Genomic DNA, 72089 nt, shown 5'->3' with positions numbered 1-72089 from the left:
AAAGAGACAAGCCAGAGCATTGGGTCTCAATGTCATAATAAACTAGAAAGAGAAGATTTGCAGTGGAAGTGTAGCTGTCTTGTTCCAAGTGAACATGGCCACAGCTATGTTGAAATTTTAGACCATATTCTGTCTACCACACAAATCCTTGGGCACAAATGCAAGAGTTTCCAGATTTCTTTCACCAGATACTGGTTCTATTACATTTTCATTAAGAAAATGAACTACTGTGCTTTTGATTGTAATCCCTGTGAATCCATGAGAATGTGCCTGTACTTATGTAGGTTCACAGCTCTCTCTCATTAACCGGAGTAGGTGAGTGATTGCAGTATGTTTCCTGAGCCACTGATATGTAGCACATTAAATATACTGTATCAAACTACTTTATAAGCAGGAAGTGCTGCCTGTTCCTTTCTAGCAAAAGGCTGAAAGTCTCCTCAGTTTAGATTTGCAAAATGTCAGGAGAAAGGAGTATACTACATTGCCATCAAGGGGTGGTGGTGGTTTCGGCCACACTCATGGTCTGTTGACTTTTGTTGCTGCAAGAAGAAGATATATAAATTTTCCTCATCCTTCTCCAGAGATGTCAGATTAGAAGATACCATTTGTAGTTATTCAATCTTCACAGCTTTATTGGTGAGATCCTGCATTGCGATGGTATGGCATGAAAATTTGACGTGCGGAACTATGCTGCATCTCCCCTTTCACCATCCTAGCACACTATTAGCCACAGAAGCCCCTCCAGAGGGTCCCAGATGTCTTGGTGGATGATGTCATTGTTCTGCATCTGGCTTTTCCAATTTCCTCTGCTCCCCACTGGTTACTAAATTGTGATAGAGCTTGGTAAATAAAAGATAAATTGTGGTCATTACTATGAAGTCTGTAGAGAATTTAAACTCCTATAATGACAAAAAGGTGACTTAGGATTTACACCACGAGTCACTAACAGGATGACAAAATGACAATGGCTTCACATTGTTTGATGGTGATGCTGCTCCTGGATATTTCCATTTTGTAGAAAACAGCATACGGATACACATTAAACCCAAGGATGGGATTTACTGTGTTCCTATATGCTGCCAGGATAAAGAAAGGCAAAAGGCCCTTTTCCCAAACTCTAGTTAGTAGAAGAATATATGGGCATTATCTAAGCCCATGGCAATTTATCATTGCTTGTGGGCCTCCCATAGGGATCAGTTTAATGACTATGGGATGCAGGACAAGAAATACCTTTGGTTACCTCACCCAGCAGGGCTCTTCTGATATCCTTGTTCAACAAAGTCAGAAAATAACTAGAATCAATAACTACAGCCAATTCAATAGTATGCACAGCAGACCCTCACAGCACTGGTGTAGGGAAAGGCAGGAATCAACAAGCAAAAATGGTTCTTCCATGGGTCTAATAATAATAATAATAATAATAATAATAATAATAGCCCACCTCTCCCTTTTGGATTGAGGCGGGTTCCTCTAGTTCTACAGCAGAGCTTCTTGTATGCAGATGGCAAAGCATATATTGAAAGAAACATAAGCTGCTGAACCAGCAACGGAAATGTGTTCCTGAACATACACATGGAAACTGAAGTTGAGTATGACCTTCTGTGGAAGATGGCCAAATAACTGTGTATGGGTGGTGAAATAAGGGCACAAGAGCTATGATCTTGCTATTCTAGGTATCATGTGACTGGGTGCTGTCATGTAAACAATAAACCTTATCAAATAGATCAGGATTTGAAGGAGGTTTAACTATATGAGATCTAAGGGTTAGCAGGACAGTAAGATTTGTTTTAGTAACACCTTTGTCACTCTGTAATAGCCATTTAAGAACAGATACAAAAAGTGGTGAAGCTAGCAGAACTAACAATGAAAGCTCTTTTCACTGGTGTGATATTCCCATGTGAAGGACACATCTTCATCTGAACTTTTGAGTTCACTTAAGTTTTACTGGATACTTTTGTTACCAGCTTCCTCTTTCATTATTATTGCAAATATATATGTGTGTCTATAGCTGAGCTGAAAGTGTTCTCTATGTTTTCTAGGTGCATGTTTATCTCAGTTGCAAAATATGTTCCCCTTTTCCAATAATGTTTTGGTATTATTTAAATCAGAATTCTGGCATATTATCATGCCTTTGCTTTTTCCATTGGTTCTATTTTCCCTTAGTGACATCACTACCCCCCGTTGATGTAATATGGTCACTGGATGATCCGGGTGTCTTTTATATGACTAAAGTTCACACTGATTGTTCTCTGTTTTGTTTTCCTTCAGTGATAAGGTGGATGTTAGTGAGACGTTAGCTACTTTTTCCCTAACATAAATTTATATTCTGAATTATTTGTTCCTTTTGCCAGCTTGGTGCCACCTGTAAATTTGATGACTCTCCCATCTAGTTGTACATGATATTTATTTTCCTGGGCCTACCCATTATTGTTGTGTCTTCGAGTCATTTTCAATTTATGACAGCCCTAAGGTGAACAGAGATTTGAACCCCGGTCTCCAGAGTTGTAGTCCAATGCTCAAATCACTACCCCATGCTGGCTCCCATATAATATTACTTATTCAGGAAGAAGTAGCAAAATTAAGGTTCTGTACACAATAATAAAAAATAAATAAAAACTTCCACCCTGACTATAGAATCATAGAATCATAGAGTTGGAAAAGACCACAAGGGCCATCCAGTCCAACCCCCTGCCATGCAGGAAATCACAATCAAAGAACCCCTGACAGATGGCCATCCAGCCTATGTATAAAGATTCCCAAAGAAGGAGACTCCACCATACTCTAAGGCAGTCCACAGTCGAACCGCTCTTACTGTCAGGAAGTTCCTCCTAATGTTGAAGTAGAATCTCTGTTCCTGTAGTTTGCATCCATTGTTCTGGGTTCTATTCTCTGGAGCAGCAGAAAACAAGCTTGCTCCATCCTCAGTAGGACATCCATTCAAATATTTAAACAAAGCTATCATATCACCGCTTAACCTTCTCTTCATAGGCTAAACATACCTAGCTCCCTAAGTCTCTCCTGACAGGGCATGGTTTAATTGCTCTCCTTTGGACATGCTCCAGCTTGTCCATATCCTTTTTGAATTGTGGTGCCCAGAACTGGACACAGTATTCCAGATGAGGCCAGACCAAAGCAGAATAGAGTGGCACTATTACTTCCCTATACACTATACTTCTATTGATGCAGCCTAGAATTGCATTGGCGTTTTTAGCTGCCTCATCACACTGTTGACTCATATTCAGCTTGTGGTCTACTAGGACTCCTACATCCTGTTCACATGTCATCTCATTAAGACAGGTGTCCCCCATCTTATATTTATGTATTTCATTTTTTGCCCTAATTGCAGTACCGTACATTTTTCCATGTTGAAATTCATTTTGTTAGCTTTGGTTAAACTTTCTAATGTATTCAGGTCATTTTGAATCTTGATCCTTTCCTCTGGGGTACTAGCTATTCCTCCTAATTTGGTGTCATCTGCAAATTTGATAAGCATACCCCCTATTCTTTCATCCAAGTCATTGATAAATATGATGAATAGCACTAGGTCTAGGACAGAACCCTATGACACCCCACTGGTCACTTCTCTCCAGGATGAGGAGGATCCATTACTGAGCACTATTTTGGTTCAGCAAATTACAAATCCATTTAATAGTTGCATTGTCTAACTCATATTTTACTAGCTTGTTTGTGAGAATGTAATGGGGAACCTTGTCAAAGGCCTTACTGAAATCAAGATGTGTGATAACCACAGCATTCCCTTCATCTATCAAACTACTAATTTTATCAAAAAAGGAGATCAGATTAGTCTGGCATGCTTGTTTTTGAGAAACACATGTTCACTTTTTATGATTATGACATTCCCTTCTAAATGTGCACTGACACTTTGTTTAATGATGGCTCCAGAATCTTTCCTGGTATTGATGTCAGACTAACTGGATGATAATTGTTGGGGTCCTCTTTTTCCCACTTTTTGAAGATGGGGACAACATTTGCCCTCCTCCAGTCTGCCTGGACTTCTCCTGATCTCCAAGAGTTCTCAAAGATTATTGCCATTGGCTCTGAGATTACAGTTGCCAGTTCTTTTAATACCCTTGGATGTAGTTCATCTGGTCCCAGAGACTTAAATTTATTTAGATTAATGTGGAGAGGGTGGTTTGAGAGACACAGAAAAAAGCGAAAGCAGCACTGAACAATAGAGAGAAAAGGTGAAGAGGAAGGGCTGGGCATGGCAGGAGCCCCTCCTACTGCTGGTTGCTTTCCCTGGCTCTCTTTCTCTCTATTCTCCCTTAGGAAGAAGAAGAGGAGGAAGAGAAGACAAAAGACCCCTGACCCCACAGAGCTGGCAGCAGTGGGATCATCAGTGTGATATGATAGCCAGGGGGAGGGAGGAATTAACACTCGGAGAATGAATCCCCACACACAAACACAATGGATCGCATGGTCTGTCAAAATAATACTAATACTAATACTAATAATAATAATAATAATAATAGATACGTTCCCAGAAGACCCCCCTTCTCTGACTTTGGCAAGGTACAAACATCTGGCAATGGCATCATTGGGAAGAGAACAGGAAAGGAAAACAGCTGAGCCTGCAACCCCTGGATAGGCATATCCCACCCCTATGCCCACCTTCTTCCCATTGATCTCTCTCTTTAGGAAGCCCTGAATTTGATTGGTAACAAAGTTCTCATTGGTGGCACCCTGATAAAACCCATTTTTTGGGGGGAAAAGCAACAAGGAAAAATTCAATATCAGATAACCTGTGCTAAAGGGGATTTGACATGGGCCCACCCTAATCCGGGTTGGAAAAACCTGATTCAAGTGTAAATGACCCATATTTAAACCATTTTGCAAATTGATTCAAATGTGAGCAACCCTCTTTTAAACCAGTTTGCAACCCAGGTTATAACATAGTGTGAATAACCCCTATGACTAAACCTTAGGAAGAACCTCTGGATAGTAACAGGTGTTCAGCAGCAGAATGGGCCACCTTGGCCACCTGTCAGCATTGTGGACTGGCAGGGGGTTGGATCAGATTGTTCTTGAAGGTTACTGCTAACTCTACAATTCTATCATACAGCACTGTTTGTTTGTTTTTAAAGAAAAGTGACTATTTTAAAATCAAAGTTGGGTCCCATCACCAGGAAATATTTCTACTCCCTCTCTGAAACTTCAATGTGTATCTTGCATATCAAATTGGAATATTTGGCACAACCCTCTAAATATTCAGTTTATAGGACTGATCTATTCAGTGAGGAAAGAAAAAGGCATATTATGGTAAATGTATCATCTAATCACACAATAGAGGGATCACATGACCAGATCCAAAAAAACACATTCAGTCACACGATGCCCCACTTTACATTCTTAATGTCCCAACATGATTTTTTTAAATTTATGACTAAGAGAACTGTATTACATATTCTACATATTCAGGAAGGAAAATGTTGTTTTCCTCAATGTGCAGTGGGGCTACGTTTTGTCCTATAGTCTTGGGCAGTATTTGCATGTTATTTGGAGATGCATTCCCTCCTCTGTTTTGCATTTTCTGTCTCTTGGGTTCTTTTAGCATTCCCCTTTCCCCTGTTATTTGTTCAGAAAGAGAACCAATGTGCCAATGTGGGTTTCTTTTGCATTATTCATACATATTGGTAGCTTTCCCAGATTACACCAACTGAGGATCAAACCCAAAGATTTCAAAGTGCAGTTTTCAGCATTTTGTGTTTTGTGCAATGTTGAATGGAGAATATGCTATAAGTCACACCACATATTAACGTCTTCAATTTGCATAAAATGCATTTTCACATTGAGAGCTGGCCTACCTCAATCCCAGTGGCATGTGCTGGTAATAGGATTTCATTGTCTCCTGGTTGTTTTGGAATCTCATCTTTGCAGAAAGAGGCAAATTCATTTTGGATTAAGCTTTTGTTCCTTTCTATTTCTCTTGTGGGAAAGCTAAATTTGTTTTCTAATGCCATTACAAACAAATCTTTGTGTAGAGGAATTATCAGGGCACCTGTTTCTCCATTTAAACTCATTTAAAAGTAAGTTCCCTCCTTCAATATGCACTTTTTTTGACATTGTCTCCCATGGATTTCTGCATTTATGGTTCTTTTCTGCCATTCTTTGAATTCTGTAATCCCTTTGCTTCCTTTCCATTTTTTTGTTGTGTTATAAATGCAGAGTACACCAAGAACATGGAATAACTATTACGTGCAATATAGTATTAGTCTAAGCTTTAAAACAAGCCCTACTGAGTTCTGGATCATGGGAAGTATTTCATGTGTTTATTCATTAATTAATTCATTCACCATTTCTTCTTTAAAGATAAAAAATTTGCTACTAGGAACTCCAATTCACAAGAAAATCCAGATTTGGAGACCAAAAAATATACTATACCAGAAAGACTCTTGTGATCTAAAGTTGCTGGCTTGCAGCCTGAAGATACATGCTGTGCATTTACTTTTCCTAAAGCAGTGAGAATCTGATCATCCCCATGACAGAGATGTTGGGGAGTGAGGCATAGTTTGCTGGCCTCCACAGAACAGGGAGACAAGTTTAAATTGAGCCATGGCAGTTATAGCATGGCAAGAGGAGGCTTGGGGTGTGTGACCAGGGGTGATTTGAGCCCTGCTGCCCTCAGCTCTTCATTCTGGCTCAGGCGATTGACCCACCCTCCTGCCACTGGAACAGTATGAAGTTTCTTGGGCACTTCTGGGCTGGGTAGGATTTCCCCCCCCCCCCTTTTCCACAGGCTTTTTTGCCTACCCCTGCTGTTCCCAGTAAGACTTGGCTAGAGTGGTGTCTAAATAGGCTGTCATTGGCAGAAATTGTGTGTGTGTTTGGTGAGCACTTAGGTCACCATTTTGGTGGAAAGGAAGTCTCTGAAGCTACCTCTTTAGGTCTTGGTACCAGGGAGGTGGCGAAAAAGCTACCTCTTGAGGCTAGCCTGAAGGATAAACCCTCTCTTTAATCCTTGGGGATTGGGAAAGAGACTTTCTGGTTGGTTTCTCTGATGTGAGGTGGCCAGAGATCAACCCAATTTCTGGGTTCTTTTGGGGGCTTGGGTATGATTGCTGAGGGGAAGCTGCAGAGGTGGTCTGGGGGAAAGGATATCCCCCCCCCCCCCTTAGTTGCAGTTCTCTTAAGAAATAAATGAATAAGTCAAGTTAATAAAATGGCTCAATTTCAACTTATGTTTTGGTGTCTGTTTCATTATTGTGTCTCATCTCATTACTTCCTGGGGTTAGTCAGGAAATGAGGGAGTTGCAGCTCTTCTCATCCATTCTCCTCTCATTGTTGTGATGTTCTCCCTTACTTACTTGTTGTAAAGAACCAGAATTTATGTGTTCCACACAACTGGAGTCATCAAAGACAAGCAACAAGACAGAGGCAGCAATGGCTGAGAGAAGGCATGGTGGCCTTGGGAATACACAATCAAAGCATCCCCAACAGATGGCCATCCAGCCTCTGTTTAAAGATCTCCAAAGAAGGAGATTCCACCACTCTCCAAGAGACTGTGTTCCATTGTCTAACAGCTCTTACTGTTGGGAAATTCTTCCTAATGTTGAAGTGGAATCTCTTTTCCTGTAGTTTGAACTCATTGGTCCAGGTCCTATTTTCTGGACCTGCAGAAAACAAGCCTGCTCTATCTTCAGTAATGACATTCTTTCAAACATTTAAACAGGACTATCCTATCAGCTCTTAACCTTCTCTTCCTCAGGCTAAACATACTCAGCTCCCTAAGAGCCAAAACACCAGCTTCCTGGTGGCTTGGGGATGTGGTGCACACACAACGATCACCCCAACGCTGCCCCGAAGCTGCCAGGCTGCCTACATGTGGGAAGGCTTCGTGGCACTCCAGCAACACAGCATTTACATTTGGCATACCACAGGAGGGCTGTAAAGCCATGACGAGGAGGGAAAAGACAGCTTTTTGATGGCTAATTTGTTGCATATTTTTGGGCTGGCAAAAAAACAGATTGAGACCACGGCATGCAGTTTCTGTGGCCCCAACCCGGCTCTCTCAGGGGTGGCTTCAAGCTGCCCTTTCTGGGTGGTCTGTTCCTCCACTTTGTCACTCCTCATAGGACATGGTTTCCAGACCTTTCACCATTTTGGTTGCCCTCCTCTGGGCATGCTCCAGCTTGTCCACATTCTTTTTGAATTTTGATGCCCAGAACTGGACACAGTATTCCAAGTGAGGCCTGACCAAAGCAGAATAGAGTAGTACTAATACTTCCTTCAATCTAGACATTTTCTTTTATAGATGCAGCCAATAATTGTATTGGCTTTTTAAGATGCGGCATCACACTGTTGACTCATGTTCAATCTGTGGCCTACTAGGACTCCTAGATCTCTATCAAATGTACTTTGATATGCTTATGCTGCTGAGAAATGTATTACATCTTTCCCAGCAGTGCAAGATGTGATGGAAAACTGGTCTGCATGTTAAGGCAAGCAGTGGAGATCAGGTCATTTCATAAAGGATAATTCACACATTCTGATATTTCAAGTATCCCTGAAAGAGAATGGAAAAAAACTGTGAGACCAAGAGAGAGGAGAATTTGAGGAAATCAGCTGGTGAAAAGCAACCTTAGGGAAGTAAAGGGGCACTTTTTTTTGCTTTGCAGGGACTGCTAAGTGTTTATAGTCTGCCTGCTTCTGCCTTCCACTTGTACATAAGCAAATAAAGGATATGTGTCAAAAAGAAAGCATGAATCTTCAGTATTCTCTTCTCACAAAGAAACGAGCATTACATGGCTTCACCTGGAACTTTCAACCACTCAGGGAAGTGATGAGTGAAGAACAATACAGATCTGTCTATACATATCCACATGAAGGTTGAGTGGACTCTCCTCTTGCTGATGAGTGCACAGTGAAGAGATTTCAGGTGGCTTTACCAGCCCTTAGCATTGTTGAGCATTTGATAAGGTGAATGAAGAACTGACTCAATGCCGCACAAGCTGAACAGCAGTCTCGGTAAATCTCTTCTCTTTTTGGACTTTCACTAAGGCTAGATGTATTAAAGAAAATCAGGAGTGAAGAGTTCTGGTTAGGGTTAGTACAGTTACCAAGAACTAGAAGGCTGCTTTGCAGTCCAATTTACAGAATAGCAAAGGAGCAAAATATTCAATTTCTTTGCCACTGTCTTATCTGTTTTCTTCTACCTATAGCATGCACTCAAGCTAGAAGACACTGAACGTACAAGGCTATCACATTGCTGCCTTTTATGGAAAGGCTAGACACAACGAGGAAACACGTAAGCAGTGAAAATTCTCTGGGCTCTCTCCCTTTTGAAGTCTGGTTTGGATGCTTTGCCTGGGGATAATATTTTCCATTTAAAACAGCAGTAGGAGGGTATTATCTCACATGTGATTGTGTGTTAACGTGTTGAAATATCTCATTATTTTGATGTGCAACTTTCATAAATGTGATAGGGTTTTTTGCATTCATTCCTTGTACTGAAACTAACTATGCAATCCAGAAAAACTGTCACTGAGTTGCATTTTTAGTCAAAATGTATCTTGTTGATCAGCTGGTAGCAGAGATAGCCAGGGATAATATCTGGCTTTTTGCTCTAATCAGCCATAGTGTAGTACAATCGCTTTAACATCTGTTATGTATTGTTTTCTGGCTTGGAAATTAGTGTTCAGAGGTGTCACGCTTATTTGTTTTCATCCGAAGGGATGGATGTTGCAACCCTTAGTGACGCTTAATTAATACAGTACAACATTCCTTGGGAAATCTATATATGAAAAAGTGGTTTGTAGATGTCAAGGCATCACCAACATTTGGGAGATGCATGAAGTTTGTTTCAGATTCTTGCATTCATGCTCTTGAAGATGAACACACTATAATTAGGTATTTTTGAGTTATCACCTGTCTATCTATTTATCTACACATTAATAAAATCAAAGGCAAAAATGATACCTGTACTAGTAATACTAATTACTTAGGGGCTGTGCAAACTGGCTATTAAGGCCAACCTGGGTGCAGAGTTAGGGCATGGTATCCATATGATGTACACCCAACTCCACCCACATGGCTGTGTGATACTACGTGCTGCTCCACATGGTGCGCAGCATCACCGCGCTTCTCTGGCGCTGTGTTTACATGATGCAGCACCAAAAGAGCACCTTAAAGCCATGGCGCCACAGCTGTCACACCCTCCTTTTTGCACCCTGGAAAGGCCAGATTGGGGCTTCAGTGTGCAATTGCCACCGCTGGAGGTGGCTGCAGGCCACCCCTTACAGATGGTCTGCACAGCCCCTAATACTAATATTTTAGTACTAATATCCCCACATTTAATCTGGCAGCAATACTACAGGCCCTAAAAACATCACCCACAACATCAGAGGAGCTTTTGCCTGCTAATCCTCCATTGTGATATATATGCAATCCTCCCTCTGCACTATAGCTGGGCAAACTGGCCAGTCTTTGAACAACTCTAGTCGCAAACCTGGATAAATGAACCCAAAACTGGGATTAGAAATGGGAATATTAAAAAACAAACAGTAATAGAGCATTTCAGTCTTTCTGGATATGCAATCTTTTACCAACAGATAGTTGTTCTAGGGAAAAAAAATATCAAAGGAAGACTGGAAACAGAAATAGCTGAACTGAATTATTCTCATAAATTGCAATCCATCCAGAGGCATGGGAACAGAAACAAGAGTTTCTTATCATATTAAGGCTAGTGACCTACTGGTTAATCCCAGGTAGAGTAGACCTATTCAATCATATATTGGATGATGAGTCAACATGCAGGTAAATCCCATTGATTCTCCAATTAGGACTAACAATACGTTTATAAAGTATAAACCAGCATGGTATAGTGGTTTGAGTATTGAACCATGACTCTGGAGATCAAAGTTTGATTCCCCACTCAGCCATGGAAACCGATTGGGTTACCTTGGGCAGTTTCAACTTCAGAAAACCCTGTGATAGATTCACTTTAGGATAGCCATAAATCAGAAATGACTTGAAGGCAAACAACAATAAGTTAATATCTAGGTTTTTGTCACAGGTACACATGTAACAAAAGAATTCCTCTCAGAAAAATATCTACTGCAAGGCAACTGGCTGCTTGATAAGCAAACCAGAAGCTTTTACGCCACAGGCCTCACAGATCAACTGTTGATAGATCTCTATTATCTGACTCTTTTTAAAAAATGTTTTTTAAATTTTATTGTTTAAAAAGAAACAATTACAAAGATATCAAAACATAAAAGAGCGAACAAAAAATACAATACATTCTGCAACACATACACTACTAAATATCTATACAAACCTTTCCTGAATAACCTAAATACTTATTAAAACTAAATTTCTTTCTCGGCTATCTCATTCTCTTCTAAACCTTCCACGGCATTGAAAGACATGAAAAAAAGAAAACAAACTTTAAAAACAAAAACTTCCCTTCCTTTGAACTGAAGAATTGAGAACTTTCTTATATGACTTTCCTTTAATTATCTTTAAAAGAAAACATCATTATGTTTCTATTCGTTTCCTATATGTTTTCTAAGTTTTATATATATTACATATATACTAGCTAAATAGTTCATTTTTTCATATTTCTCCTACTTTACATATATTTATATAATTCTCATGATTATCCTTTAAGTACATTCACCATTATATCACTAACATTATTATTTCTTAGATCTTTATTTGATCTTTCTTAACCTATGTACTAGATCTCCTTATTCTGTCTTCTTCTTTTTCTCAGTATAATCAATGACTGGTATCCATTGCATTTCTGCCTTGTTATTATTTCCATCCTTTAACAAATATGTTAACTTATCAGAAATGGCCATGTCATATAATTTGCTATACCATTCATCAGTTGTTGGGATCTCCTTACATTTCCATTTTTTTGCAAATACCATTCTACCTGTGACCACCATATAAAATATTATTTTACCGTATTGTTTTTGTATATTTTCATCTGCTACTATACCAAGTAAGAGTAGCATTATTTCCAGCTTTATTTTACATGATTCTTTATCTTACATGACTCTTTGAAGGTTTATGGTCAGTGTCACAATTTGCATTATTCTGTATCCCATTACACTCTGATCCCACTGCAGGAACATGTAACTGCTTCAATAGCAGTGGTATGAGTTTTGTTCTCCATCAGGGCATCTGAAGAAGTGGGTTGAGATCCATGAAAGTTCATTCTAGTTTTCATTTCCCTCATTTCCTTTTCATGCTGATACATATATTACTGCTGCTGGTGCTGGTGGTAGTGTTGTTGTTGTTGTTGCTGCTGCTACTATTACTACTAAAAATAACAAATCGTTTTACATTTTTGCAGAGCATCAAATGTTTGTATGTGTTTGTTTCGGATTAAACTAGCATCCTGTTTGCTAATTATGATGTCATAAGCCCAACTTACAACAATATAACTTTACATATTTTCTTTTATGGTTGTTGCACCATCTAACAACAAAATATGACCCACCAACCTACCCTACCAGCCTAGTAGGACTCTCCAACAGAGACATTTCTCATGAAATTAACACATTAGCCTTGGTCTCACTGCAATCACATTAGTAAAAATAAAAATAAAAAAATACAAAGGAAACATACAGGTTTCGAAGATTTCAATTATTGCACAAGTCCACAACAGTGTGAAGGTGCTGTTTTTGCCACTTACAGTATCTCTTGCTCACTCACAAACTCCTACATAACCCTGCCTTCCTGCCCTACTCCCTCCCAAGCATGGCCTTCAGGTTTCTTATTTTAATTTTTAATGCAGTTCTGGAGTTATGTTAATGCAATTAATTTTTTTTAAAAAAGAAATGGGTGGGGAGAGGAAAACAGACTGCTTGGGAATTGTGATGGGAAGAGGGAAAGGAGAAGAGGAAACACTGACTGCCAATATTGGAAATGCCATGGAAGGGACATTTTGCACCTGTGGAGTAATGGGAAAACAGTGCAATGGTGAGCTAATTGAGCTTATCAGTGAAAAAGGATGCTTTAACACCTCTCACAGCAGCAATGAGACTGATACAACATTGTACAATAAGTATTTTCAAAGATGCTATTCTCCAACTTTAATTATGGCTTAATAGTTTCATGTGATAATGTCCTAAGGTGTTGGGACGCAGGGCATTGAGTGGATGTCATGACCAGTCCTTTCCTGACAATGGGACTGGAGGACCTCACAGGGCTTGCAGGCAGCTGACTGTTGCAAAATGCCTCACTGCTGGGAAAAGGCTGGAGAAGTCATTCATTATTCCACTGCCCTGGGCCTCCTATAGTCCCTCTGTTGAGAAGGACTACCTGGCTGTTAATGTAGGTTTTTCAGGGTGGCATTGGGAAATGTATTTATGATGATGGACCTTCTACACTGTGGCCTTGTTTCCTGATGCAAGTTCATATGCAGCATTGAAATACCAGCATTTTAGGATGAAGTTACAACATACCAAACTATTAATAGAAAAGCTTGTGGTTTTAAATATCTGTCTTCGTGGAGGAGAATAAAAATCTGAAAGGCAGAACCCTCATGTTTATGCTGCTTACAGCTGTTAGGTTAGCAATACCTAAACAAAGTTCCCTTGTGACATGATGCTGAATGAATATAGTGGTCCAAAACACACTACAGAAATAATCCAGTTTGAGATTGCTTTAACTGTCCTGGCTCAATGCTAGGGAATTCTGGGAATTGTAGTTTGTTGTGGCTCTAGAGCTCTCAGTTTCCAGAATTCTCTAACACTGAGCCAGGATAGTTAAAGTGGTCTCAAGCTGGATTATTTCTACAATGTGTTTTGGATCAGTGTTGTCCTAGCAAATATCCTATAGAATGGGGGAGCTCAAGGGTCTGGGGAAAAGAAGAACTGTTACAAAACTGTATGTTCACCCATTATCTTTTCAACTAAAGAATTCTCTTCTTATAGAATGGTAAAAGACCACATCAAATTTTGGAAAATTCCATGTTGATTTGCCATAAATTGGCAATGACTTGAAGCAACAACAATAACAAATACATTATTATTATCTTACATGAGCTGTAATGTTGAAAATGTCATATGTATAAATAAAATGTGCTAAATAATACTAATGAAATTAAACACCATGTCAAAGTGAGCTTATAAAATGCTAAGTAGACTCACAGAGAAGTTAAAGCACAGAAAATACAGGTTTGCAGGAAAATACTGGATTTCACATTTTACTATCAAAAGCAGATATACCCAATATAAAAATTAATTACAGACATGAAACAATCTGTATAACTTTATGGAACAGGTATTATACCCAAAGAATGAACTTGTGAATTTGTGCTGATATTTCCATATGATTATTAATCATTTAATAAAGCAGCTCCTTTATTCTATTTCCAGCTCTGTTGCATAACTGCATTTCTTATGGAATGTCATAAACACCACTTAACTTACTAATATACCTCCTCCTTATTTATTGGAGAAGCACTCATGTTTTTGACCACTGTAGTAATGTTAGAATGATACTGGAGATGGCCAAATACAGTGGGCACTTGGCATCCACTGAGTTTGGTTCAAGAAACCCCATGGATATCAAAACCAGTAGATACTCACATCCCATTAAATAGATTGGCATAGTAAAATGGTGCCCCTTATATATTATGGCAAATTCAAGATTTCCTATTTGGATTTTACAAATTTTTAAAATATTTTCAAGCCATGGATGGCTGAATCCATGGACATGGAAGGCCAACTGTATCTGTTTATTTTATTTCCCCGATACAGAAATTAAGTAACAATATAGATAAATTATTCTAAATGGTTCATTGTGCATTAGAATAGTTAAAAAGCACCACCATGTGGCTAAGTTTAAAATAATCTCTTGTTTTCATCCTTACAATACAAGACAGCACAAGAAAGCTATGATGGAAATAAATAATATTTCAAGTCTATTCAGTTTGTATACACATTTCTTTGCTCTGACTTAGAAAAGAGTAATGTATGTGATAGAAATGGCTGACATAAATTGGACATATCTTTCTATATACAAAACAGTTTAGCATTTTGAAATTACTTCTAAAATGTTATCTCAACATTTGTATTCAAGACTCCTGCCTGAAAATCATTTATTAGGCATTAAATTTCATTGAACTTTATGAGACTTATGTCTACATTGATGTAAATAAATGATCTGGGACTCATTTTTTTTTTTGGAAGAAAAACAGTTTTCTGAAGAGTGTATTTCAAATACAAATGCATGAAATATGGCTAAAAATGAGCCTCTCTGCAGTAGCTCATTCCATGCATTGACTTTGACCACCAAGCCTGCTGTTTTAGCTTTGGCTTTAGCTTCATAACTAGTTTTAAGAAACTCAACCATATTTGGTTTTGTACCTGAAAATTGTAACTCTATCTCATGGCATGAAATGACATTTATATGTGAAGCATCACTAGAGATCCTGCATCAGCACATGTAGCTATGACAGAGCTCTGTCATCAAAGTTGCTTCTGCTGATACTATCCCCACTCAAAACCTACTGTACCTCTTAAGTTAAGCAGCACCTCAGTGGAAGCATTTTTGAGGAATTGCGGGTAAAAAACTGGAAATGATGACTGCACCACTCTCAGTTGCAGGGCACACTGAGACAGGTAGCTGGAGAGACCCCTCAGGGTCCTGCTTGTTCCAAGACACCCCAAAATGGAAGTGCACTCTTGATATCATGTCCCAGTGCCTCAATCTCCAGTGCATAAAGAAACACATTGGTCAGGATGCTATCAGGCTGCAAAGGTATGTGTTTGAGGTCATATTACATTGTTCATGAATGTAAAGTGAATCCAGCAGTTGTGGTATTTTAAATCCAACTTATGATACTGTAACTGCTGGATGGGATTCCAGCCATAATGTGCATCTCCATGTGCAATGCACATCCATGCACAATGAGAATCTGAATGTGCAGTGGCACTGAATAAACAACTCTTCATCCACAAGCTTGAACTGCATAACCAGAATTCATACATTTTACACTGGACAAAAAAAATGTCCAGCTGCTTTTGTACTGGAGCATAAATGCATAAGAACCAGTAAGATTCCTGCTTTTCATTTCATAAATAGGCCCAACTGGCAAGTATATTTGTGTGCTTGCTGAAACATTACTCATGCCATTTTCTCACATGTTATAGGGATTTGCACAAAATTATACCAGTCATAAACTGGATGTATTAGTCTTACAGTTTTGAATTGTAGGAAATGATATTCATCCTGAGATTGTTCTCTGTCCAAATCCCATTCTCTTTCAACCATACAAGCTCTAGACTGGGTTGCACTTTTTCCTAGATAATAATATTAATTAACACACTATTTCTACTAGTGCTCCTTATTCTAATGTGATTTCATATAGAATGGTAATTAAACATGACCTTGGTCTTGATCAGATTCACATTTAATTCATCTTGCTCTTCTCCATGACATGTTCTCCCATAATTAACTGCGTATTTAGCACAGCACTCCTGCTGTTGTGACCGTAGCCTCTGCACACTAGAGATAGGAATTCACCGTTCATGTACATGCTCCACCCTGCTGGTTTAGCATTATACTAAGCAAGACCTGTATGTTAGCAAGAATAAAATATTAAGGAGGAGTAAATTTTCATGGCGGTTACACCATTGTCACAAGTGAATTATTAAGACATATTTTTCCCTTTAATTCTGTGCATTTCCTTAGTGGGTTAAAACCCAGTTCTTTCTTTTCTTTTTAAAAAAGCTGGTAAACATTTTCAAAAAAGGTTGTTAAGGTTCAGGACACCAGCTGGACATTCAGGGAATTGCTTTGTTTCTCAGGGATCTCCAGAAAGGGAGGTAAATCTCAAGGTAAAAGCACAGGAGAAGGAAAAAGCTTGATTTTTGTTTGGAAGATGGCTTTAAGGTTGGGACACCTATGCCTACCTATTCCTAGGTGATGTCAGGACTCCAAGCTTCAGAGCAAAGACTGTTGTATGTGTGTTGGGTTTCTGCAACAATGGTATACCAAAAAGGTGTGACAGGATGGGACTGGGTGGAGAGTTGGTGGGATCATAAATTGTTCCATTTGAAACAAGGCAGGGAGTAAAGTGCTAGCATCACATATTGTGAGTATTCTTTTCTACAACACCTGGTAGTAGTGGCAGAGATGGATTGTGGTGATGGTGGGAACTCCCACGGGCTGTTGGTGAGTCTTTCACAAGCCGCAGGAGCAGTCCAAGTCTTGAAAATCTTCTTCACATATCATATGCACTTTAGCCACTCAGAAAGCAGCCACTTAGCAGGCATGGTGGTAAGTGCTGCTGCTACTGAACACATTTTGCCACTTGCCTAGCTTCTGAAAAATGCTTTGGCTTCCCCCTTCTTGATTGCCATATTATTTGGTTAATTAGATTTTTACTCAAATTCTACACCGAGTCACCATGGCTACCCTCATGCCAGTTTTCAGAATCAACTGACATAGAAGCAGTTCCTTCCCCCCTGCCCTGCCCTTTCTGCTCCACTTCTGTGACACCAGAAGGGACTATCTCTATGGAACCATAGAAGAGAGGTGGACAAAAAAGAATTTGCATGGTTTTGGAAAGTTTTGCCCAAAGCCCCCAAGAGAATAAATACATGCAAACATATCTACCTCACCCCCAAGTCCCCAGAACCCAATATTAACCCACAAATATCTGTTGTTCTCTGCAGTTCTTTTCAAAGTGGCAACATTGCACTGTTGCCATTTTGAGAAAGACTGCAGAGGAAAATCGAGATATTTAGGCTTCTGGGGAGTGTAGCCTGCAAGAGATTCTGAGGGGGAAATCAGGTCCTAGCTCTCAGGTTCACAATTGATCATCCTTGCCATAGAGACATGGGCTTGTCTCTATAAAGTCAAAAGTGCTCATTTGCTGGTATCAGGTGTCAGACCTGAATTCATGGGGGCTGAGATGTTCCTGCCCAAGAATATTCATTTTGGAAGAAAGGAAATATTTATGTGAAGGGGGCAAGTCCTTTCACGGCACTTTCATTATCTTATTCTTGTGGCGGCAGAAATTCTCTTGGCCCCTGAGTGTCTCCACTTTATTGACTAGGATATGTCCTGTATGTTGTAATGTTATGGGACATTTGGGGAGGGGGAAAGCTGCTGGCCCCATGACAATAACAATAAGAAACTATGTTGTTGTCACTGCAAACAGAGACATCCCCACTCCTTGTTTAAAATAAAAACAAAAGCAACACAAATTTGAGTAACTAAACAGATGCGCTTGGGATGAATTATTTATAAAACAGATGTGATTTTTATGAATGAATAACAAAAGTAATGAGGTTTTAAATATGAAAATGAATGGGAAAAATAAACTTTTCCCCTGTTAGCCAATTCTTGTTCTACACACACGGCATAAATATTTGAAAAAACGTAATGGATTGTTATTTTTTTTTAAAAAAAACAACTGCCTCTTGTTTTATCTAGTGTAAAAAAAAGCCACATTTCTTTTAACTTTTAAGCAATGGAAGGAATAACGTTCTAATCTTTAGGCACTGTAATAATAAAAAACATTCAGATGTCTTCTTTTATCTTGTTGTTGGTTGTCTCTGTTCTTAGATTCAATGACATTCATGAAAATTTTGAATTCTGTGTCGCTTCTTTACAGCAAAAAAACCCCATCCATTTTAATTTCAGAAGCTATAACTGTTGCTAATTGGTGCCAGTATTACTGGAGGAACCAAGAAAATGTATGGCAAAATTCACTACACAACCACCAACGGTGCAGGAAAGCAAGATTGACAGAGAGATTCCAGTCTAGGTCAGTGTTTAGACTGATAGCAGATGGTAAGAGAATTTGAATAAAGGGAATAAAAACTGATATTTATAAGACTGGGACAGGACTACTACTACTTTATGGTCTGGTCCCTCATTTTATTTATAGCATGACAAATACTACGTTAGGTAAAGAGATTACACTACAAATATAGTTTTAATCTTTCATACAAATATAAATTTTCTACAGCTGCATAGATTTACAAAGATAAATTAGAATGGTTTTATGCAGCATTGTATATACAATCTGTGCAGCATTGTATATACAATCTGTATTAACAAGAATAGCAAGAACAGGTCTTCATCCAAATACTATTTCACTGTGAAAAGTGCTGAATCCACATTACATTTCACAATATGTTCTGTCTTACATGTAGTTTTAAGATTTTTCATATCCACTAAAATCATTTTAAGATCAAATAATCCCTCAACCAAGAGTTACATCAGATAGCAAATGTTATAGTAGAAACAGGTCATTTAAAATATACCTCTTTTTTCCTTACAATTAGAAAATCCCACCAATGAAAGCTGATGCTCTGTGGTCTGAATATTTTATAAAACTTGACTTCAACAGGGAGTGACAACTTCATGGCTGAAAAATTCCAACATCATTCTGGAGTGGTACTCCCACTTTTTGCACATGGAAGAACTGAGGGAAATAGTAAGCATGTGTATACTGAAACATTCAGCTTCATGTCAAAGTTAAGGAAACAGCATTTGTGCAGTTTTAGACAAGATGAAATAATATTAATCATTTGTAGTGCTCCAAATTATATTTAAAGCAGTGTGAATAGATGGCTCCAGTGTCAGTGGGTCTGCAAAACTGCATTGGATTTTAGCCGGTGTCTTTTATTGCCCTCTGTCCCCCGTCCTCACATGGCCAAAAAGGACAGTGACCTCTGCCTGCATTGATATCTCTCCAGACCATCTTAACTTAAAACAGAAAAAACATCTGAGACAAAATGAAAGCCTGCTATTCTAACATCATCACTTTCCCCCTCCTGTATGATTTTAAATATTTTTGCCTGATGAAGAAGCCAGTGATACTTCAAGAACTTGCATGATTTATTTTCAGCATTTTCGTTAGCCAATAAAGGCCAATGTTCTATTGTGGATCTGCAATTTTGTGAGATTTCAGCCACAAATTTAAAGGTGCTAAACCCTATACTCAAAATAGGTTCAGCAACTTGGACACCCTTTTTAAAAATTCAGGCTAAAATTCAGATAGATTTCCTATCCCATTGGCACTGTAGCTACCAGCTGCCACAGATTAAAAGGATGATCTCTGGACTTCATTAGCACCTTCCTTCAAGTTCTTGAGATACACAGGCTTGCTGACAATGTGCAGTGTGCACAGTTGTAAAATCAGCATATAAGATTAAAGAAATGCTAGGAAATTGGGAACTAAGAAAATTTCTGTACCATTGTCCTCAGTAATATTTTAAAGATAGTTTATTTTTTCAGACATTTTTAACCACACAGTCATTTTGTACTTGTGCAATTCAGTTTAGAAGTTTTGATTACTCCACCCCTGAATAAATTCTGACTTGAAAAATCCTTCTCTGCTAACAAGTTCCATTTGCAATGTCTCAAGAAATATGTCCTTTGTTTCTTGAGTTGTGGTGCCACCAAGTGGTCACTTGTATTCAGCAATCTTTTATTCAAATATTCCTTGTTTTCTAAACGTGAACACAACTAATATGTTAGAAATATGGGTCAAAATTACTGGCTCCAGCCTGGCCATAACCCTCCAAAAACCTCAAAAGAGATAGAGGAGTTTGACCCATGGAGATACATGGCTCAATTGGGGACAAGGAAGAACCACCATCACAGTAGAGCAGGTTCAGTTATCTGCCTCCAAGGATACTTTGCCCATACTCCCCCCAAACCACTACACTACTCCTTGGCCTTTGACTCAACTCCACACTGTTTTCCTTCATCCTCAGACCCCAGTATATGAGGCAGCATCAAGCCTTGGAAGCTTCCAAATGATGCTACAGGAACACTCCACTGATAGCCAGAAGGCTTCACTGTCACTGGTATTATCAGCAGTTAGGAAAAGTGAGGGAAGATATGCAATAAAACCTGCAGGGGGCCAGGAAAGGGGAAGAGCTAACAAGAGGATATAAACTACTTAGTGTCTTCTGCATCTCTTCTTGGAGAAAAGCTCCTTACAGAAGTCCCATAGGCAGTTCTAACCCCTGGTCCCCCCACCCTAAAGGGAAATGGCCATGGACACAAACCTAAGATGGTACTAAAGAACCATGATTGGATCTCTATTTCTTTTAAAATCTGAACAAGATCATGATGATAGGAGAACTGAGTGACATCGTCCAAAGCTAAACTGCCTCTCCTTTAAAACTGTTGTTTGATTAGTTGGGTTTTCCCATATATATCACCATATATTCCCAGCATCTTGCCTAGTTTGGTGCAACATCAGTGATTCTTTGGAATGATTCTGGAGATCATAGTTGATCTTCAAATCCCTTCTTCTAAACCATCACATGCAGGAGGGCCTTCACAGCCCACAAACAAGATCACAAAGCTGGAGACTGGTCATCTGTACCCTACAAATCTATAGCTACTTTTACACAGTTTCAAGGAAGATGGCTTTTAGAAAGATGGCTTCAGGAAAATAGTAAAATAGTTTTCATGAGACTCATCACATGAGTGACTGCAAAGGATGAGCAATTCCAGAGAATAATTCAACGTATATATTGAATCTATAAACATGAATATACTCTCATTATTTTTCTCTATAAAATCTGCATCCTTTTCTTTCATTTGTGGGATTCAGATTATTTTTGGCTTGTCAGCTAAAAGAAAGAATCACCAGGCACCAGACCTTGTACTGCTGGAACTCCAGATGTTGGTGCCCTGAGACCCAGATGAGTCCCCACTAACCCTTACACCTTGCTGTTTCTTGATTTCAGTATTCAGATGTGGGGTGCCTTCTTCTATAGATGAAATCTCTAAATCACTTTCATCTTCGGCAGCAAACTACAGAGGGGAAGAAGAGAAAACAGATAAGAGAGCAAAATACAAATGGCAAGCAAAGACAGACTGCACTCAGCAATGCTTGAGAAATTTTCCTCTGGAGGGATGTTGCAGCAGCCAAACTGTGCAGCGTCCCTCCACCCCAAAAAGAACCCAGAACAATCGGGTTCTTCTTCGGATGTCACGAGTGTGCCATTGGTGCACTCGTGATGTAAGGAATGTGCAGCGACATCTATATGCTGCATGTTGCTTACGTCATGATGGCGGCCCCCATATGGATGGGAGACCGCCATTACGATGATGCTGTGATGTACTAGGTTTAAGGACCATGTAGTTTGTGCGTGGTCCCTAACCCTAGAATCGCTGCCTGGATGCCGCTTCTTGGCAGAATGTACTGGGCCATAATTTAATTACATCTGTGGCCTCCAAGACTGCCACAGAGCTCCATAAACCCATATGACCTCTTAATTTTTTTTAAAAAAATCAGGCTATTTTTGGTGGTGAAATTTCATTTGAAAATTACTCCAAATGGCCCGAAATTGTAGATAAACATGGTGGTTTCAACCTCCTTCCTTCCCAAAGGTTCCCACCATACTGATAAAACTGGAAAAGACTGAAACTGGCACAACAATGAAAAGAGAAATGATGGCTGAGAGTGGCGTTGCATAGTTTCTGGTATTCCTGGAAGAGAGGAGAGCAGCACCCATAGGAAGAGGGAGGAATTAGATCTCTTCTCCATCTCTGTCATAAGCTATGACCACAAACACGTTTGTTAGGGAGTACATTCCCCAAACAAAATGAGACCTACTTTTGAGTAAACATGTATAGGACTGTGACAATTGTAAAAGGTACTGGAACAATAACTCCATTGTTGTGTTTTAGGGTTGGCCTTAGAACAAAAACAAACAATCACGAAACAAATAAACAATACTGAACTCTATTGTTCTTAATGCATGTTCCACAGTACCTGAAGTATTTTAGTGGCATGGCTGGATGTATGAGCTTCTTTGGTTGGTATTGAAAAGAGCTTCACTCCACCTGGAGGCTTTTGCGCAGGAGCACTCAGTTTCCTCTCCAGATTTTTAGCCATTGACTGCACCAGGGTTTCTACATCAATCATGGAAACAGGTAGGATCAGATTGTAAACATGACAGTTAATGGCAATATTGTTCATTATGATTTTGGAGCAGGTTCATTTCTTATTTAACATTCCCAACAGTTTTAGTGAAAACTATCAGAATAACCAAAGCTAGAAAGTCATGTCAGTGTTTAATCTAAGTGTTTGTGCAGTGAAATCTATGGCAATAAGCATCTAACACATGACTAGTCCTGCACAGTGTGACAGAACATTCATGCACAATGGCAGTGTTAGCATACAAGTGGTGTATCCCCAGAGAATATAGATTACTGGCATACTACAGCTGCCCTTGAATGGAATGGCATATAATGTTTTAAAAAACAACAACGGTATCATGTGAAACATCTACACACAAAAAATGGTTTTCATGCAAAATTGTCATTATTTAACTAGGTTGCTTGTGGAATAAAGAGCTGGCATAGGGCCCAAGTGCGTTTGTGGCAACAGCACACCACATGCCCTGACTCCACCCTGATGCCACCATCACACTGCCTGCTCAAACATATGGCAGGCAGCATCATGCCATTTTTGCTGCACAGTATTTAGACACACTGCACCAAAGAAACAGGGCCACAACAGCTTTTTGCTGGCTCCAAAAGGAGCAGGTTTCTGCCACTTATTTTGGAGCTGACAAATCATGGATCGGGGCTGTGGCATGTGGTTGCTGCAGTCCTGATCTAGTGTACAAAGGGTGGCATGACACAGCCCTAACAGAGCTCCTGTTCAGCTTGAAGCCATTGTGGGAAAAGCAAAGGTAAATTCAAAAGAGAATTCAACACACTGCAGTGGTGGATTCACTGGCTACCCCTACATGGCACAATTTTGACTCATTAAAAACATCAAAGCACACATTTAAATACACATTAGAATAATTAGACTAGCATCTTCTTAATGGCATACACTGTTGTGACCCCTGGATATGCCAGCATAAGTACTTTTGTGGGCACTGTGCAAGGAGGTATCTCTTACTGCAAGACCATTTCCCTGATTTCACAACAGAAGCTGGATAGCACCAAGACACAGCTCTGTTCCACCTTTGTGGATAATGAAGCCCCACCTTCAGTCTCAAAAAGCCCTCCAGTCTCCCATTTTGGTTTCAAAACATGATCTGATTTTCAGGCATTTTTTTTTTGTTCTAAATCCATGCGACCCACCCCGAGTTCAGCAAAACATATGAAAATACCCACATTCCATGCCCACAATCACCCAGAACCCTGTATTACCTTCAGATACCTCAATTTTCCTCTACATACTCTCTTCAAAATGGTGACAGGAAACAAATACAAAGGAAAATGTATTTGGGCTTGGTGGGGGTGCAATCTGTGAGGAGTCTGGGGAGTCTGATTCTATTCTTCTACAAATTGGCCCCCTCCCCCCAAGCAGTTGCCTACCACTGCTCTAAGAGGAAAGGAAATAGCTCTAGTCAACAGAACCTCATGCACCACAGAAGTAGATGTGTGCCCTGAGTTAATGGAAATATTTAAAGTTTAGTAACTATCTGCAGATGCTGCACGTTTCTGGGACCTGCTGGCCATGAATACCCAAACAAGGTAACCACTTATCTTCAAAATTTCACTGTATGCCATCGTCTATTTTTCTCCATTCTTCTAATGTTAGTTCAGCACAGCAAGCTTTTCCTTTGCCGGGATACACTAAATCTGACTAGACAAAAGACTTAAAAAACAATCTAGTGATATGTGATTGGATCTGCACCTGAGCTTGTTGAAAGTTCCATTGACAGTTGTTTTAAGTTATTTTGCTTGATGTTTTTTTACCTGAGCGAGCGGGTGCTGCAGTTGAAAAAACCCTTCCTGTATTATCTTTCCCCTCAGGAGACTCTGAATCAGAGGAATCCCACTCACTCTCCTCCTGCTGAGCAACCCTGGGAAGTTCTTGTTCTGTCTTGCGTGGTGTGAACTTTGGAGAGGTAAAGCCTGGTTCTTCCTCAGATTCCTCTTCTTCAGAGCTGAAAGGTGAAGTGCTGGGGAAGAGACACATAATCAGGGGAAATGGAAGAATAAAATGTTCTCAACTGTGCTATTACATGGTGTGATGAACTCATCATTAACACAATTTTGAAGGATTTGTTGAAAGATCAGAACTTTGCAAATCCTGTAAAAGTCTGATGGAATTGTTTATTTTTAGGGTCAGTGGAAGGGGGCGATTTGTTTATTTATTTAAAATATATTTTCTTTATAAAATAAACTCAAAATGGTTTAAGAAATATTTTTTTAAAAAATATTAGCATTTCATATATATATATATATATATATATATATATATATTAAATCATAGAAAAACAGAACAAAATTAACTACCACAAGACAAAATGCAAAGACAAAAAGGCAAGAAGAAAAAAGAAAAGGAAAAAGAATAGGCATATAAGGAATAAACTGTTTCTGCTGCTATTACTGCTATTAAACTACTAGGGGAAAAAAACAAAAACAAAAAAGAAATAAAGAAATAAATGGACTTCCAACTATCTTTTCCCCAGTTGTATAGTCTAGTCTACATTTCTCATTCTCCCAATGTAAACTAAATATTACACTTCATCTATTTAAGCATCTCATACTAATACTCAAAACCCAAAGTTGTCAAGTCACCTTTGTATTTTCTCAAAAAGTCAGAGGTTTCCATACTTTCAAAAGCCCCACTATCAATTTTCTTTAATCAAATCAGACAATTTGTCAGGTTGTGCAAATTCTCTCATTTTTTTTATCAGCCATTCTTCTTTGGTAGGAAAGACAGTGTTTTTCTTCTTCTGAACATATAGAATAATAATTCAAATTCTAAAATATGTTTTGCCCAGTATAACCAAGAACATTTCTGCCTAAAACCAGGGAGATATAATTTTAAGTCAGAAGTTTAGCAAAGAGCTCACCTGGGCTGATGGACAGCAGAGTGCTGAGGAGAAGGTGGGCTGCTGCGGGCTTGTTTTGGAGAAGGCAATCTGGAAGTTTCCATTGTGCTAGCAATAGAGCTAACTTTGCTCCGAGGAGCTGGCTTGGGCATCTCTGAGGAATAAGGGTGTAATTCAACCTGTAACATACTGGGCTTGGAAGATGAAACCTGGATTAGAGGAGAATGTGGGCTTCTTTGGTTTTTACCTGCAAGCAAATATTAGAAACATCTGGAGGAAAAGAAGACAGACAGTTGCGGGAGATAGAGAATGGTTGTGTCATATAAAGAGTAGAGCTTTTTTCATATTTTATCTTTAAAACAATATTTTTATTTTATATTTACTCATTTATTGAAATATTCATTTATCACCACTGAGTTTGCCTGAGACCCCAAGGTGAGGCACAACAGACACAAACAAACAAAACTTCCTTTTTTGCCTGCTAGTGCAATGTTCAATTTAGGCTACTGAAAGTCATTGTAATTCTAATTCTAAACCAGGTAGGCATGATGCAAATAAATACAGAAGAAAACAAATACAAAAGTTGGCAATCAAAGTTCTAAAGACAGATTATCACAAATCCTGATACCTGAGAACATGGAGAATTGTAGGGATGTGTCCCTTTCATCCTTCTGCCCCCAGTTGATTCTCTTTTTTACTTCTTTGTCAAGTTTGTCTCTCAGGTCAAGGAGATGTGGAAATTTTTTGGCCTTTTGCTGTTGCTGTATTTTTACCATATCTCTCAAATGTGTATAGGTTTGAACTGGGATGCCTTTTGTACCCTGCAAGAGGGGTGGGGAAGAGAATAATGTAAATCAAACTGCCACATGCTGATCTTACTGATCCCCAGGTGGTAGATCAGGGGATTTGAAAATCTCTCTGTCTCAGTTTTCTCGCATTTCTCCAAACTCAACACATATTTTCTTCCTGTCCTTTTATTTTTTGGGTGTGTGTATGTGTTTTGTGACATTTTGCACAGCTTTTCAAAAGCACGAACAATTGTGTACAATATTCACATTTCCTGTATGTCCAGCATTCTTTCCAACATGCACATTTTATTTACACATCCTATGTAATGTAAGTATTTTCTTCATTGAGTTAAGTGTGTTTATTTGTGGACTTTTTCAGTTGTGTACACATAAACTTATTAGGAAATGAATTACTAATAATTTCCAGGAGTATATCCAAAATTCTAGCTCTGTTGAGATTAGGTAGTTTCTGTGCAACATTTTCCTGATTATTTCAAGTTACTGGTTCTTCAGGCAATTCAAGATGATTCTGCAGTTTGCTCTCCCTGGGAAACATTATTTGACATCTTTTGTTTTTAATTTTACAGTACCACTATTTCCATGAGGAAAGCTTGAAGACTGTTTAATTTGAGGACTCATTCAGGCTTGAAGACTGTTTAATTTGTGAACTATAAGCTATGTAGGTATTTATGTAGCTGTCTCTGTAGTCCATATAGGAATGTTCTTCTGTTTTTTCCCTCAGTCCCTCAGTGCATTTAACATATATGTTTAAGATATATATGTTAATTATAAGATAAATGTTGACTATATGTTATCAATAGAAAATAAAGTCTGAGGAAGAACTAAACAGTGAAGGATATAGATGTGGATGGTTTACTGTCAACTATGAGAAAGATTTATGATTGATTTAAAAAAAACCTGGAATTGGAGACATAGAGCCAGAATTTGGCAAAATAACAGAAGCTGAAAATGATTATCAAATCTCTAAATTTTACAATCTTTTACTAAAAATAGACATGGAAAATGAAATTGTAAAAGATTGTATGGTATAATGGGCTCAGGATATAGGTCACTCGATTCAGTTATAATGATGGGGGAAATTATTTACTAAAAAAAATTAAGTACACTTAGAATTATGATTTAAAAGAGGACATACAGTCAGCCTTTCTTATACACAGATTTTTTATACACAGATTGAAGCATCCACGATTTGAAAATGTTCAAAAAAATATAAAATTCAAATATCAAACCTTGATTAGGGACACCATTTTGCTATGTCATTATATTTAATGGGACTTCAGCATCCACAGATGCCATGGTCCCAATCCACCTCACCAGCAACTCAAATAGGAGAGGAAAAGATTGCTCCTTTTGGGGCTGGTTTTGGGTGTCTTTAGGTGGCCCTGGCATAACCTCAGGATGGCTTCTGGGTGCTCCAGAGGCGTGCATGGTCAAAATGCCACACTTTCAGTGTGGCTGGAAGCTGCTCCCATGTGTTTGCCCAGTGTAACTTCTGAGCACCTTGGGATTCTGCGCTATCAAAATGTCATGCCCCCAAGCCACCCAGAAGCCAGCTTTTCCAGGCCATCTGTTCAGCCCCATACTTAGAAAACCAATGGGGCTATGTGTTTATAATTGGCTTGGACTGAGATGTATAGATAAAATGTAGAAATATATTTATAATATTGAGAGTTGAGTTATGAACAATGAGATGAGATAAATGGGAGCAGTAAGTATTGAAAAATTAACAATAGGAAGAGTTGTGGAAGTTATTTTGTGTTTGCTTGTTTATTCTGTTTGTTTTTTGCTTGTATTTTACATTTTGTTTTTGTTTGCATTTTATTTGTATTATTTGATACCAATGTACATGCAATATGTTGTAATATGTTATATTTAGTTTTAATAGATAAAAGTATTTTATTTTAATAATAAAAGAAAGAAAACCCATTATTTGACCTTTTTATACATATGGTTTCGAGCCCTAGTCCTGATTTGCAGAGAGAGGGGAGAGAAGAGAGAGGGACACGGTCCTGTCTAAAAGCCATGTTCTGGAAATGAAACTTCCTAATGTTGAAGAAAGTAGTGTTCTTCTTAGGATGTTAATAACAACACACAACAAAGAACTTTAGGAGAGATTTACAATGATGTTTGAGTCTTTATTGCCAGCCTCATTAGAAAGTATTACAATCCTCCAAGGAATAAAATTAATAGGAATTAAAGAGGCGAAGCAGATGGGCCAAAAGGAGAGGCCTGAGGCTGTTCCAGCTGCAATTGCTCCCAAACCAGGCCTCCGCCTGTGGTCTCAAGCTGCATGCCACAAGAGTTGGTTTTAAACTGCTCTATCTTGCTCCAGTCCTTTGGACTGGAGCACGGGTTCATGGCAGCCTTGGGCTATGTTCCCAGTGCAGCATGAAGCTGCTTTATTTGGCCTATGTGTTGTGGGCCAAAAGCTGCTCAAATGGCTGAAAAGGAATAATGTGCACACACACTCCCTCTTTTTCCTCTGTCTCTGCATTCTTTCTCGTATGGAACTTACTCGCTTCACTCCCATGTTCTCCAGTTTTTCTTCAAGAGTCTCTTCCAGAATTGGTCGGAACTGCTTCAGCAAATTTGGATCCCTCCTCAGTGCTTCAAGAACCCTCTTCTTTTTATCCCATGTATTTTCGAGTTCTGCAGTGAGAGAAATTGTCCAAATGGGGAGAGGGGGCAGTATTCAGGAATAGAAACAATTTATTACATTATTTTCATATTTAAGGACAAAGTTGGTGTCTCAACATTTATTTTAGGCAACAAGGAATTTGAAATGTGGGTGGTGGTGGATCCATTTCTAAGGGGAAGTGGCAAATTCACTCATAGTCATCCAGGTACTGCACCTTATTACTGACAAAGGTTCAGCATTGGGAGAGTTCTGTTACAACTGGAGCCACTGAGGGAAGAACAGTGCCTATAAAACAATTTCCTATTTAACCTGTACTGAACAAGAGATTATAATTATCTAATTGATTTTTAATAAACAGAGAACAAATGAAATAAATTATAATATAACATAAATAATGGCCTAAGACATGGCAGCACTCTAAACTAATAAACAAACTTCATTTATATACCGCTTCATACCGCCTAAGCAGCATCTAAGCGGTTTACAACTGTAAGCTAATTTGCCCCCAACAATCTGGGTACTCATTTTAGTTACCTCGGAAGGATGCAAGCCTGAGTCAAGCTTGGGCCCTTTAGCTGGTCTTGAACATACAACCTTGTGGTTTTGAGTGAGTGGCTGCAGTACAGACATTTAACCACTGCGCCACCAGTGGCTCCAGGAGTGCTTTAACTGTACTTAGTGATACATAGTGCATCTGCACTTCAGGATTGCCATAGTTAGATAACATTTTAGGAGAACTGGATAAAATTTCCAAGGATAGTTGCTTCTTCTAAACCTTTGCAGTGCCATCTCCACTTTTTGATCGGCCAACACGGAAGGGAGGTTATAGGAGGTATTTAAGGTAAGCAGGTAGCTCGAGGAAACAAAATCTTTACATTTTGTACAGTCTGTGTTACTCTGGGGGTGGAACTCCCCCCTCTTATCTCCCCTCCCTATTTTGGGGAGAAGGCAATTTGTATAAAAATACCATGGGGAATCACTAGGCAGAAAGCATAAAAAATTCAAAGGACTAGGTTCTGGAACTAGGGGGTTATAATGTATGAAAACAATTAAGTCTTTTTGTTTCTTAGCTTGTTTTCTTCTCCATTAGCAAGCATGTCACAGAAACTGCACAGTGCCAATTGCAGGAAGACTTGAACATCCAGTATTTTCCAAGCAAGTGCTCAATGCTATACCTTCCCAGTTCCATCCAAACTTCTTGCTCTTCAGAGAGGAAGTTAGTAAAACCCATTGAACACTTGAAGTCCTGCAATTTTCACTCCAGCATCCCTCACTCAAAGCACTGAGATGGGAGAGCCCTGATAAATCATTTGCTGTGATTATTATCAGTTATAAAAAAAATGCTTTTCTTCCTTTTTCAGGAATTTTTCTTATATGAAGGGCTTAGGTGGATTCCCCCCAATCCTGTTTCTGCACTATTAAGCTCCCTTTAGAGGTTTTTCTCAATCTAAATCACCAGTAAATATTTAGAGGATTCTGAATTGGATTTTGAAGGGTCCCAGTTCAATTCAGATGTCTTCCAAATCTTCTGAAGCCATTACAAGTCAGTTGGGAATTCACCGAAATCCAAACCATAGTCCTACTATGTTGTATAAAATCAAAACAAGAAAAATATTGGCAAGTGGTGAGGGATACCTTCTTCAGTTGACTCTTCTGGCTTTTCTGCCTTAGGCACCTCTTGGATTTCTGGAAATGAATTAGCAACATCTCAGGGGAAAGTGCACCATAGTGGATGGAATTCACAGCTCTTATACATTTTCACAAAATGAATGTGCAAATTTAGGCCTGGGACAGACCGCCCGAAAAGGGCAGCCTACCGGCAGCCTTTTTTCCTCTGGAGGGAAGCTGCAACCACCAAGCCGCATGGCTTCCCTGCGGAGGAAAAAAGAACCCAAGAAAAGTGGGTTCTTTTTAAGCCACAGGGGCGGCGTAACGAGTGCACTACTGGCGCACTCATTATGTAAGCGCCACACAGCAATGTGCAGATGCTGCACAGTGCTACGAAACGATGGTGGCACCCATGTGCACAGGGAACCGCTATTGTTATGCCGCCTGTACGTTCTTGGATTAGGGACCATGCAGTTGCCACACGGTCCCTAACCCTAGAATCGGCACTGGTATGCCGCTTTATGGCAGTATGTACTACATCAAGGTCTTGACTTACATTATGATTTCAGTGGGAAATAATTGCAATTATGTCTACATCCAATGAAATACATTTTAAAAAGAGGGTGGAAAGTTTAAATGTGTCTATAAATCATCCTACATGCATGACACTTAGGCCTGAAACAGACAGGCCAAATGGGGTGGTTTCCTGTCACATTTGGGACATAGCATTTAGATGACGAACACCCTGAATATGGAGGGAAATGGCATTAGACCAACATCTTTGCAAAAGAACCCAGCCAAAAAGGAGTGGTAAAAATAGCTCCTTTTTGGTGGCTCAGTTTAGGACTGTGGCAGCAGCCCAGATCAGGGTTGGTTGCCTGCAGTTGCTGTGGCCCCGGTGCAAATCATGCTGGTGCAGTCCACCATGGTCCTTTTGGCCTATCTGTTTCAGGCCTCAGTTGATTTTAAGATCTGATGCGAAAGGTTTTAGAAGTCTTCCCATACCTTAATTCAGCTAGACTTGCTACTAAGGGGCAGTACAGACCACCCCAAAACAGTGGTTTGCACTCACCTGTTTTAACTGCGGAAGGATGCTGCAGCTGCCAACCGTGCGGCATCCCTCCACAGTAAAAAGAACCCAGTTCTTCTGGGTTCTTTTTTTGGGTGCATTGTGCATCGTTGTCATCATCATGGCGGTGCCCATGTGGAAAGGATGCCACCATTATGACGATGCCCATACGGATTAGGGTTCTGGAGCGTGCGGTTGTCGTGTGCTCTGGAACCCCAGTTTTGGTGCTGCCACACTGCTTTTGGGCAGTGTGTCTCGTGCCTAAGTTTAAACCTGTGCTACTGAAACTATGGCACATTTTTTACTGTTTAATGCTACCTTCACATCTCTCCTCCTTTGCTGACTTTTATATTGAAAGAAAACATTAATCAAATCTGTGAATAATCAAACCCATAAAAGTCAAAGCTGAAAATGTGGGAGACCAACTGCAGCTGCTTTCATTCTAGAAATAAGAATGTATGTTGCCTGCTCAGTCTCTGACTTTTGTCCTCTTAGTAGCATAATGAAAAGACTTATGGTAGAAACTCATGCTTACAGCAGATGATTTACAACTCTGGAGTTGCTATTAATCATTTATCCTTGACATGCAGTTTGTACTGGGGTTGCAAGAAACCTTAGGCTCTAGAAAGTAGTCTGTACCTGTCACTGCCTATAACAGCAAATAACTATGAGGTCATCTCTTACTTCTAGGCCACAGTTTCATTTTTAATCCTATGGACATTGGCCTGAAATGCACGGGCCAAAAAAAAGAAAAATGAAAAAAAGCAGCTTCCAGCTGCTTTGAAGGCGTGGCATTTACATGATACATGCCCCCAAAGTGGCCAGAGACCACTCTGAGGCTGCCAAAGATGGCCAAAGCCACCGAAAAAAGGAGTGGAAAAATCCTGCTCCTTGTGGCAGCTAACTTGGGACTGCAGTAGAAGCAGGATGTGCAGTCGCTGCAGTCCTCACTCAGTCACAGTCCAATCGCAGCTGGAGCAGCCTCTGGTGGGCTGTCTGCTTCACCCCATCGAGATCATGGTGAAATACTTAGAAGGGCCTTAGAAGAAGAGCAAGATAATTACATCCAATGTGTGAGGATTTTTTTTTAAAATCAACAGATGTGACTATTGCAGAACCTTCTTATCTATCTACCTAAAAGTGTCCCTATGATAATATAGTTTGACACAGGAGGGGGAAAACACTCTATTATTAATTATGGAAATCCATATATCCTAGACATTGCCCATTACCTTTGGCTTTGCTGGAAGACAGGTGTTTAATCTGCAAGGCAAAATAAGTTATTAAAAGATCAACTTTTGTTGATAAGGTCTAATGACTGGTTACTTGATACGAGTGTCCACAGAATCAAGAATAACGAGAAACGTTAAAATGGTGGTTTTACAAAGGGCATAAACACAAATTATATATTTTATGCTAGGATATGAAAAGTGGTGCTGTGGTGTAAACACTACATTAGTATGAAATGTTTTCCCCACCAAACTATCTTAATTACAAGGATCACAGCAAACTGCATATTTGAATATTCTCACAGTAAAACGAGAGTATTGAAATATGCTATTTGCTACTTCCATTCTGAAATCAGCACAGTCCAACAAGACTTGCTCTATGGGAATCTGTTTATTGTATAGTTTATGTCTTAGAGCAGAAGTGATCTATGATGCCATATGAAGTAGCTTGTACAAAATATTTATTGCAATTATATCCTTTTTGCAATAAATAAGGCATAAGTAAATTACATTATAATTATAACATAATGAAAGCTAACTAGACATCTTTTATGGTATGACTATTGTTACTTTCAGTTACCTTTAAAGTTACAGGGCACATGAGGCCTCATTACCACAGACTGGGGGTTCATAGCATTCTGATTTTTTAAAAAGTAACTATTTTGTTATTCTTGAATGACAAGAAAGAAAAGCTTTATTAAAAAAAATAAAAACTATAAAAATAACTAATACTGGAGACCCTGGAATAGTAATACTAACTACTTTTTAAAAGTAACATTCCAAGCTTTATGTATTGCCTACTAGAGTTTACAAACAACACTCAACTTCCCATTGAACTTCAGCCACAAGAGGGAGTTGGAGAGCTTCTCATAGAACTATAGACAGGAGCTCATGCATGACTTACAGTTTTTTCTTGAGTTTTGATTATCTTTGCTTGTTCCCTGAGCTGGGCATTGAGTGATGCCATTTGCAGCTTGCTTTGCTCAGCCATTCTCCATTGGTCAGATGACAAGATAGCTAGTAGCCTCTCATTCTCAGCCTTTAGCTAGGAACAGAAAGGTACATTATTAGAGAGCTGGGTACAATGATCACTGTGCCTAAACACTTTCTTAGTAGATCAGAATGCTCTGAATGCAACTGTGTGGGTTACCAGATAAATGGGCTACACTCGAATTTGATTTTGTAGTGAGACCTTACCATTTCAAATTGACAAATACCCAGCATGTTTATAGATTTTCCTTCCTTGTCTTTCTCTTTGCACTAGGAGAGATGATGAAAATCCACTGCAACCTTGCTTTTTGAAGACTGGTATGACCAAAATGGATTTACTCTTTTTTTTCTTTCTTTTTGGAGTACAAAAAATGGACCTGTTGCTCTGGATGTGGGCATCTGATAGAGAGCAATAAAATTGTTGTACAATCAAGAATTAGTTGCGAGTGTGCATCTCAATTGTGCAGAGGGAACTGCGCCATGCTTCTGCCCTCCTGCATGAGCATTCAAGGTAATGTATTCACAGGGTATCCATCTGTACAGTCCCAATGATATGACCATACATACTGTATATACTCGACTAAGTGGTAAAATATATGCCCCAAAATTGACCCTAAAATCCTGGGTCGCCCTATATACGGGCCAATAACTAGTACTGCTTAGAAAGTTCCTAAAACAAGCAAGGATGATGCCCCACTCTTGGTGCCTCCAGGCACTGTGTTTCTCTCTCTCTCTCTCTGTGTGTGTGTGTTTATGTATGTGAAAGAGGTTCCCAGTCTAATTTGAAAGGCTTCTCTTCCCATGGAAAAAACACCTCATTGAACGCCAGTTGCTTCCCTCCCCAGTTCAATTTGTAAGCCTCCTCTTCCCATGGAAAAACACCCCATTAACACCACCTTCTTCCCTTCTCAATCTAATGTTAAAACCTCTCCTCCAGCAGCTGAGAATTGGTGTTAGGTGGTCAGGAGAGGTCAAGAGAAGGAGAAGGAGGGATGGAAGCAGTATTTTCCCCTTTATGTCCTTCCTTATAGATCCCTAAATTTTACCCTTAACTTATCCACAGATGATATCAAAATCTATGATTTTGACCCTGAAACCTTCCCTCGACTTAAACATGAGGTTGACTTGTATAAGAGTATATATGCTAAACACAGGAAGAAGGAGTATGCTCCCTACAGACACAACCTTATTGCTCCTCATATACATGTTGACTATACACCAGTCTAATGTGTGCCCTCTCCTATTGGAAAGAAAAAAAAACACACCAGAAAACAGATGCTTAAGTGTACTCACTTGTTCCTTGTCTATCTGGTGCTCCTTCTGAAGTTCCTTTAGCTTCCATTTCCACTCTGTTCTCTGTCAACATTTTTTTTAAAGAAAATGCTTAGATCACATTTACTTTGATATTTGAGATAACCACTTGTGTAAATCTATTAGAAATTACATTGTGCCCACTTCATACACGGGCGCCTTTTACGCAGCTTTCAGCTTATACTGAAAGCCGCACCAATCGGGTTGTAATGGTGTGCACACTGTGCCGCACGTCATGCATGAACCCCATTATTGTCAATGGGGCTCAAGCATACACGTTATTTGCCTTACATGGAGGGGTCCGGAAGGGATCCCCCGCATAAGAGAAGGGCTCAATGTACTTAAATTACTAACACACATTTTTTTCATATTTTTTGCTAAACAATTTCACTAGCTGTGCTACTTTAAAGCAAGTCTAAGGAACCGTATTCAACCCATCATTCTTTCTGATCCACTGAATCAGTAAGGTGTGGTGGTAAATGACTTGGTGCACAGTGTCCTCTTCCAGAGGGCACTATTCATTCCTAATCAGTGGTGTGTTACAGACCGCCTGAAAGCGGCGGTCTGCCAGCACCGCCGGTTGCTAAGTCCAGGAACCGCAGCGGCCAAACCGCGCGGTTCCCGGATGCAGCAGAAAAGAAGCTCAAAAATGGTGCTTCTTTTTGCGCCCCGGAATTGGTGCCACGAGGTGCTAGTCATGCACTCGCAGCATCACTTCTGCTGTGTGACGTCCGGACGCTATGCGTCCACGATGACGTCAAAATGGTGGCACCCGTGTAGAACGGGCGCCGCCATTTTGTACGTACCCAGTATGTACTAGGGTTAGGGGCATTCTGCCCAGTTCACTGACAGAAATGTCAATATAAGCACCTGTACAGTGCAATCCTAGGCATAATTCTTCAAAAATAAGTACTGTATAACTGAGTTCAGTGGAGTTTATTCCCAGGTAAGAGGGCATGGTCCACAACCATAACCATTTGTTAATTTGGTAATCAGAAAATACTAATCACAGATGTGAACATCTGTAAAACTCATGTTTGTCAAGGTTTTTCAATTTTATCTTGATGTTTGATATGATATGAATCATGTCTTTATTGGATTGCAAGATTTGTTTGGCTTCCAAATTAAAATTTAAAGATGTATTTGTACATTTTGGTATGCATTTTAATATACATTTGTAATATGTATGAATTGCTCTAATAATTTTTTGTTGTTGCACAAACTATATTATAAAATCTGATATCTATAGATTTCAACCCACAGGTTGTTTATAGGTTCACATTCAGTTCAGGGAGATCTGAAATGAATAAATGTTTGTTAAAAATGAATGGAATCAAAATTTTCCTCTATCACTTCTTAAGAAAGGGGATATCAGTAAAGTGACTTCACAAAATGCTACCTATCTGTTGTCATTTTTGTCATGTTCCGCAGTGGTCATGTAGTTTAATTTTAATGGTTTGATTATAGTGAACCAGAGTTTCATAAACCAAAAACAAACAAACAACCCACTAATACCCTTTACCTACCTGTGTTACATATATTTATTAATTTATAATATTTATTCATTTATGTGAGCAAGACATGGTACCTGAATAGCTTACAGTGTGAGTGCTTAAATCACTATTCCATCTAGGCTTCTTACCTGCTGTTCGATCTTTGCTTTCATCCCTTGCAGTTCCTTCTGAGTCTTAGTCCATTGCTGCTTGTCAGCAGAATCATCATCCTGCAGTGTTCCTAGATTAGAAACAACTGTACTCTTCACTTGCAGTTCTTGAAGTTTCTGGTGAAGCAACAAGTGATTCAAGTAAAAGAGTTACTTTCAAAAAGCTTGTCTATATCTGATGTTTGATAGTAATGTAAGACATTAAGAGTGAAGGGGGCTTTCCTTCCTGCATAACTCTAGGACAAATTAGAAGACCAGCTTAGTGAATCAAGGATCCACCTTTATTTAGAAAAGAAATCTACTCCTGCCTCCTGCCCTGACAGACTAGAATCTGACCAAAAAGGGAGCCCCAAGTTTAGCATATTTACATTCTAATATAGTATCCTAAAAGTTGTGAGAGTCAGTGTGGTATAGTGGTCTGAGCATTGGACTATGACTCTGGAGATCAGGGTTTGAATTCTGGCTTGGCTAGGGAAACCCACTGGATGACCCTGGGCAGGTCAGTCTCAGAGGATGGCAATGGCAAATTCCCTCTGAAGAAACATGGCAAGAAAATGCCATGATAACCCCCTTAGGGTTGCCATAGGGTGGAAAAAACCTGAAGGCACACAACAACAACAAGAACACCATCCTACAAGATGCCAGGGTAACTTTTCATCCAACTAAGGGTCTGTACAGACAGGCCAAAATAAAGCTGCTTTGGGTCATTTTGGAGGTATGCTGTTTAAATGATGCATGCATCCTAAGAGTCCGGAAACTGCGCCAAAGCCATGCTCTAGTCCTAAGGACTGGAGCACAGCTTTGTCACAGCTTCTGGCCTCTTAAGATGCATGCGTAGCATACCTCCAAAGTGACCCGAAGCAGCTTTATTTTGGCCTGTCTGTATGGGGCCTAACATAGCTTGTGGATGTTTAGCTTTATTAGCCAGGCATCTAAACTGGCCTTTGCAGATGCCTGCCCAACCAGTTCTTGCTCCTTGCTATTAGAAAGCTCTTAACACTTATGTGTCAGCAGGAAATCAGACATTCTGTGTGTAACGTTTTCTGTGTCACCTTGTTCTTCTGGAGGAAGATCAAGGCAATACAAAAACATTTTGCTGGGTTAGTCCATATGAAGCCATGTTAATTTCCCCTATAAGAGCAGCATAGTGATTTAATTAAGATGACAAATGCACTGCATTGTTACAGACACAGGAAAAGAGCAATCCATGCATTGCCCTTACCCCTTCCAAGGCAGAATTCCTGCTGGAAATATCCTTGAATTCAGTAAGGAAGAGCTGCCTAAGGTCTTCCATTTCCTTTCCAAATTTTGTCCGCTCCTCTTCCTTCCACCTCTCAAACTTTTGTCTTCCCTCCTCTTCTCTTTGGCGAACACTTTCTGCTTCCTATCAAGGAAATTAAAATTCAAAGCTGGTTAGGAAAAATACAGAAAAGCTGTGACTATTTAGGTTAATGCCAGCTTTCAGAAATCTTATCTCAAACTGAACTGAAGATATTCTAAGGGAACCATGGCCAATACATGTTTTGCTGGTTTCAAGGAAGGGATTCAGTATAGCAGACCGAAGGGACCTTTTTCTGCCAGAGGAATGGTTCACTCCCAGCTTGGCCTACCCATGGGCCAGATAGCACCAGGAGATGGAACTCCACCAAAACCATCTTCCCAAGCCCCTCCCTTCTCCCCTCCTGACATCATAATACCACCCTCCTACTCCTGTTTTAGCTTTCTCTATGTAGAGGGAAGCATTAAGCTCCATGTCACTTTTTCCATGAAAAAAAAACCCCTAACTAATCCCATGCTTGGTAGCATGGCTTCTTTAAGCACTGGCTGACTTGGGCACTTGCCTTCTGTGCTGCTTACATGAATCAATCATCTGTGAAATGGGAACCCCACTGTTAACACCAATCAGAGGCAGTAATATAACATCAGGGATTCCAGCATTCAGCTGATACTTGAAGGAATGGTTCTTTCTAAATTCTAGCAGCATCGAGTTCCTATTTTGAATGTCACATTTCATCCAGCAGAATAGCAAATGGCATGTGTGGAATCTGTTCTGTGGTCTGCAGAGATAACAATGGCAATTCTGGGGAATGGCAAACTTGTGGAAAAGCCTCTTCTACATATGTCCCAACCTTGGCCATAGAAGAAGGTTTGGAAGAGGGGGCAAGTTCCAGTCTGGAGTCTCCAAAACCATATGGGAAACCTCCAGGGAGCATACTGAGCCCATGGGCTGCATTCCTCTTTTCTGTAGTAGGCCATCAACAAGGAGATTAGGGCAAGGGGGGGGGGTGTCTCAGAATAAATATTTCTTTACATTGTAATCCTACATTCATATCCACTAAGAAGTAAGCTCCAATGAGATAAAGGTGACTTTATATCTGAAGGACTGTGAAAAGGATGATCCACTATGTGAAGATGTTCTTTATAAGGGAGAGCAGAGTTTGCCCATTAAGAGTTAGAACCAGGGCAGAGGACAGAGCAGACATCTAGATGACCTGATCAGACCTTATTAGACTGAGCCATAAGAATCATAGGATCATAGGAGAAAGGGACCATGGACTATCTAATTCAACCCCCAGCTCTGGAGGAATCAACAAATAAAGTAGTCCTAAACATGGCCATCCAGCCTCTGTTTAAAAACCACCCAAGAATGAGTCTGTTACCTTCTTAGGTGACCTATTCCACAGTTGAACAACTCTTATTGCCAGGGATTTCTTCCTAATGTTTAGATGGAATAGCTTTTCTTGTAATTTTAATTCTTTGGTTTGTGAGCAGCAGAAAACAAGCTTTTTCTATCTTCTATGTGACATCCCTTCAGATATTTAAAGAGGGATATCACATAACCTCTCAGTCATCTCTTTTCCAGAGTAAACATTCCCAACATACATCATAATAATTTTTTTTTTAAAAAAACACACTTTTCTACCTATAAATTAGCACACACACACTTTATTTTCTTTATTTTCATCCAGCTTCTTTCAGGGTAATGTGTTTCCTCTTTTTTTTTTGGTGAAGCCAAATGCTTTTGGCTTTTTGAGCCCTTGCTTATTTGTATTTTTATTAGTTCATACCTGAGCTCTATATTGACTCTCAGCCTCCAGTTGGGCATGGGTTTCCTTCAGCTTGACTTTCAGTTCTTCAATTTCATTTTCCATTTGCTCCACATGTTTCTTCTTCTCCTTCTCTGTAAAAAAAAAAAAGAGAGAGAGAGCTATAATTAGCAATGCCCTTCATTGTAAAAATCTCCAGTTTCCATTCCAAAATTATGTATTTGGGGGAAAAAACATGGCCAGAACACTCTTGGGCAGTTCTCAATGTGTAACCACTGTCTTTACTCACCTATGCAGTGACTCCTGGTCTCATGTCTCTAATCTTCATTTACCCAGCAGCAGCCACTGCAATCAACAAGAAGTCCATTGCCCAGTTGTTTGGGAAGCAGCTGACTGATGTTCTCATCCCCTCCTGTGAGCAAAGTCCATTGTGAGTGACGGAAGAGGGGTCCCTGTTGCAATTCCCCCTTGCACTGGAGATTGCTTGTATGAGGGGATGGTGGTGGTGGACATGTCAGTCAGTTGCTTCCTGAGCAACAGCGGAACAGACCCCTATCAATGGCAGCAGCTGCTGCCCGATTAATGGGACTGGAGAACTTTCACATTACCAATGTATTCCTTGAACTGTGACATATGTAGGTTTCATGAATACAAACCAGTCACAAATGTGTGAAATTAGGTTATATATCTATAAATGTCCAGGATGATTCTGGCCCATAATTATTGTAGATGTGCAAAATACTATTCAGTATTGCTTCATATAATTGCATCTGGTGATAATACCATTAATGCGCACATGGGAGGGTGAGTTTTACAACAGGGTAAGCAATTTTCATTCCTCCTAGCCACCATACCAAGGGGGAAAATATTTACTGATCCCAAATGTGCCCCAAGGCTGGGGAGCAATGTTGCTATAGCCTTGGCCCTTCCTGGGTCAACGGAGGCCCAGGAGATGCCTTTTTTTAAAAAGAGGAAGTGAACTGGAAGTCAATGTAGGCTTCAAAGGGTTCACATCCCCATAAGAAAACTTTGGCCTGTTACAGACAGCCAAAATAAAGCTGCTTTGAGTCACAGTGGAGGTATGGTGTTTCAATGATGCATGCGTCCTAAGACTCCAGGAGCCACACCAAAGCCACGCTCCAGTCCTTAGGGCTGGAGCGTGGCTTTGGTGTGACTTCTGGACTCTTAGGACGCATGCATCATTGAATCACCATACCTCCACTGTGACTCGAAGCAGCTTTATTTTGGCTGTCTGTAACAGGCCTTAGTGACATTGCCCCACAATTGCTCAGTGAGGGAACCTTTTCCCCCAATTTTGAGGGAGGACATACCGGGGGCCCTGGGAATGAGTTCAAGAAGCCCGTAGGCTTCACTTTTGCTACCCCTGCTTTACAAAGTACAACAAGGCGGATCTCAGGCCCCCAAACCTTTCTATCTACTATTTAATAAAGATCCCAAATGAAATGATGCAGACAACCCTCTAGAACAGTAGTGGGTGACTATGGAAGGGTAGGAAGCCTTATTAGCACCCTCCTGCCACACCCACTCCTTCAAAAAAAAAATCAACTCCCTGTCCCCAATTTTATCATGTCTTGGGGCTTTTTTGGACAACAGGATGTTAGCAGAAGTCACTTCCTTTTTTTAAAAAAAGAATCTCTCTTGGACCTAAATTAGTCCAGTTGTTGTTGCATGCCTTCATGAGGTTTTCTTGGTGTGATTTGTTCAGAGGAGGTTTCCCATTGCCTTCTGCTGAGGCCAAGAGAGTCTGATTTGCCCAAGGTCCCCCAGCAGGTTTCATGAGGAAGCTGGGAATTGAACCCTGGTCATTGCCCAATGCTCAAACTAGTATACCGTACTGGGTCTCCAAGCCTGACCCAAATCCTGGTGAGAAATGCCACACATCTTCTAGAGACCATTTTAGGGCATACATACATACATACATACATACACATATAATGCTATTAAAATTTTGTTTGACACCTAGGAGTCCAAGTACCTCATAACATTATTGGAATGCCCTCCATGCACCTTTAGAGCATTTGCAGGGGGGATTTTGGAATATGCCATATGTTGCCCACCTCTGCTTTAGAAGATCTGGAGATTATAACATCACTGATTTATTTTGAATAGAAATGCCTCTCCTGCTTTCATTCAGAAGCTCAGGAGAAATATACATGGACCCCAGGAGCTTACCAGCTGCAGTGGCTTCTGGGTGCCTTCGCTGCATGTGGGCTTGAAGAAAGGAGTAATTCATGAAGGTCTTCTCACAGAGTTGGCACTACAGAAAAAACAGAGAAAAAGCAAATGAAAAGTTTCTAGATGAAACACACTGAAAGGTTAAGCATGGAGGTCAAGAGTGGGAGAACTCCCCATAGCTTCTTATTCTCTACTCATCTAATCACTTTTTATGGAATCATAGAACAGGTGGGAATCAACAGACTTGTTCAGCTCTCGTCTTAATGTAGAACTATTCATGTGTTAAAAATAACCTTAAATACTAGACTATGTATCTGGCAACTTCTGTGAAAACAATAGGTAACTGTAGTCTTTGTGTCCGTCTTTTATTATTAATCTTTGGCCTGATACAGACAGGCCAAAATAAAGCTGCTTCGAGTCACTTTGGAGGTATGCTGTTTAAATGATACATGCATCCCAAGAGTCCAGAAGTCACACCAAAAGTCCTAAGGACTGGAGTGCAGCTTTGGTGCAGCTTCCAGACTCTTAGGATGCATGCATCATTGAAACACCATACCTCCAAAGTGACCTGAAGCAGCTTTATTTTGGCCTGTCTGTATAGGGCCTTTGCTTCTGCAATGTTTATCATATAGAAGTGATGAAATTAAAACAGTGCAACTGTGTGGGCTCCAACTGATCCCAGTTCTCAAGGGAAGACCTGCTAAATTGTCTATATTTTATCTTTTAAGCACCTTTTTAAACAATAACAACAATCCCTGTCATATATAAAACAAGGGACACACACACACTCAAGCTGTTTGCCCACCTCATAAACATACACAGATATGGGTATAATATTGAAAAAGTACCAAATCTTTCCTTCCTCTCCCTAGAACTTACCTTGTGGTAGTTATTGGCTCCAGCTTGCAAGAGCAACTGCTGGGTGGCAATCATCTTCTTCCGCCTCCTGCTCTCTTCCTTGACACTCTTCAGCTCTTCTGCTTGTTTATCTAAGTCATGCTTGAGGTGCTTAAGGTCTTCAAGGGCAGCCTGGTGCTGCTCCTCCTGAAGCGTCAAATTCATACTCAGATACTCCTGAGAATGGAGTAGGTATTCAATGATCAGCTGGGCCATCTTGAGGACCTTTAAGAGAACAGGGTCCACTGGTTGTTGACAGTAGGGACACTTCTCAGCATCAAGATTGCAAAAGGTGACACTGTTGATGTTTTCTTGAAGAGTAGCAAGATCCAACTCACGGGCCACCCGTTCCACATCAATGGCACTGAATCGCCTCCAGTCAATAGTGTTTTTCCGCAGCTGGAACTTAAAGGCTGGAATGACAGTAGAACCGGCTAGCATGTTCCCAAAGTGGTCACTGCTGCTCTGGAAATTCACAGAAAACGACGAGCCTGGCATACTTGCCCAATAATATTGGGATGCTGACCGTGGCAATGGGAAGTAAATACTGGAAGCAAAAGGCTAGAAAACAAACACCAAAACCCATATGGGGTTTTGGGTAAGGATGAATTAGAGCTGAAACACATTCATAAGTACCTACTTACAACAGTGCATTTTTGTATATGAAAGTATACCCAAAATGTAGATGTTAGGTTGACAAAATATATTTCTGTTTATATTATTCCACTGCAGTACTAAACCTTGAGTACATTAGAGACCCCCTTCACAAAATATAAGCTTATATAGAATCATAGAATCATAAACTCATAGAGCTGGAAGAGACCCCAAGGGCCATCCAGTCCAATCCCCTGCCATGCAGGAACTCACAATCAAAGCACCATATCCCCAACAGATAGCCATCCAGCCCCTGTTTAATTACTTTAATGACTCCACCACTTTCTGACGGAGTGTGTTCCACTGTCAAATAGCTCTTACTACCAGGAAGTTCCTCCTAATATTTAGGTGGAATCTTTTTTTTCTTTTTCTTTTTTGCTGTAGCTTGCATCCATTGTTACAGGTCCTCTTCTCTGGGGAAGTTGAAAACAAGCTTGCTCCATCCCCAGTATGACATTCCTTCAAATATTTAAACAAGGCTATCCTATCACCTCTTAACCTTCTCTCCTCCAGGCTAAACATACTCAGCTCCTAAAGTCCAATATGTTACCATATTGTGTTTAAACAGCCGCTGATAGAAACATCTAGTAAAAAAACGGAGGTGTAAACAAAATAGCATGATAAATATGTGAATGAGTGGAAATGACTGTTTTTATAGTTGAAAAGTTGGACTCTTTCACTATTCAATTTTTAAACTGGCTCCCAATGTATACAAGTAAGAGTACAGACAGGTGCCCCAACTTTCACATAAAACAAAGAACATACACAAAAGCATGTTTGCACTTTCCAGAAATGTATATAAAATTTTTCTCAAGCCAATACAAATGTACATAACTATTGGTGTCGTGTGTATATTCCCACCCACAGTATGAAAATATGGAGATCTCTGCATTAACAAACATATTCAAATAGATTCAAGCATAGCACATGTGCACAGTCACACATGCACATACTTTACAAGCTAGATTTTGAGAATGTTGGCCTAGTGTTAGATTTTGGCTAGTTTGGCACTTTAATTATTTGTTGAAACATTTTTAAATATTGTTATGCAAATATAATTAAACCAATGAAAAACTTTCAAATATACCAACATAATAGACCAAAAGAAAACCAGAAGATACAATGTAACAGTCAGAATAAACCAATTAAAATCCTTAGGCAAGCAAAAATAATTGAGCTGGCAATGCAACAATTGTACCATTTGCATCACCTGCTTGCTTGCTTGCTTGCTTGCTTGCTTGCTTATTTATTTATTTATTTATTTATTTGCTTGCATCAGTTGTACCTCTACGGTCAAGGAGCCCCCCCCCCCCCCAAAGAACTATACCTCAAAATGCTAACACTTCCTACTTATTTCTACCTATTTACCTGAAGCCTGTGTGCATTGGCATGCGGCTTGTTCACAGTAAGCCATGAATCTTGTCTTACTCTTGTGATTTTAACAAATGTAATATTATTTTGTAGAAGATAAATTATGTGGATTAAGGCACAAACACAGCTTAATATTAATAATATTTTTATCACTTGGAAGATCAATTACAACATCAATTAAATTAGGCATACTTCCTTCCAGTAAAAACTCTTCTTGATTTCAACATTATTTGCAACATTTCTGTTTCCCCACACATTGTAAGTGGTAAATTGCAACTGGGGACATTTTAATTCCTTTACAATACTCTTACTTTATGCACCTTATTTTATATTTAAAACATCATGCTTTAATTACTAAAATTTAGTATACCATTCCAGACAAATATCCATCAACAGATTGAATATAATCTGTTGTTTCAAATAGAATTAACCAGGGATATAGCTAAATATTGTAATGCTCAAATATGAAAAATAGACATGCATACAGTAGTTTCAAGTATTTCTGCTACTGTCCAGCAGAGATTGCTATGATCTTGTAGAAAAGAATCCATAGCATTTTAGCATAATTTAACCTTTAAAAACAGGGGAAACTGACAGAATACCCTTATTATAAATATTTGTTTTCAAATATTCTATTAGGAATTTATCCAAAGCACAATTTTCTGCGTGTCTTTTCAGAAATAAAGTCCACCAAGTTCAATGCCATTTACTCCAAGGTAAACATGTGCAGGATTTCAGCAGTGCAGTGCAGTGTAATTCATAGAAGAAACTTCCACTTTGCTCAGTGAGTCTTTGCTTAAGGTACTGTAAATATGGGCAGGATTGCAGCCATAGGGGGTAAAATTCTCGCAAAAATGATACGTACCATGTTTTCATTATAGAACTGCTGAACTGCTGTTTTGATCCACCAGGACCCCTTGCAACAGTCAGGCAGTTGTGTTGAGCAACAGTGTGTTTCTAGGTGTGTCTTGAGTGATGGTAACAGGACTCCGAAGTTCTGCTCACAGTAGCACAAATATACCATAGCTAAGCAGAACACTCCAAGTGGTTAAATATTCATTCTCTGCTTTGTGTGCATTTGTTTGAGGCTCCAGTGTGAGCAAACAATGATCAAGACAAACAACTGAGTGATACGAATGCTGGATACATTTCAGAAAAGCTGAACTCATTATTTAATCAAAAAAACTGTTCAGGACTAGAGATACAAATGAACTGATGCTAAGCATCAAATGGGATGCAATGGCTCAGTGGGTAACATGCCAGTTCTGATGATCAGAAGATCAGAAGGTTGGCAGTTTGAGGCCTGAGTGCTGCATGATGTGGTGAGCTCCTGTCACTAGTCCCAGCTTCTGCCACCCTAGCAGTTCAAAAGCATGCAAATGCAGGTAGATAAACAGGTACCACTTCGGTGGGAAGGTAACAGGGTTTGGTGCTGTCATGCTGGCCATGTGGCCACCAGAGCAGTCCTTAGACAACCCTGGCTCTTCAGCTTAGACACGGAGATGAGCACCATCCCCTACAGTCAGTTATGACTAGACATTCATGTCAAGGGACTACCTTTACTTTTTACCTTTAAGAATCAAATTATCATTTACTGGGGGTAATGGAGAAACTCCAAGAATATCATGCCCCACTGAATGAATCCTTGCTGGAGAATGACCTGGAGCCACCCAAGAAAAAACTTCACAGAGAAGCAGCCCATGCCTTGGCCAACATCCAAGGTGGTGGTAGTAGAAGGAAAGAGGTGTGGGATTGCAGTAGCTGTGAAGGAAGTAAGGCACTGGAGAAACAGGATGCTTGGAGATGGCAAATTTGGTTTACTTTCTCTCACCACCACTTTCTGAGCCTGGACGAAAATGGCACTGCTAGCACCAAAAGAATTCTGGCCACAAACCCAGATCAAGAGAGCCAGGCATTGGGGGAAAGTACCTTCTCAGTGAATTGCAAAACAAGTTTTCTGAATCAGAAATCCCAGCTAGTTGAAGAGTGTGCAGACATTTAAGAGTGATGGCTTGACTGAATGCCATATGTAGAGATGCCTACTTGGCAAAGATCTTATAGAATCTTAAAGTTGGAAGGGGCCCTATGGGCCATCAGGTTCAACCCTCTGCTCAGTAATAGATCTCCAGCTAGACTAGCACATTGCTAGCAGGTAGCTGTCTGGCCTCTTTCTAAAAACATCCAGAGGAGACCCTACCACCTCCCTAGGCAATTGGTTTCATTGCCAAACCACTCTCACTGTCAAGTAATTCCTTTTAATGTTCACCTGATATGTACTCTCCTGTAACTTAAAACCATTAGATCTAGGTCTACCTTCTGAGACAACAGAGAACAAGCCAGCACCTTCCTCTTTGTGGCAACCCTTGAGGTAAAGAGTGATATCATGTCACTCCTCACCAAATCTTCACTTCACCAAACAGAACACACCCAGCCTCTCTTCATAAGGGATTAGGGTAGTCCTTATGAGTAGAAAATTTCCCCCAATAACACTGATGGCCTGTATTTGTGCTCTGACTAGAGTTCTGAAATCTCAGGCTGGAAAGATTTCAATTCTGGACACAAAGTTCTGGAAAAAAAATTGCACTCATTTCCATTCCTTTGTGTATCCTAACCACCTAGCTGGTTTTTGGTCTTCCAGTGTTTAGCCCTACCTGCAGAGTATGAGCTCATGGCTGATCTTGCCAAGCACCTTCTCTATCGCCATGTGGCCTGGAGCAGGAACTGGAAGAAAAGTAGAGGGGTCCTTGGGCTTGAACATCTCAATTCAAGACGACTTCTTCTTCTTCTTCTTCTTCTTCTTCTTCTTCTTCTTAGCATTACTTCACGAACGAAGATTCAGGAAGGATTCATCTGTGCTTTCTACAAGCGTGTTGATGACATTGGATGGATCCTTTGAGCCTGTGCAATGGATTTTTCTGGTGGAGCGCAGTGTGCACAGAACTGGCCTCACTGTTTAAACCAGAGCTTCGACTGCTGAGGCCTTGACAAGCATAGACGGTGGCAGCAAGGTCCTCGGGTTGTAGGTTTGATTAGAGTTTCCTTCTCTTAGATGATTGACTTTATAGGGTTAGAAGAGCACCATCTGCCTGGGTTTGGGATTAGAGGTTTCCTTCTCCTAGGATGGTTGCCATAAGGCTAGAGAACCCATCTTGCCCTTTGGCGCTCTTGGTCAGACACTTTGGTTGTGACCTGTCTGGTATGGGAGGCCCTACTGGTGGCTATTATACCACCGCCAGCATAGCTCACAACTTCATTAGGGTACACAAGCCTCTCCCCCACACAGTCAGAGCATAGCTGGAGGGGAATAGGAGGCCGGAAGATGACAGTTAAGGAGGGAGGAGCCTCTTCCTTCAGGCTATTCCTGGTGGAGCTGGGTCTGCCTGATCACTCCCTCTCAGGCCGGAAGATGACAGTTAAGGAGGGAGGAGTCTCTTCCTTCAGGATATCCCTGGTGGAGCTGGGTCTGCCTGATCACTTCCTCTCAGGCCGGAAGATGACAGTTAAGGAGGGAGGAGCCTCTTACTTCAGGCTATCCCTGGTGGAGCTGGGTCTGCCTGATCACTCCCTCTCAGGCCGGAAGATGACAGTTAAGGAGGGAGGAGTCTCTTCCTTCAGGCTATCCCTGGTGGAGCTGGGTCTGCCTGATCACTCCCTCTCAGGCTGGAAGATGACAGTTAAGGAGGGAGGAGCCTCTTACTTCAGGCTATCCCTGGTGGAGCTGGACCTGCCTGATCATTCCCTCTCAGGCCGGAAGATGACAGTTAAGGAGGGAGGAGTCTCTTTCTTCAGGCTAGCCCTGGTGGAGGTTACAAAGGAAAGCAAATGTGGAATTCGAGTATCTGACTGGCTAAATATCAATTAATTCCCCCATTACATGTTGTGTTGGCTATTGTGCCCCTACCAGTAGAAGTATTTTTTGTTAGATGTTTATTAATAAGTTATACAGTTTCAATTCTAGTTTTAGGGTGTTATTGTAACACAGGTATGCTTAGCCTCTGACAAAGAAGCTCCTTTTAACAATGTTTTTTTATGCCCTCCCAATCCCCACATTTCCTTCTTGTCCTCTGGATGTCCCCTCCCCCAGCATGAGCATTTTTAGAAGCTTTCAGAGGACAATGAAGGAGGGCTAGATAAACACACATTTTTAGTGCTAGGTTGCTTCAATGTGTCTGCAATAAGCAATATAATAAAGCTTGATTAGTGAAAGAGGAAGATTCTGCACTAGTTGATCCTATTGCAAAAAACCCTATTGTAAAAAAAAAATGAAGATGTTAGTCATAGGCCGACATTTTGTTGTTATTGTTCCCAGTTCAGAAATATACCAAATTCCAATAATGTCCAAAAGCCATCAAACAGTGATACCTTTAAATCCACCAAACAGTGATACCAATAAAGGTATCACTGTTTGGTGGATTTTGGACATTATTGGACTTTGCTATATAATGAACACAGCTACCCCTGGATATGTCTATTGTAGCTATGTTTGCCTATCTCATCAGCTGCTAATCAATTATTTAATACTATCAGGCTGAAGAAGCACAGATCTCAACTTTGAGTGGTTTGGCCACTCAAATGGAAATCATTAGAAAAGTTGAGGCTCATAAAAGAAAAAATAATCCCAGGATGCACTTTGGAAGAAGCCTTCAAGTGATCTCTAGAAGGTTCCAAATATCTTTGTTTACTTGTGCAAGGTTTACCTGATCTGGATTTTCAATTTCACATATGGTTATTGCTAGATTTGAATTAAAAACTTTGTAGAAACACATTGAACAGCAAGTCTGTCATGTGGTATAGGAACCCATACTTATTCTTTCCATTAAAATAATAATCAGTTAGGGGCTCTAAACCTGATTCATACCTCTGAATTCACTGGCATTAATGGATCTGTTTTCACTGTCTTATTGGTGGAAAATTACTTTGTTAATAACAGGTAAAGCAAACCAAGTAATTTAGGAACAGAGGCCTAAAGGGGCTCAGTGTATATTAATCAGGACAAATTTCTTTCTTTTTTATCACTGCTAGTGCTAGGTAACAATGAAAAAACAAACAGAAAGGCTTAATGCTCACTAATTGATTTCTGTTTGAGATTGCTGTGTAACAGTTAAAAAAAATAGCACTGTGGACATACAATGATAATTCTCTGTTTTTCAAAAATTAAAAACCAAAGCAGGCAAGATCTGTGAAACAATCTGAAATAGAAAGGAAATTAATCATGGGGAAGTTAGCTTTAGCCAAGAACATCACCAGTCAATAGAATAAATTCAATTGAATGGTACCTCTCCTAAACATCTATTCAACACATATTTGCACACTCTGCAAACTTGTGCTTACCCCCTTTTCAGCATCAACTTGTACTTTTTCCAAGAATGTTCTTTACATTATTTATTTACTGGAAAAGCATTTGGCATTACAGCAAGCAACATGAATGCAAAGGTAAGTCCTGAACCTTAGCCAACCCAAGATATTTTGCTCCCCGAGAAGATGTAGAAATGGCCTTGTCTCCCTAGTTCTACTGGGCAAAAGCTGATGAGTCTGGCAGTCTTACATCAAAGTTGGTGACATGACTACATCACCCACCACACCTGAGAATAGCTCAGTGGGTTCAGGACAGGCTACTCCATCCTGCAACAGAAGTAAACAGCCAGGTGATTGTCCTTTCTGCCTCTCTATACCTCACCAGCATCTGCCGCCTGACTTGATTGCTTCACTCTGCCTAAAGGTGGTGCTGGTTTGTAGATGACAGCAACAATTTGATTCCAGGGTGGATTGAACTTCTGTAAATGCTTTACAGCATTGCTTGACCCGATCAATGTAGGATTCCTAAGGTCAAGGGTAGATCTCCCTGTTTCAGACTTGGAGAGCAAATGGGTTATAAATAAAAGCAAATGTGGAATAGCATTTCTGGTAACATTTCTATTGTTATTACAGTCACTAAATGAAAAGCTAGTCATTTTCTTCTGGGTCAGACTCTTGATTTATAGCCATTTTGGACCTGGGTGACTGAGAATCAAATCTGTTTGTTATTGCATATCATGCAAAATTGCTTAGCCTGATCTGTTTCTTGATAAGGCTAGTGTGTTGGAACCTTAGGCGGGGTATAGACCGCTAGAAAGAGGCAGGAGCATTACAGCAACCAAATTGTGCGGCACTGCTGCAGAGCAAAAAAGGATCACCCGGAAGTGCCTCCTTTTTGCGATGCCGCTGTGCCACTGCAAAGCACCAGAGCTGGCGCACTGATGTCGCAGCTGCAACGTCACTGTTACACGCCCCATCTGGTGGGCGCACCACACCTGCAGCGCCCTCATCACGTGTAAGGATTACTGGGCGTGTGGGCGCTCCACCCACCAGGCAACCCTCGCACATGATGAGGATGCTGCAAAGGCCCGTCTGTTCCAGGCCTTAGTTACTGGGTGGGATTGTTTAAAAAGAGAAATTAAAATACTGTGGGCCCTCCACATTCACTGGGGTTAAGGGTGAAATTGGAAAAATTACACACACACACACACACACACACACAAACATTTTTTTAAACCTGAGAGAACACCTCTCCAGGAATCTCTAGGTCCTCCAGTGCAACTCTGTGGTCAACATCAACTGGAAGTTGACAACTAAATCATGCTGGAGGGCATACAAATGCATAGAGAAGTGTTTAGGAATCTCTAGCCCCTTCATCACAACTCTATTGTTAACCCCTGCCAGAAGTACAATGTAAGAACATATTAATCAAATCTGCAAATAATCAAATATGGAAATGCCAAAGTTGCAAATGTGGAGGGCTGACCTTAAACAGCAAAAATGCTGATTGGGAAAATGTGTGTATATGGAATTGGGATGTGTACACTGCAAAGACTCCTGATAACACAGTACCTTGCAATCTTGAGCCCCTCTGCCCCATCCTTTTTGCTATGGACAGACATATTGAGATCCTAAAGTATTAATGTATGTAAATGTATAATAACAGCAGTTTGAAATTATTCACTTTCATAGTGACTGACAGAGAAATACAATAGCCAACAGTCATGTTGGAGTTTGTATGTCTGTGTTTAAACTGAGGGTTACCACCTTGTTTCTAGGTATTTTCACTGGCAAGAGGAGCAGAGGTTTCACAACTGGTGCTTTTTCTAGCATGGCACTGTAGTTGTGATTAATTTTTCACTTGGTAAAGCCTAATTATTATGTCATAATAAGGAACTGAGGAGGGTTGAGCGGCAAGGAAAAATATACTCAGAATGAACATGAATGTCTTGTCAAATACGCAGTGCACACATTTACACACACACCTTAGCCTGCCTCTGGAGCCTATGATGGAGAAAATTTGTTGTCAAATATCCTGTGCTTTATTAGCCTTGAGAAAATGAGAACATAAGAACTAAACTGGGTCAGACCAAAAGCCTTTCTATTCCAGCATCCTGATCATACAGGTGCGGTACATACCACCCTGAAACAGCAGGATGGAGGTGCTGGTTTTTCATCCAGAGGGATGCTGTAGCATCCAAACCACTTGGCATCCCTCCGGAGTAAAAAGAACCCCCCAAAAAGGTTTCTTTTTGTGGTGCTCAGTGCACGTCACGAGTGCGCCATTGGCACACCAGTGATGTAAACGACGCATAGTGATGTCTGTATGCTGCGCGTTGCTTACATCAAGATGGTGGCCCTCATATAGATGGGAGGCCGCCATTAGGCTGCTGCCGTGACGTGCTAGGGTTCTGGAGTGTGCAGTTGCTGCACGATCCAGAACCCTAGTATCGCCGGTAGCATGCCACTTTTGGCCCATCTGTCCCAGGCCACAGAGTCCAGATACATATCAGATTGAACCTGATTGAAACATATACAGTCACCAAAACTAACATATTTATAACCTTATGGATTTGTGTATTTCCCCTTTAAAGATGGGCCACATTGGTGGCCATCAACAGACTTTCTAGGCAGAAAATTTCATAATTTACCTATGGACTGAGTGAAGACTTATTTATGTTTGTTCATTCATTTGTTTATTTGACTTATATACTGGCTTACACCCAATATGGGACTCAAAACAGCCAGTTGTTTATAGAATGGCTTTTAAAACTGCTTTTCGGACAAGATGAGTTGTACATTCCCCTAACTACGGCACTAGAAATCCTTCAGAATTTGGACTCTGTTACCAGTGTATAAAGTTCAGGATTCCATAGAATGGGCACATGACAGCTAAAATGGCTTTATGAGTATCCTTCTTCCTCTGCAAACTTCAGCAGTCTGTTTCACATCTCCCTCCCCACATCTGAAAACATGGCTCTGCTTTAGGAAGTACTAGTGCTTCAGAAGAAAGAAGGAAAAGTTGTATCCCCCACCTCTCTCACACACACTTTTCAGGCCCTGTTGCCTTTCTGAAACATCTATGGAATTTTCAAACTTCTGCAGACATGAAACATGGCTAAGAATTCATTACTGTGGAATTTCAAATGAGCCTGATCCGAAAAAAATATTCTTAGCAAGTCTGTGTGAATTTGGCTGCTATGAGGAGGAGCTACTGAGTTCACTGGTTAGTTCCTGGCTTTGGAACTCTGAGATTTTACTTTGCAACAGGCAACAGCTGCTAATGCTTAACTGAGCAATGGAAATATGTAAAAGGAAGAGGCGGCGAGACCTGGCATGAACACCCCATAGCCTGTAGGCCTTCTTCCTTCTCTTGAATCCTCTGATTCTTTTAAGAGCTTCACAATGCAAAATTTCACTTCTGCCAACCAAAGAAAGCAAATCCTTACCTGTTCTCAGAGAGTATGCTTTGTGGAGTGATTCTTGGAGTGTGTGTGTGTGTTATAGAAGCAAGGGGTGGAAGGGAAGGAGGGGAGGGGAGGAAGGGAGTTGGTGAAAGTAGAATGGATTTTAGGCAAAACTTTCTGAGCTGGAGTCTTCCTTCTCCCCTCCCACCCAGGAAATTCAACACCATCCAGGCAAGATCCCAGCACTGGTTCCCCAGAGCAACAGCAAATCACCTTCTCCGCCTATATTCACAATGTCAGGAGGGATGATTCATGAAAGCAGCTTTCTGTCTCTACTCTAAACCAGCTTCTCCCTTGGGGGATGAAAACAGCTGTTAGGCTGTCCCCAAAGCCAAGCTGTTGCTGTAGTAACTTATGAAAACATTGTACCTGATTGCCCTCTCTTTCTCCCACTCCTTGTTTACCTTTCTTCTCCTAATGCCATCAGCTTCAACCTGACCAGAATATAGAAAGAGGGAGGATTAGGCAATCACAGTGTATCAAAACATCAGTGCTCAGGGGTCTATTAAGGCTTTGCATGTTGGGTAACAAAACAGCCTCCCTGTAGCTATAATGCTGCCCTGACATGCAGCTGCAGAGTGGAGGCAGGACTGAAAGCTGCAGGTAGGGATGTCAGCTGAAATCTGCTAGTGCCACATTTCCTTTGTTCCTAAAAAATGGCAAGCAAAAGTTGAAATACCCTAAAGGCACCAGATCCCATCTGAGCTTCAAAGCTAAGCAGACTCAGCTCTGGTTAATACTTGGATAGAAGACTGCCAATTAATACCAGGTATTGTTGACTACATTTCAGATGAAGGAACTGGCAAAACCACCTCTATGTATTCCTTATTCCTAAAACCCCATGAAATCTGAGTTGAAAATTGACTTGAAGACAAACACAAACACACACAAAATCAGTGGCATGTTCATGATACCAAATTGCCTTGATTCAACAGAACCTGTAACTGGCCGAAAAATATCTTCTGTCCTTGAAATTTATTGGGATACTTATTCATATTGCAATGCTTTTGAAAGTAAGAAGCAGCAGCACATTTTTTTTTGCATTCCAACATGAGTAAATGGCTTAATATAAGAGTGCATTGTAGAAATGGGTTTATAATTTTGCATGTCATTTTCTGCTCAAAATCTACTAGCACATACCCATGAACTGTATTGATTTGGCAGCTACAATTCCAGTTAATCCTCTGTCATCCCACTTTTTCATCTGCGTTTAGATCATCCCACTTTCTCTCTCCTCTACCCACTTTCACTCTTTCTCCCCTGCTTACTTCAGAGGCTTCAAATTGCAAAAGTAGCTAGCACTCAATTAACTCAGTGATGAGGGGGAGAGGAGAGAAGAGGAGAGAGTGGGATCTTGGCCTTCCCAGTAGGTTCAGGCAAAAAATAAATGCTACAGCCTTTCCTAACTTGTCTATTTTATCCCATTAATAACTTTTCCTACTCTTTTCTTGCTCCTTTTCATTGGGTGCCTAAACTATGTTTTTAAATGTTCAATTGAAGTTTTATGTTGCTGCAGTGTTATGTAATGGGGGCAGAATTGTTATTTGGGAGAGCAAGACCCTCATGTTTTTAGAGCAGTTATAATCATTATTTCTAAATATGCATATGTAGCTATATATTACCATGTGCATGCTTGATACAAATCTCTACCCTGTTGCTTTCTTCCCTAGTGATGCATTTCCTTTTCTTTAGTGATGAGTAAAGTGGACATCCTAGAAGCAGCTCAAATAGTGCATTTCTTTGTTGTAGCTAAAGTATGTTCTTGGGCTTAACAAGTATGTGCACACACACACACACACACACGCACGCACATGCTAACAGAGCAGCACCTCCATCCTTGACCTTAAATGAAACTAACCCAAGGTTACACAACTATCTGTAATCCCTGGGCCTTGTGCATTCCATGCCTTGCAATAAGTGCAGCAGTTAATTCCTATCAAAGTACAGTAAGTCCTGACTCTTCTTCAAAAGATATTAATAAAAAGTTTGAAGAATGTTATATACTAGACTCTTTTATTTCTGCATGTAACAACAGTGCCATCATGAGACAGACAGCTGTAGCTCATCCATTCTACAAGGGGAGGAAAAAGCAGCTTCTTGCATGAGACTAGGTGAGTTGGGATGGTTCATGTCATGTCTGAATATTTATGCAAGAATTATCAGTGCAGTCCTATGCTTACTTAGAGGAAAACTCCTTTAGGTTAAATGGGGTTTACTTGCTGATAATCATTAGATATATGTAGTGGTGAATGGTGGTCCTCATGTCAGTGGGGTCGTGCATCTGAACTTCACATGAGCCACCGAAGGTGATCAACTTATATAGAGGATAGGTTTTGCGCCTTTCACACCTTTAAATTTCACACTGAAACCTGGAGCAGATTAACTAATGTGCACCAGGCATCATGGGATACAGGACTGCAGCCTTTGTTGAAACTTTTGGGATCCTGATCTTGTAGCTAAGCACTGCTGTTATCAGTAACAACTGGGTAATTAAGAAAGAACATGAAATATAGGTGCAAATAGCATACATCACCTTGAGAAAGAGACAACAGTTTTTGCTTCATCACCAGTGTTGTGATTATTGTCTTGGATAAAAGGATATTTACTTTTAGCAGCAGCTGCTGCTGTAAGAAGTATAATTATGTAATAAACAGCCTTTCTTATTCCATATAATTATTTTCATTACAACTGCCATTATTGGTTCATGCTGTTACTAGGGAGAGAGCAAATGCCACTGCTGCCAAACCACTGCATTCCATTATTTTCTATATTGCCCTCCCAACATTTTTAAAACATGCTCCGCAGTAGTTTTTCTGAGTACAAGCACAGCTGTAACACGCAGACTTTCCAGTATGGGTTGCTGGCAAAGCAATACTGAAAAGCCTGGGAGAAGGAGCCCTTTACAATGTAATCTCTTTCTGAATTGCTTCCTGGTTACACTGAAAATATCTTCTGTAGTGAAGCAACTACGGTCATTATCTCCTGTTCCTGAACTCTTGTCTTGCTTCAAAAAACAAAGCAAAACAACCCCCTCATATTTTGGAACTAAGGGATATGGGGGGGGGGGGGGGAGAACTCTCAGGTCAAACCTATAAAATAATATCCAAGATCCCACAGTGTATTGCATATTGTAAATCAATATAGGAGTATCTCAGTTAACAAAGCCTATGACAAAGAAGCACCTTTTTACCAAGTCTTTTTATCTCTACCCTCAGTGCTGTTGCTGATGTTGGTGTCATCCAGTAATGGGAACTGCCTTATCCTCTCCCCAGCCCACCCATCCACACCTCTACTGAGACAGCTGCCCCTCCCAAAGCCTTCAGGGTTCATCTGCAGCCTCTGGAGGCCCAGTTTAGTGTACGGTGCAGCTGCTAGGCAAACAGGCTTTCTCACTTGTCCAGTAGTCATGCCAGTTCCTCTGAGTGTATTACTCCATTGGAGACACCCCTCTCTCATCCTCACCCCTAGTAACATCACTGCCTACCATGGCCCCTCTTTTGCTACCTGTCTACCTGGAAGTTATTTTAGCATCACTGACACAAAGAGGATGATGAAGGAAGACTGGAGAAACACAGACTTTCAGCATCTGCTTGTACATCGTCAATGTATAATGCAATGAAGTTTGATATGAGAAAGCATGACATTCTGCTATAGCTGATCCTGTTGTAATTGTGTGTGTTTACTTATATCAGGCAAGGTAAACAGAAGCTGCTTCCAGCATCCTTTACTGAGTGTGTGTGAACAGCAAAACAGGGGAAAGGAAAGTGCTGATAAGCCTCCCTCATATCTACCCCCACCAAGTTGAAACAACAACAACATAGATCTATAAGTTTAGCCACCAAAATGTAAATCATAAGATATGTTGAGGCTGCTGATAGAAAATGTTATCCCTCGATGCTTTTTAGAAGAAGTCTTCAGGTGTCCTAAAGAAGGTTCAAGATGTTTTTGCTTGCACATGCCAGGCTTAACTGACATGGTTGTTTAATTTTTGATGTGCATATTGTTAGTTTAAAATAAAAAGTTTGCTGAAATGTGTTGAACTGCTCTTGTTTATTATGACTAGGAACATATCCCTATTCCATCCATGCTATTTCTGATCCTGAATTCAAAATTTCTGTTAAACTAATGCCCAGTAACACATTAAATGTGTTACCTGAAGTTTAGCTGTAATGGAGCTAACTAGTGGTTCTGCTATACCAGTCTTCTGCTTACTACTAGGGCCGAGCACCTGTTGACATATCTGCAAATGTGTTTGCAGTTTCTGCAATATCAGTGAATCAGGTGGTACTGAGAAAGCACCAATAAACACCATCCATGAATGCAAAGGGATCTTGTAGCACTTTTGAGACTAACTGAAAGAAAAAATCTGGTAGCATGAGTTTTTGTGCACTTCAGTCTATGAGTCTTGCATCTGAGGAAGTAGACCATGTCTACGAAGACTTATCTTGCAACATCTTTCTTTCATTTAGCCTCAAAAGTGCTACAAGATCTGTTTGCATACTGATTTTCCAAACTAACATGGCTAGGTCTTTGAATTCTATCATCCAGGAATGTGCAATGCCATATACTTCAATATACACGTAGAACTGAATTCTGGTTGTATCTGCACTGTAAAAATAATCCAATTTGACAGTACTTTATCTGTCATGACTCAATGCTATGGAATGCTGGGAATTGTAGTTTTTTGTGGTACCATAGCTCTCTAGCAGAAAAAGCTAAATGTCTCATAAAATTACACTTTCCAGAATTCCATAGCATTAAGCCATGGCAGTTCAACTGATGTTACACTGAATTATTTCTGCACTGTGGATGTAGCCTCTGTTGTGGCCAAAAGAGTATGATCACATGCAGAAGGGAACTTGACCTAAGTGTAAAAATACAAACAGGAATCAGCCTTTGCCTTCCTGCACAGTATGTTCCAGAGATGGACAAACCTCTCAGTTTCTCATTTTTCCAATCTTCAATTTAATTCTTCCCAAAGTTTGAGAATGTCATGAAAATTGAGGGTTTTTTAAGCCAGCATGAACATTTATATGCATTTTATGTCTATTTCTCCTAATGTCCTTATTTTTAATACAAACAGTTGCTTCATATCCACATATTTTACCGTACAATTGTTAACTTCAGTAAAATTATTTATTTCTTATTTATTATCCCACATTTCTCACAGGATGGAAAGAAGCCATATTTAGCATTTATTAAACCTTTTACGTACTAACATTTAACATTACACTATACAGAATACATATTTTGGTTGTCATTTCCTCCTGACATTTGCATTTTTGTACATATTTCTATATCTTACAATGCCATTACAAAATTCAGAGAAGTACAAGGTTTGAAGGGTAACAAAGTTTTGATTCACACATTGGTTCAAAAATGTAAAGTTAAGCAAGTTTGCATTCAAATTAATTTCTCCCCCATTTTTACCCACTGGTCAACATGTATTTTCAGCATTAAATGGAAAGGTATTGCTCAATTGATCTAGGTGGTCTTTTCACGCAAAGTACTCAATCCACTGTAGTTTGTTACTGGCAAATGCAATCTATCCCCATCCCTTCGTCAGTGGTTCCACTGCAATTCAAAGTTGTATATAATTATTAATAATACCTCCTGATATCATATATATATAAACAGGACTGGGTAACTGTGGATAGTTAGGGGTGCACATGAGTCCCCCAGGAAACATTTGGAGGGCTGCACCATACCCAACACAACCCAACAAAAATGAAAAAGAAAGAAAAATCAAATATCTTTGGCCCCAAATACCTGAAGCTCCCTCTGAAGAGCATGTTTGCCATGTTTGTATGCCCTCCAGACCATTTTAGAGCAAGGGGAAGTCTTTTAAACAATATAAAGTGACAACAATTCACTTCTTGTTTACTTCCTGTTTTAAACCATTTTTTTCCAATTTGTTTGATGGGGGATGTTTCCAAGAGGGCTACATAGCTAGGCCCACCCTGACCCATAATAACATGCATGGTTTATGCTTTCATTGGCTTTATATTTGTATTGCTTTAATGTTTGTGATCATTTATTCTCTTTTAAACTTTTGTATTGGTGAATTTTAACTTGGTGGTCGGTTTTTGGTTTTTTTTTAGAGTTTTGTAAACCATTGAGGGAAAAGGCAGCAAATGATGATGACTCAAATGTAGCCCTTGAAATTCATAAAAAGGAAAAAGAGGCACAAAATGGTGCTCTCTGACATAGTGGATGCAGGCAGAATAGCCTGATTAGTATTCACCACTTTTTATTTGGTTTAGAAAAGGTTCTAGAATATAGATCAGCAACTAGGGGCTTCTGGGATCTGCCCTCTGCATCAATTTGGGCAAGAGTAGTTACATGGTTGTTATGAAAACAGGACTGGCAACCCACTTTGGGGGAAAGAGTTTCATAAAATAAGGGTCTGAAAGCAATTGCAGAGACTGGAAATAACTCATTGCAAATAACGAATTACTCATAATTGATTTCTCTGTTCCAATAAAAAGGAATAGCTTCATTATATAGGATTGAAACTGACATGTGGCATGCTTTATTTCTTTTTTTACTTCCTCACTTCTGAATGAAAAAGACAATAAAATTCAATTATTTTTTTTTAAAAAAAATCAAATACTTTTGGCACTAAATAGCCAAAGCTCCCTCTAGAGGACATGTTTTTCATATTTTGGTGTAAAAGCAGAAAACAAACAAATGCCCTCTGTCTCAAAAAAGGCTATATGCAACTGCAAGAAGGTTGCCTCCTTTGTTACAAAGTGGATTGGCAAACTTAGTAATACAGACATCATTTTGTTATAGTATGAAGGAGAAACACTATGCTAGTGTTGTGGGTGTGTGTATGCATGTGTGTGAGAGAAGTACTGACACAATTTATCAATTCATGTTCTGCACCTTGATAGGATTAAAGACTGTCTAGTTAAGAAGTGGTCTGTTGGTCTGTTTTGGAGCCAAATTAAGATGAATATTGTAAACTGTAAAGTCACCCAAAATCAGTTTTATTGGAATTCATCAGCTAGTTCCATTTTGAAACATCTGTTCACTTTGTTCTGCAGCTTGAATGAGACTCCTGTAAGTTGTAGGGCAATATGTACTGAACAGGTTTTCCACTAGTGTATTACTTCCGATTGTCACATTTTTCTTCTGATCCTGGTTCATGTAGTTCCACAAGTGCAAAGCATAAGAGTCATTGAACTCTGGCCTCGAATCCCACACTTCATAGTACTTCATCCAGAATCCATAGGGGATGGGATAGAAACGTTGGGGGTTCAAGAAGGAAATGTTGTGACATCTCTGATCTTCCGTATCTTCAAAATCTGTGAGATTGCATAGCCTCTTAAGCACTCTTGTTATTAAGAAAGGTCCCTGATTCCCCCAGATGTCTCCATTGTAGTTTTGAACAAAATCTTCCATGCAGTCCCAAAGGAACCAATGATGCTGTTGAAAACCCAAGATCCCATTGCTGGAAAACTGGGAAGACTGAGCTGCCAAGAAGTTGGTCACTGGAATAGATCTGATGGAAATGACATCTGTGTCCATATAAATTCCACCATATTTCCATACCATTGCAAGCCTGACTGCATCAGATAAAATATAGACCCAGTTCTTTTCCTGTGTTGCATTGACCTGCAAGGTTCAAAATGGACACACAATCAAGGAATAGCATCTAGGTTCTGAGACAAATTGTTTTTTCTTCTTTTCGTTATTGCAATAATTTCAATAGTTGCAATTAAGGAGCCCTACAGACCCATAGAACAGGGTAGGTCCAGCGTTCTAGTTTTGTATAGGACCTCCATTGGAAAAGTCTAGGAGACTCCACATAAACACACCTGGGCAAGTATGGTTACTGGGTGAATTTTGTTTTGAAACTCCCAAACTGTGAAGCCTGTTTTTGTACAAAGCTCACTACACCTATTCTTCTGAAACTTGGCACGCTCCATCAACCAAAAAGAGGCAACTATTCCAGCAAAGTTCATCTGATTCCACCATTAAATAAAATGTTATTGACCATTCACTTTCAAGACAAGTTTTAAAGGCACATAGGTCAACCATTCTCACATCTAGTTGTTTGCAATTTGGTAGCCTCAACTTCCTTTTCTGAGGATGTGTAATGTTTGAAAACATGATCAGATTCTGACAAACAGAAAAAAAGGTTGTAGCTGTTTTTTTATTATTATTATTTCTAGTCATAGCCAAAGGGATGCATTGGCTGAATGCGTGAGCCAGGATTTCAATTTTGTGTCAGATTTCAGCTTGATCCTCTCAATCAGTCACAGCTAAATTAAACCATTTTCTGAATCACCAAATCAGGATCTGAACCAAAGCTTGCATTTGATATACACTCCTACTTGGATTTCATTCTCATCAATACAACTTTTTTCTCTTAAGAGAGACTGAACTACATCAGGTAGAGGTGGGGAAAAATCTAAACTTGTTTACTTCCAAATAATGACATGACAGTAAAAATTGGTAAGTAAATATGAGGCAGAATAGACAGAGCTTAACTACATTGTAAGAATGAATCAGCCTTTTAATGAGACTGAGACTAAACCATATGTTTTCATTTTGCTATATCCTCTATGAGAAATAGGAAAACAGGACAGCCATTAAAAGAGTAAGGATATAGAAAGTATTTATGTAAAAGAGAAATTCAAGTATGGCATTGGTTCCAATGGTATAGCCCTGTCTCTGACCCCCTTCTAAGTGTATTAATGTAGCGCAGTGACACAGTTCAGCTTTATGTGAACATAGGTCAGTTTACAATCATGCAACTTCTCAGCAGAATGCCAACTTAATAGGTTTTGTTTTGTATAAGCTATAGAAAACAGCAGCCCAGTTTATTAGATGCATGGAGAGTTGTTTCAGTTGGCAGATGTGGTACAGCAGATATATGGTTGGGGTGCGAGGATGAAATTAGTTAAATCAATGAGCTGAGAGGCAATGAAAATGGAAGAAGTACAAACTTAAATCATTGCCTTTGTTGGTATTAACAAATAATTATTGAATGGAAGCACATCCAAACAATAATTGAATGGATGCACTATAATCTAGTATAGATTATCTTCTTAGTATGTACCTTTTGATGAGAAATCAAATTATTGAAAGATAGTTAAAGTATACTGTTGTCTAGGTATAATAAAATATTTATTCTATATTTGAAGGAAATCAGATACAGTAATTACTTTTCCCTTCTATATCTGTTGTTTGTCCTTACTTTCTTTCTGCTTCTTGTCTGTGAATTAGATAACATTCACTATTAGGAACCTCTTGTGCTATTTTCATGGATCTGTACCTTTTTGCCATGAAGGTAAAATGGATGGAAAAAAGACAAAAAGTGATCTGATGAGAATACCACTTGAAATGTCTATATATGACAGTATGTTAATATTGTTGTTGTTGTTTTATGTGTACCGCAGTTGTCCACTTTACATGATTTCCCTCTTTCTAACAAGCCCCACAGCAATTTTGTATGGTAGGTTTGTTGGGAGGTAGTCATAATCACATGGTCACATACGAGTGAGTTCAGTAATCCTGGATCATAAGAACAAGAAGGAAACAATGATATTAAAGATCGTATACTGGTATATAATGATAATAATATAAAGGTTTAGACAAAATAATGATATAGAACAAATGAACTGGTGTAAAACAACTGAAGAAAAATGTCTCATCCTGTATATTTTTCTCATCTGTTGTACATAATCTTTTTTTATAATCATTTGCAATTAAAGTTATTATTTCACTTTTTAATAGACTATGTATGTTTGTTGCCGAATAAAAATAATGTTTGAAAAAAACATGGCTCAATAAAAATAATGTTAAAAAAATCATATGGTCCCAATGGTCACATGGTATATTCCATGACTAAGCAAAGATTTGACTTGGGTCTCCCTGTTTCAAGTCCAGCACTTTAAACACTTATTCTATAGTGGTTTTCTCATTTCAAAAATGATATGAAATTTGAAACATAGTAGGAGAAAAAAAATACAACAATTAATGTTGCATTTGCATAATTAGAATGAAAATTAGGATGCCCAGATTTGGTAAGAGGATGGTTCAACATGTGTTTTTGCACGGAAAATGCTCAAATTTCAATCTCTAGTATCACCAGTTACAATGATCCGAAACCAGAAGACAGGAAAAACTCTTCCTGTGAGTCAAAAGCTCTATACAGTTTACTGTGTTTATTTCTTACACCTCATGGAAAAGCAATCCACTTTTGTTCTTACCTGAAGGTACCAAGGGAGCAGAGGTGTGTCCTGAAACAAAATGTCCAGCTGAAGTGGGAAAAGGAAAACATTCTTCATGGCATATAAAAAAGAGAGAGATGGGCAAGAAGACTTGAAATGTGTCATTGAGGTATTGTCCAGTCCTTTCATGAAGAAAATGATGGGCCTATCCAAATATATTCTAGCAGCAGATTCCACAGAACATAAAGCCAGTGGAGGAGGCTGCAAATTTTCTGTTGTCTCCAGGAAAATAATGCTCCTGCCCTGGGACATGACATCTTTAGGTGTCAGGAAGTATTTGGAAATAGGTTTGCAGGAGATGCAACCAGGCTCCTGGTACAGTTCATAAAATATTCCAAATGCAAACAAAAAGATGACACACAGAGACAACTGGATTTCCTTCAGCATCTTGATTCTTCCATCAAATTTGATCTTAATAAAAGCATAAGAAATATTAGTGATGCACCCATTCTTCTTCCCCTCTTTTCTCATACCTATTTCTCTCTTGCGCACATACACACATTGTTCTCTGGCTATGCAAAACCTTCAGTATGAAGTAATACATTCAGCTTCCTTCTACACTGAAATGTAGAGACTTTACCAGTAGTTATAGATGTGGGATGAAAGGCCATATTTAGAAACCCTTGTGTGGAGCTCAGACAAAATTTCTGAAAATATATTTTTACTGAAAAAATAACCAATCTTTTTTTCTCTCTCACCACTTTGTAGACAAAAAACTATTTTCAGAGTATCTGAAAATCTACTTTTCAGAGTAAATATTTTTACCACTTTTAGTGTTGGTTGCTGTTCTGCATGCCCTTCATTGGTATTATATTGAGTATGCATCTGCACTGTAGAAATAATGCAGTTTGACACCATGGCTCAATCCTACATAATTCTGGGATTTTCAGCTTTCTGAGACACCAGCACTTTTTGGTAGAAAAAGTCAAGACTGCATAAAACTACAAATCCCTGGATTTCAAAGGATGGAGCTACAGCACTTAAAGTGGTGTCAAACTGAATTATTTCTACAATGTAGCTGCACCCTAGGTCATTGAGGAGCCTGCAAAATGGTAGCCATGTTACTAACATATAATTGCTTCTGTTGCTACTTGCAGGGACCAAATCAACAACAACAACAAAATGAAACAAAGGGTTCAAATGACAAGAAAAGAGATTCAACTTATACTTCAGAAAGAGATTTTTATTTTTTTTTAATTTGCTGTAATAGATGTTTCATAGTGGAATAGATTCCTTGGGAGGGTGATGAACTTTTCATCTTTGTAGGTCTTTAAACAGGTCGGATGGACATCTTTCAGGAGTTCTTTATCTTGTATACTCCTGCGTGGCACGTGGTTGGATTAAATGGTCCTTATGCTCTTTTACAACGCCAAGATTTTATGATTCTATGAAGAACAACAAGAATAGCCACAACACCCTTCAGAAAGGAGAGGTTGTTCCAGTGATGCTCTCTCTTTCCACAAGAAAATTTTGGAGAATTACTCCTTCCCTTGGAGAAATTTGGGGAAATAGTTTTTCCCAAATTGTTCTGCCCACAAAAGGTTGGTGGATTTTGAGAGGCCATTTGCAGGTAGGCAGTGTTGTACATCCTGATAAAAGGATGAATACAAATACAAATACAAAGGTAAGACTCATAATTTAAAACAGAGTTTATTTTCAGGTAGATATGTGTCAATATGTACATGGAACTATTCCTCTTGGTTATTAAAAGGTGTTTTATTCTTCATATTATTACTAATGGGTTGAAAATCCTTGGTACCACCACTATGTATCTCTAGGCCATGCAAAAAGATATGTAATTCACCAAAATTCTGGAATTACTTGCAAATTCTGATGAGTGAATTAGCAGACACAATAGGAAGCAGCAGTAATATGCCCGGCAATATGTAATATATAGATAAGGTAGATAGATGATAGATAGATAGAATTCTAACCTCTTTTCCTAGATGTTTTCCCCCAAGAGGTCCCCTTTTCTGTGCCACCATATGGCCAACTGATTCATCTTCCTGATATTAGCTGTAGGAATAGTTACTGTATTTGCTGAATACTGACACCATGAATTCCTGTCAAAATAGGTTCTGCAAATGGAACCCCTTAGCCAATTTCCCAGATACTCTATGGGAGCTGGTTTGTTCCTACTAGTTACAATAACAATATGAAAGTAGATAAGAGAAGTAGATAATGCCATTCCAATGCAATGATAGTAAAGATCAGTGGTGGTGGTGGGAGGAAGTTAAATGAACATTAATTCTATTTTTGGCAGAAGAGTAAATTTTCAAGAGAGCTTGGAAAGTTAATTTTAAGACTGAATATTCTACTTGAATGGGTCAAAGAGCATCATCCTACCATTGCGTTGTCATGCTGAATTTCAGCATATTATGTTAATTCTTCTTATTACTAAATTTCCACATTCTGTGATATAAAATGGGCATTCCTCCTTCCCAAACTGCAATGCATGGAAGATTTGTGTTTGCCAGCTTACCTGGCCTGTGTGGCTGTTCCCAGAATGTCCTAAACAAACCACAGATCATAGGTCTGATGTCTTCTGCAGATGCCTGCAGTCCTTCAGACCAATTGTCTCAGCAAGGAACTCTAGGAAAATACAGCAGCTGGGATTCCCATCATAGATATTGATTTTTATCTTGCATTCCATATCAGCTCCTCACAAAATGAAAGTTTCCTGAAGTTGGCTGCACTCATTCCAAACAGGTCTGGCTGATAGCATTTAACATGATGCATCCTCAATGCTTTGGAACTTCTGGTTATGCAGGGATGGGTAATGTCTGTTTCATCTTTCTAATAATACTCATATTTTGCATTGGGAAGGTATTCGTTGCCATCAAATTGGCTGGAACTGATTAAGCTTTCTCCTTCTATAGCTCTTCCTCGGGAAAATGACTGCTGCTCAATGCAAACAGAGAACCTGAGCTGGGTTTTCAAGTCTCTCTTCACTAAGATGCTGATTCTTGTGCTAGCTTCTTAATAAACATTCCCCTTTCCTTTCTTGCTTTGCTTTTCATGATAGGAATTTCCAGTTACAGTGCTTTAGCAAATGGCATTGGAGTCATTTCAAACACTTTGTTGTTGAAGAAAAGGTTGCAAACTCTCTAAGTGACATGAATTATTTAACATTCAAGCAAGCAATTGTCTGTCACTGCAGAATGATTCTGTGGAAGGTTAGAGAAGCTCTCTGTTTTAAAGATGTTTTAGGGTGATTGCAGATTAATCACCCTTCGGTGACTATTAATGACTTATATCCACAGTTTAGGCTGAAGGACAGAAAAAGAAGTTCTCTTTTTATGATGTGTATGTGTGTGCATGTGTAGACCTACCCAGTATGTTGGAATTTGAAATATTGTGTTTGATACTTCTTCTTTTTTTTTTCTTTGAATGGTTGGAAGAAGAGGAAACAGTGATAGCATTAGGAATGCTATACCCTCTGGTCTTGCCATTAAAGAAGTCACCAGATAATACTGTCATTATTCAAGCTGCATTGCTATATTTTTGGTGTGTGTAAAGGTTTTAGTAAGTTTTCAAATACAGAACAAAAGACTTCAAGAATTTTTCATGGGATTCATTCTTAATTCATCTAGAAATAGATAAAATCATTGCATGCTCTCTCTTTCCCAAGTGGTGGAAATTAAAGGGAAAATGCTATGGTTCAACTTTTTCTGAAGGAGGAGAAGACACTTAGGGGTCGTTCCCACTGCAGTTTGCTCTGAAGTGGGATTCGGGGCAAACAACCTTTGTTTCCATTTGAAACCACTTCTGATACTCATTGGATCGATTCCAGGAGGAAAGAAGTGGGGCAAACATAAATAACCCAGGGTTTTGTGACACTACTTTGGAAGTATATTTTTTTTAGAAGAATCAGTTCTGAAGCATTCCCAATAAGTGGGAAAGCCAGATCAGAATCAATTCTTTTCTTTTCTTTTCTTTTCTTTTCTTTTCTTTTTTTTTTTGCAATAGAAATAATCAAAAAATCAATATATTGCTAAAGCAACAATTTGCTTTAGCAATAGATTGATTTTTCAATTATTTCTTTTTTAAAAAAATAATTGTCTCTCCTCCTCCTCCCCCTTCTCCCGGGTCCTCCATACTTGCTTTGCTCCCTCTTCTGCAGTGCAGATGCAGCCCAAGCCAAGCTCTCATTGAAGGGGAAAACCGCTGCTGCTTGCCCGGTGCTGGTGGGGCTTGCAGCGCTGCTGCCATGCCACCGCAGCTTGCCTGGTGGTAGCCGGGCTTGCAGCGCTGCTGCCGTGCCACCACTGTCTGACCAGTGCTGGCCAGACTTGCAGTGCTGCTGCTGTGCCAGGCAGCACCAGGCAAGCTGCAGCGGCACAAAAGCAGTGCCGGAAGCATCACCAGCACCGGCAAGCAATGGCAGCGCAACAGCAGCACCAAAAGCCCTGCCAGCTCTAGGAAAGTGGTGGCAACTGGAAGGAAAGAGGGAAAGTAACCAGGAAGGAAGTAAAAGAAGGGGGAGAGGGAGAAGGAAGGAAGGGAGGAGATGGGAGGGGAGGGGAGGGGAGGGGAGGAAGAGAGAAAGAGAGCCACCTTCCACCATCTCCTTCTAATGGGAATGACAAACGTTCCCAGCAAAAAAAGCGATTCCACAAAAGGTACATTTTCATAATGAGAATGAGGGACCTTTTGGGAATCACAAAGTGGAGTAGAGCCGGATTGGGACATGGATTATATCCCATGTGGGAATGACCCCTTATAAAATCATTGGCTGGAGGGTGACAGCTGCCTCCTCAGAGCAAGATATCCAGAGCTAGAGCTTCCACAGCCAATGACTTTTTTGCCTTTTCTTGAAGACAAAAGAGAACCTTTATAGGTAATTGACTTCATTGTTGAGCTGGAAAGGCTTGTTACCACCACAATACTTATCTACCTAGTTTCCATTGACTTAAGTCTGTTACATTTAATTCAAAAGTCTCAGATGTTATAGTTTAGCTAATAAAGGTTTGCATGACAAAGGTTTCAACAGTGCTTTGATTTCTCATCCCTTGGGTAACCCAAGGAAGTTCATGGAAGGTGAATTTCCAACATTCCCTTTTTCTCCTGTAGGGCCTCCACAAGCCTTTCCAGAGGGTTGGCAAGTGCTTCTGAACCACGTGGAATGGGAATGGGAACAGCTGCCCAAAGGAAATTTTTCCAAATTGTGTTATCATAGGTGTGGCTAAAGAATTCTGACATCTCATTAAATTTTCTTTCATTTTTCCAAATTTCCAGCATCGCAGAGAATGAGATATTGAAAATCATTCATGCTCATGCCTACAACTCTTATATCTGCTATGTTCACATTCCCTTGGAGACTGTCTGCCTCCCCCCCCCCCCCATGCCTAAGCTATATTTCTAAATGCTCACCTAACGTTTTTCACTAAATAGCCCTGGTGGCGCAGTGGCTAAATGCCTGTACTGCAGCCACTCACTCACAAACCATAAGGCTGCAAGTTCAATACTAGTGAAAGGGCTCAAGCTTGAATCAGGCTTGCATCCTTCTGAGGTCGCTAAAATGAGTACCCAGATTGTTGGGGGCAATTAGCTTACACTTTGTAAACCACTGAGGGAGTGCTTAAGTGCACTGATAAGCGGTATAGAAATGTACTTGCTATGGCTATTGCTATTGCAATGCTAGAAAATTGAGAAATGAAAGTAAATTGGGGGAGGGAAGAATTCTTATTTGTTGGGGCAGTGCCCTTATGTTGCCCCTTCCCTGTTATTGTCTCCTCTATCTGACATGGTAAAACACTCTCCTTCCTTGGCAACCTGCTACACTCCTTTTCTCCCCTGTTTGTAGCAAGAAAGTCAGATAGGAACAGCATTTATGTTACCTGGAAAGTGATAATATGTCCAAGGAGTTTGAATCCAAATGTTTACTTTTAGAATGTAAATCTCAGATCATAAAAACAAAATTAGAATTCTTTAGTTGACATTTGGGTTTATAACTGTATACCTACTTGTCCATATTCCCCTGCTGTGGGGAAATTCCATATCTTCTACTCATTCTATTGGGTTTCTTATGTAACATCCATCTATTATATTAGGGCTGTAATCTGATTTGTGATCTCCTGGTTGTAAGTCTGTATGAAGCCAATGGATCTTACTTCTGAATAAATCTAAATAGAATCAAAATATTTGTACCACATTTTCATCTTCTGAGTACTGAGACATTAGGAGGAACTTCCTGACAGTAAGGGCTGTTCGACGGTGGAACAAACTCCCTCAGAGTGTAGTGCAGTCTCCTTCCTTGGAGGTCTTTAAGCAGAGGCTGGATGGCCATCTGTTGGGGATGCTTTGACTGAGATTTCCTGCATGACAGGGGGTTGGACTGGATGGCCCCTGTGGTGTCTTCCAACTCTATGATTTTATGACTCTATGAGAGAATAAAATCACTCCATGCTTCAATTCTTGGTTAAAGGAGGTTAAATCTTTCCTTCCTATAAATCCTTTGCTTGCAAAGTAAGGAAAATTGGCATTATTCCTTTGTTTATCCACTCTTCTGAAACTGCCACATGAATGATCATATAATTCTGCATTGCCCTCCAGCTCAAGCCACTCATAGTGTAAATCCTGTAATTTAATAATTTTCTTATCTGATTGATCTATTCAATTGTGCTGTCATTTATATTTCCTTCTTTTAAAAAAGGAAATAATAAATTTCAAGGCAAATGAAATGCTCAATTTCAAAATAAATGCAGACTTACCTGTTGTGATCAGGTAGAAAAGACAGCACTTGCAGCTTGGTCAAAAAGTACCAGGCAAGCCTTGAAAAACAGAAGACAAAGAAATCTATTGCTAGATCTGGTTGAACATGAACACAGAGAATGTCGTATGAGAACGTTTACTCTCAGATGATGGTTCCAACATCTACTGCAGCAACTTTTTCTAGAGATAATATTTGCATATTGCCTGCCCTGAGATAAGAAGGGGAAACAAAAGGCTTATTTTTAAAGGAGAATATAAGTAAGTTAGTAAAATTGCTAAGTCCTGTATAGTGTAGTAAGAAGAGCTTGCCACTGGAAAAGTGCAGACAAATGACAATGATAACATCATGTAGTAAGAATAGATTTAGGGCTCATGAGAGAATACCCAATGTGCAATATGAGCATAACAAAAAGCCAGTTTTCTTCACAGCTTTGGAGTGAGTGCCTAGAAACAGTGTAAACATGCCATCTCCTCTCCACAAATCATCTCTTTGTTGAATTTGTTGTGAAGAAATCTTTTAATGCAGGGATGAGAAACATGTTGTTGGACTGCAGCTCACAGCTGCCCTAGCCACCATAGTCAAAGGCAAGACATGCTGGGAGATGCAGTCCAACACTATCAGGAGAACTCGATGAGTCCCACCTATTCTTTAATGTGACTTCTTGCTATTTTTTGGAGAAAGATGCTGCTGTGTTTAGGACTTATGTCAGCCTTGCTCAAGTTGCCATCTTCATGATGTCATGAAATGCAAAACATCCAAAACAACAGTTTGAGGGAGATTCTGCTGATGAAATAATGGGAGAATTAATGTTTCATTTTCAAGGCAAAAAATCTCCTAAAAACCCTAGTGAAATTATTTATATCTATGATAGAGTGAATATTAATTCTTTATAGAGAATCCTTTGAACTAAAAGTAGATTACTGCATAGTTGCTGTTCATGATAGTACTCTACTAGCAAAGTCTACTCCCACCAACAGCCGGGGTGGACAACTGCCAGGGGATAGGAGGCTACAATGGCCTTCACTGAAACTTTGGTGGCCTGACCTCTGTTGTTCTCCTCCCCAGTTTTTGTGTGTGCACCTTTTGGGCTTTTGTTAATTTTTAAAAACCCTTACCTTCCAGG

General features: G+C 39.7%; 2 protein-coding genes across 4 annotated transcripts; both read right to left on the bottom strand.

Annotated features, from left to right (window-relative positions):
- Positions 1 to 19073: 19073 nt before the first annotated feature.
- Positions 19074 to 54083, bottom strand: DZIP1L (DAZ interacting zinc finger protein 1 like). 3 transcript variants are annotated; one of them, XM_089509384.1, is made up of 16 exons: positions 53990 to 54083; positions 43203 to 43781; positions 42321 to 42405; positions 40149 to 40261; positions 38303 to 38464; positions 37060 to 37197; positions 35400 to 35462; positions 34021 to 34161; positions 33120 to 33150; positions 30846 to 30896; positions 29088 to 29221; positions 26392 to 26584; positions 25785 to 26010; positions 24679 to 24884; positions 22733 to 22872; positions 19074 to 21768 (listed from the first exon to the last, which is right to left on the bottom strand). In XM_089509384.1, the coding sequence occupies exons 2-16, from the start codon at positions 43716 to 43718 to the stop codon at positions 21598 to 21600; spliced, it is 2370 nt and encodes a 789-aa protein (XP_089365510.1). In that variant the 5' UTR covers positions 43719 to 43781; positions 53990 to 54083; the 3' UTR covers positions 19074 to 21597. The 3 variants fall into 3 exon arrangements, with proteins under 3 accessions (XP_089365510.1, XP_089365509.1, XP_089365512.1); XM_089509383.1 differs by lacking the exon at positions 53990 to 54083 and adding an exon at positions 46111 to 46167; XM_089509386.1 differs by lacking the exons at positions 38303 to 38464; positions 53990 to 54083 and adding an exon at positions 46111 to 46167.
- Positions 54084 to 60828: 6745 nt separating this feature from the next.
- On the bottom strand, positions 60829 to 64638 carry A4GNT (alpha-1,4-N-acetylglucosaminyltransferase). The gene is made up of 2 exons (XM_089507778.1): positions 64231 to 64638; positions 60829 to 61627 (listed from the first exon to the last, which is right to left on the bottom strand). Exons 1-2 carry the CDS (start codon positions 64636 to 64638, stop codon positions 61013 to 61015), a joined length of 1023 nt encoding a protein of 340 aa, XP_089363904.1. The 3' UTR covers positions 60829 to 61012.
- Between the last annotated feature and the right edge of the window lie 7451 nt (positions 64639 to 72089).

Source organism: Sceloporus occidentalis, unplaced genomic scaffold (genome assembly GCF_023333645.1).
Source record: "Sceloporus occidentalis isolate IW3139 unplaced genomic scaffold, rSceOcc1.0.p SCAF_2, whole genome shotgun sequence".
Classification (NCBI taxonomy): domain Eukaryota; kingdom Metazoa; phylum Chordata; class Lepidosauria; order Squamata; family Phrynosomatidae; genus Sceloporus; species Sceloporus occidentalis.
This window is presented reverse-complemented; position numbering and strand designations above follow the sequence as displayed.

Coding starts and splice junctions, on each gene's coding strand:
- DZIP1L (XM_089509383.1), bottom strand. Junction 34,162..35,399: donor ACCAGATAGACAAGGAACAA/GTGAGTACACTT, acceptor TTCTGTTCCTAG/CTAAAGGCTGAGAATGAGAG. Junction 26,011..26,391: donor ACAATTCTCCATGTTCTCAG/GTATCAGGATTT, acceptor ATTTGCTTGCAG/GTAAAAACCAAAGAAGCCCA.
- A4GNT (XM_089507778.1), bottom strand. CDS start 64,638: ATGCTGAAGGAAATCCAGTTGTCTCTGTGTGTCATCTTTTTGTTTGCA. Junction 61,628..64,230: donor TGCTCCCTTGGTACCTTCAG/GTAAGAACAAAA, acceptor TGAACCTTGCAG/GTCAATGCAACACAGGAAAA.